Source organism: Papaver somniferum, chromosome 5 (genome assembly GCF_003573695.1).
Source record: "Papaver somniferum cultivar HN1 chromosome 5, ASM357369v1, whole genome shotgun sequence".
Taxonomy (NCBI): Eukaryota; Viridiplantae; Streptophyta; class Magnoliopsida; order Ranunculales; family Papaveraceae; genus Papaver; species Papaver somniferum.
The window spans coordinates 87,512,513-87,572,157 of NC_039362.1; the positions used below are offsets into that span (position 1 = coordinate 87,512,513).

At 35.4% G+C, this 59,645-nt stretch overlaps 1 protein-coding gene, 1 long non-coding RNA gene, 1 other non-coding gene and 1 pseudogene across 7 annotated transcripts; all 4 read left to right on the top strand.

Moving 5' to 3' along the window:
* Positions 1 to 1,432: 1,432 nt before the first annotated feature.
* On the top strand, positions 1,433 to 1,532 carry LOC113284828 (annotated as a pseudogene).
* Positions 1,533 to 22,371: 20,839 nt separating this feature from the next.
* LOC113279265 lies at positions 22,372 to 24,346 on the top strand (the record flags this gene model as incomplete). Its single annotated transcript, XM_026527967.1, has 5 exons — positions 22,372 to 22,660; positions 23,045 to 23,196; positions 23,934 to 23,985; positions 24,074 to 24,095; positions 24,322 to 24,346. Coding segments are annotated over 5 exons (540 nt in total), but the record flags the coding sequence as incomplete, so codon positions are not given.
* A 5,852-nt stretch (positions 24,347 to 30,198) lies between these two features.
* Positions 30,199 to 42,865, top strand: LOC113282132. Of its 5 annotated transcripts, XR_003326593.1 has the most exons (13): positions 30,199 to 30,231; positions 30,365 to 30,519; positions 30,622 to 30,677; positions 30,755 to 30,862; positions 31,072 to 31,151; positions 32,284 to 32,451; positions 32,602 to 32,700; positions 32,803 to 33,074; positions 40,967 to 41,244; positions 41,493 to 41,635; positions 41,782 to 41,877; positions 42,219 to 42,314; positions 42,454 to 42,865. It is a non-coding gene; the product is annotated as an uncharacterized LOC113282132 (long non-coding RNA). The 5 variants fall into 5 exon arrangements; XR_003326595.1 differs by having other exon boundaries at positions 30,204 to 30,489; positions 42,454 to 42,864; XR_003326591.1 differs by having other exon boundaries at positions 30,204 to 30,519; positions 42,454 to 42,863.
* A 176-nt stretch (positions 42,866 to 43,041) lies between these two features.
* TRNAW-CCA lies at positions 43,042 to 43,113 on the top strand. Its single transcript has one exon. It is a non-coding gene; the product is annotated as a tRNA-Trp (tRNA).
* The last annotated feature ends 16,532 nt before the right edge of the window (positions 43,114 to 59,645 follow it).

Genomic DNA, 59,645 nt, shown 5'->3' on the forward strand with positions numbered 1-59,645 from the left:
ACATCTTCTATCACACCACGAGGAATCTTGACAGACCTATCAGCTAACTGCAATGTTATCTTGGTAGGTTTCAATTCACCGAGCCCTAGCTTTAAGTACACATGGTATGGGAGTAAGTTCACACTGGCTCCTAAGTCAAGTAAAGCTTTGTGTACCCTGTGTTTTCCTATCGTACAAGCAATGGTAGGCGCACCTGGGTCTTTATATTTAGGAGTTGTGGGGTTCTTGAATGATCGAACTTACATGACTAGCTAAAAAGGCTTTTTTAGGGACACTAAGCTTTCGCTTTCGCGTACACATATCCTTAAGAAACTTGGCATAAGCTGGAAGTTGCCTAATTGCTTCTAGTAACGGAAGGTTTATGGTAACTTTCCTAAAAACCTCCATTATGTCATTAAAGTTGGATTCACTCTTTGTTGGTACTAATAGCTGTGGAAATGGGGCTCTAGGCATAAAATAGGGCCTCTCAGGAACCGAATTGACATCATCAGAAACTTTATCAGTCTCCTCAGCTATGGTTGGTCCTGAGGGGTGAACTACAGTATGCTCACTATCGGGCATGGTTACCTGATTGTCTACTACTCTACCACTCCTAAGGGTTCTAACAGCATTCAACTGATGTGATGATTTTGCACCTACTTCATGAACTCCTCTAGGATTTGGATTAGTCTGACTAGGGAACCTTCCGTTATCTCTCTCACTTAAGGTCTTAGCTATTTGACCGACTTGAAGTTCTAACTTAGCAAGAGTTTGAGCATTAGTTTGAAAGTTTTGTTTGGTTTCCTGTTGAAAACTAACTTGGCTCTTTACTAACATGTCCTAGCTCTATGCTAACATATCCTGGCTCTTTTTTAATATACTAACACGTTCCTCTAAGCTCGTCATTCTATTCTCTAAAGAGTTCTGAAACTGACCTGAAGAGTTCTTATCTGAACCAAAAACTGGGGGAGCATTAGAGTTACTAAATTGACCTTGACTTTGGCCCTTAGACCACGAAAGGTTTGGATGGTTTCTCCAACCAGGATTATAAGTTTCTGAATATGGGTCAAACTTCTGACGGTTATTGAATCTAGTGTTATTATAAAGAGCATTGGCTTGCTCTTCATTATTTTGGCCTTCCCAAATAGGCTCTAATCTACCACTAGTGTGACCCACTTCTAAATCTTCTAACCTTTTCGCTATAGCAGTAATTTTGGCATCTGATTCAAAGTTTCCTTCTACCCTATTAATGTTTCCTCTGCCTAGAAGAATTGTTTTCTGGGGTCCCCTATTACTTTCCCATTGTTGGGTCTTTTCGTCGATTTCATGCAAATATGTCATCGCATCATCAACTGTTTGGTTTTCAAACCCACCTGTACACATAGATTCTACTGTGGTTGTAGTGGGATAATCTAAACCCTCATAAAGGATCTGAACTAACCTAACCTTTTCTAAACCATGATGAGGACATTGGGCTAATAGATCATTGAACCTTTCCAAATACCTATACAAGGATTCTCCCTCCTGTTGAGAAAATGTGCAGATTTGCGTCCTAATAGACGATGTTTTGTGCCTAGGGAAAAACTTGTTCAAAAAGGCAGATGTAAGTTGTTTATATGTTTCAATTGATCCGGAAGCCAAACTATATATCCACGATTTGGCTTTATGTTTCAAGGAAAAGGGGAATAACCTGAGTTTCAAAGCATCATCATCAAGGTTTCTAATTTTTAGGGTACTACAAATTTCCTCAAAGTCCCTAACATGGAAATAAAGGTTTTCATTTTCTTTCCCTAAAAATATTGGGAGCAACTGTAAGGTTCCAGGCTTAAGTTCATAATTTGCTTCAGTTTCAGATAACCTGATACACGAGGGACGAGTAGTCCTAGTAGGGTTCAACAAAGCTTTCAAAGTTGCCATTTCTGACACTATTGGAATATCAGGGATTTTCTCCTCAAACGGACGTTCAAAAACGGAATCTTCAAGAATCGGGCTTTCTAAATTGAGGTAATCGAGACGCTTAGAACTACTAGGTTTCTCTTTAACAAATCTACCTAGGGCGTCTCTTTTACGTTCAGGCATGCAAAAGAATAAGGTAGGGAATTCTATGCAATCACAAAACAAGGCTGACTCAACCAAATCAAACCTATTAATTTCTAGCAAACAAAAAGCATGATGGCTCCACTGAGACTGTTTCTAGACCAGCTTCTATTCTTTCGAAAAGGAACTCGTTACAATCTGAGCAAAGCCCTCTGGAATCAATCCGAGTCAAAGTAAGTTGAATAGAGGCGAGGGAAGCTCGTTGGAGCTTTGATACCCAAGGCATCACCGGTATTACAAGGCGGCGCAGTCACGCATTCAATTCACAGAAACCATCATGAACTTCGAAGTATGCTCAAAAGAGTAACCAATATTTTTCGAACGACTTTCCTATTAAGCTCGTTACCCTATAGGTCTCGTTCTAGTCAGAATTTTAGGCTTAGGTTCGCGTTTGGTTTCGTTTTCCTAAGGCGAGCAAGAAGAGAACGGTGATGAAATCCGAACCCTGATCTTGTATGGCCAGTCCTTGCCCTTTACTAGGAAATTAAAGCAGTCGTTTTCAAGTCCTCAGCATATATGCAAACGAAGGAATACAGTAAACCCGCTGACAGGGGATTCGCGGGTGTCTCGAAAAACTTACCTCCCGTACCAGACGAGCGAAGAAACGCTGAAGTCGACTCGGGCCACGACTCCTATGTCATGTACGAACCCGAGGGGCCGAGGCGATATCGTAATCGTCGTCCTTCTCTGCACACAGTTTATATTTAAACTATCCTTCCGTAGGGTTTAAAATAATGTCCCAAAGTTTAAAGTCCAAAGTGTCCAAAAAAAAAAATTACAAAAATTAAAAATAAACCCTAATACAGTTTTTTTCTAAAAAAAGAAAAAATAAACAAAATCCTAAAAATTAAACAAAAATAAATTGTCTTCTTTTCAGTTCTTTTCGCTTTGTCTCTTGTTTCAATCCCCACGGTATTTAGTCTCCAATTTATTTTTGATTCAAAACCTACAATAAATATACAAATATCCAAAAACGTAAAATAGAACAAGAAGAATAAAACTAAAAACAAATACAAAACCTAAAATAAATCTAAAACCCTAACCTAAACACAAATCCGCGTCGGCGGCGCCAAAAATTGATGTGGTTTTTATGTTGTTGTAGAAAGTGGTAGTATAGTATCGTTCACTCAGACTTGTGAAGATTCGATTTTAGATTCAAACTCAATAGAAAACTTAAGAAGTTGTTGTTATCAAGATTATAAAAAGCACCAAGACTCAGGATTCCACCATTGACCAATTAAGTGATTTAATCTAATCAATATTCATGTAATTGTTTGCGTTTAAAGTGATTCTAATTTATTGCCTCTAGTAGATTTTTGAAGTAACAATTGTATACATCAAGCATGAAACATCAAAAGTATTAAACTAAGCATGCTCCATCAAAACGGATCACAATCATTCAATAAAAATCAATTTTTCAATATTAGTTCCATGCAAATAATCATAAAAGAAATTGCAAGAATTAATTAAAATAGAAATATACCATTTTTCATGGAACAATGGCTTCCTCTGTCTCCTCGGCTAAGGGGTTTAGCTCCTCATATCTTGCCTTTACTCTCCCCGAAATTCCACAAATAAATCAAACAGGGACCCGTGAACTTCTTCCGCTTCTGTTTTGCTCCAACCCGAGTTCTAGCCAATTTGAGTTCAATTAAACGACTATACCAGGCCGGTTTAGGTAATTCAATTCCATGCCATTAAAATCTGGTGATTAAATCTCTTTAATACCCATTCAATAATCCAACCCTATCTGCAACAACGCTGCCAATAATTTTCCCGCCAAATCTCGTTTTTGAATTGTTGAAGATGACCTCCCCTTATCCTCTGATGGGGTGCGAATAGCATTGCCTTGGGTGTTGTGGGTGCTGAGGATAAATTTGGGCTATACATAGCCTGGGTGTTCCTTAGACAATTCTGGGGTCCGTTTAGCAACTGTCCTCCGGGATTCCCCGCGCTACTTTTTGAGCCGATTTTTCCACACATGTTTATTTCTCCAAAAACACCTAGAAAGACACAAAAAGCCATAATAAATACAAAATCGAGCACTAACAATATATACAATTGAGATTATATGAGACACAAAAATGTGTCTATCAGATGTATAGTATTCCGGATGGTCGTCACAACCATCCTCCACCTAGTACTCTTTTAGGGCACCCAACATATTCCCAATTGAAGCCACATCAAATAGAAAAGGTTCGGCAGATGAAGCGATGTAGATCCCTTAAGATTCTAAATGCAATAAAGGAGGAAGATAAGTCAAACTTGTCTATTCTTTCCACAATCTACGCTGCCAAAGCAACGATCAAGAGAACTGAATGGGATGGTAGATTAATTATGCAACAATCAGAGTGGTTGGCAGAAAAACATAAATATGCCATGCAAACAAGGGTCGGTCCGGGAGACAAAGTGACTCATATTTTTCTTGCCTATCCTAGGATGGTGGATTTGGCACAATGCTTTTACCAGGTCTTGTTCATAGATTGCACCTATAAAACCAACAAGTATAACATGCCGTTGTTGAACGTGGCTAGTCATACTTAGGATAAGCAATCATTCACCATGGCATGGTGCTTTATGGAAAAGGAAGAAATAGAAGACTATGTTTGGGCTTTGGAACAAGTTAGGTTGATTTACCGTGGCGAAGAGACACCGCAGGTTATATTTACGGATAGGGATTTTACAGTCATGAGTGCCATTCGTCAAGTTTTTCCCCTTGCTCAACATTTTATTTGTACGTGGCACATCCAAAAGAATCTTTTTAATAATTGCAAGAATCAAATCCAAAAGATCAAACCTGCAAAGGGTAATCAACGTTCCAAGGAGGAAGACGAGCGTCTTAGTAAACTTTCAAAAAAAGAGATAGCGGAAGAGAAAAAAAAAAGCCAAGGAAAAATTTGATGAAGAGGGGGATGTATGGGAGGATTTCTGCAAAGATTGGGACTTTTTTGCCCATTCGAAGACCGAAGTAAAGTACTATGCAAATTTGCAAAAGTTCATCGATGTTTGGAGTACGGATTATAAGAAGGTGGTCGACTATTGCCAAGATACCTGGTTGAATCCTTGGAAGGAGAAGTTTGTTTATGCATGGACCAATAAGTACAAACACTACCAAAATGAATCCACCAGTATCGCAGAGCAGTCTCATGAACGTTTGAAGAAAATTCCTCGAGAAAACACCGGTGGGGTAGTTACTGTACATGAAGCTATTCATGAGCACGCCGAGGATGATCTTAGCAAGATAGTGACTCAGATGGAGTATAGTAAGGACCGTTTTTTGAATCAATACCTGGAAGACAAACAATTGCTACGCGGGGTTTCGCACCAAGTGTCATGGTGGGCAATAAAGCATATGATGGCTGAACTTCACAGATTTCGAGCGAAAGCTTCAAGTGGAAAAGTGATGAACTGTAATTGTACAACTGAGACGTGGCTTGGCCTCCCGTCTAGATACTGCGACCTTGTCATACCCAATCACAGATTTCACAATGGCATTGTACAAACCTGAGTTTTCAACCAAATCTCTAACTCTTGCACATTCACCTTCTAGCGGCCACAACTCCATTTTCCTGAAATAAGATTGGTGCCGGAAAAGACGTGCGGCATCCTTATGATCCTACAAAACATAAACAAACACGTATTTAAAAAACAAAACATAAACAAGTTAAGACCAACTAATCAAATAACAAGCAAATTTGGGATTCTTACGATTGTATCACTGATGCAATGAGCCCACGATCCAGGATATCCAAATAGAACTTTTCCACCATCTCTAGGTTCTCCTCTAAGTTTACCACCTCGAAGAGGAGGCAACATCAAATGAGTAGCGGGAACGTGTCTCGCACTGGGTGCAATATCTGTTACATCCTTCTTAACCCTCTTTACCGGCTTTTTCGCCTTTGCATTCTCTTCCTCATCCTCAACAGTGGTTTTACCATCATCACCACCTTCATCCTTTTCATCATCATTACCTTCATTCTCTTCCTCCTCATCATCATTATCATCACCGCCATTATTACCTTTATGTTGTTCCTCCTCGTTACCATCATCCTCATCATCACCACTACCATTACATTCACCCTCTTCTTCTTGCTCTTATTCTTGTTCCTCTTCTTCTTCTTGAATCTCTTCTTCTTGTATCTCATGTTCTACACCCTTTTCCTCCTCTACTTGCTCTTCTTCTTGTTCATCTTCTTCTTCACCACTAGTGTTAGCTGAAACAACAGGAGTGTCTGATTCTGACGAATCGGACAACTCATTACCTTTGTATCTTGGTTCGGTGATAGAAAATGATACCTCACTCGGCCTTCTTCCGCGCAATGGACCGGCAAGTAAGTATTTATCGTTGCGTGGAGGTTTCGAAGGAGGAGTTATCGTGATTTCAACCTTGTCTTTCGTTTTCTTGTCACTACATTCCAAACACGAAATTTTTTTTTATAAGACATCAACTTTATCTCTATCAGTTAAAGAGTCGTCAATGATATGCTCTAACAAACTAACGACTCTTCATTACAAAGTAACGACTGTAATTTATAAGGTAACGACTCTTTGCAAAAATTGGACAGTGAGGATGATTTTGGTCCTTAAAGGGTCGTTAAAGATTAAACTTGGGTCGTCAAACAAGTAACTGCCGACCCTATAAAAGAGATGATGACTCTAGGGATTATAGATTACTGACGACTCTAGTCTAGGGATTATATACTACTGACGACTCTATCGTTTTCTCCAACATAAGGCAGTTCAAGTTCAACCCAGAGTCGTTACGCACTAATTTGGGATCGTCAAACTACAGTCGTCATCTTCAACCTAATATGGAGACGACTCTATTCTAAGGTACAAAAGGTCGAAGTAGCAGAACAAGGGTCGTTATATTTACAAACAGGTTAACGATTTTTCATAGAAAAACATGCAATGTAAGAGTCGTTAGGGTATTATTTCTTCGATACTAACGACTCTCACTCTGTAACTTCTATTTTTCAGTTACCAATCTCGATTACACAATCAAAAAACAACCAAAACATCGAAAGGAGATGGGTTTAAGTTCACGTACCCTCTAATTGGAGCCATTCCCTTTTTGGGTTTCGATTTGCTTGCTTCAGGAGCTCTTTGCCCGTACACCTTTGCATTCACCGTATCTACAAGATTAGGAATTTGAAGTGCTTTGCGAGCGGTTTGCTTTGTTTTAGACATATTTGTAGAAGAAGTTAATCGTTGATTAAAGTTTTATCATCGACGATTACGCGATGAATCTGTTCGAAGAATTTTCCTCGGTGGAGGTGGAGTCGTTAATGGTGGAGGTGGAGAAGAGAAAGGGAGGAGAGGAAGATGAAGATGAAAAGAGAAACTGATTTTCTCTTTGATTTAATTAGGTATATAGATTAGAGGCCTTAATTAGGATAGTTAATTAATGAAACTGATTTTCAATTAGTGAAGGGTAAAATAGTATATTCATATTGCGATATTTACACCCCTGAAAATTTTGAGGGGCAAACAAAATTCCATGGCCCCCAATTAGAAGTTATGGCCCCAATTAAACTAGGTTTTCATATCTGTTGTTGTTAAATTGGAGTTATCTTTATAAAGAGCTCCATGTTGTGTTGTTATTCAGTTTCTGATTAGTTAAAAACATTGGTTTTTCTGGAAATTATCTTAAAATTATGTGTTTTAATTTTAATAATTACAGTACTACGAAAATCAAGAAATTAAAAAACTTATGGTTCCAAAAATCAAGCCACAGGAAGTTTTGTACTGCCGATTTTTTGTCCTACTTATGGCACAAGTGCATCTACTAACGCATTTGATGTCATCATGTGAAAGTATAAGCAGTTGGCATGCTCGATATAGGTAATGTGCCAATAATGTATCCGGCTCACCAGTCCAATGATTTTGTGTCATCGGCACTTCATGCTTCTTGTCTAAACATCCTTCCCTTAACTTTCATCGGTAATATAGGGATCCAAGGTGATACTTCTAAAGACCCCAGTGCTAATAGTGTTGAGTCTTGTCAAAGCTACCAAGTCGACAAAAATTCGAAGTTTTAACATACGAGTCTAGTGACCATCGTCCATGGAAGACAGATACATGAGTGTTTTCATTAGTTTGATGATCTACAGAGTGTTAGTAATATGGCACCAGGTAATCGCCAAATATCTAAGTATGTGATGCTTAAGAATGAAGTGATCCTACATAAAAATTTGGGACTTACCAGTAAAAGGGCAAAATATGTTGCTACTCCTTCACCAAAAGCAAGAAGCGCAGGAAAAGCTGATACTCCTTCATGAAAAGCAAAGGGGAAGAAAGCAAATGTACCCCTAAGGTACATTTCTTGGCTATTTGATGATTAAAAAGCATCACTACATATTAATATTTTTAGCTCGAGTAATTACCACAAATATATACAATATGTAGTAGATATTATAACTACATATTGATATGTTCAATACTTTTAGTTATGGAAAATATGTACCAGGTGCAGGTCTTGTAATGCTTTTAGATACTTGTTATTATGCAGGTAAAAAGCGTAAGCAAGCAGCTGGAAAACCAAGGAGTTTGTACCGATCAGGTTTCAAGAGCTTGTATGGGCTTGTGAAGAGGATTAAGAAGACAAAAAACCTTAAATTGAGTGTCTTGCAGTTAAAGCTCATCAGTGAATCGTCGTATGAGAACTTGTTCCTAATGTTCTGGTACACAAGTTTTGATTCAGAACATTGGTTGAAGAATGAAGAAGCAGTCATCAAAATGTTACACTGTTACAAGAGAGGCCGATATCCGGACAAGCTTACATTTCAATTTTAAGGCATAGCGAGAAGTATGAGATGTCAACCACACCAGAAGAAATGGGAATCACTTATGGAATGCCAAGAATGTAGAAAAGGTAATATCAAGATTTAAAACTGACATTAAAAAGTGGATGGCGTAAAATTCTTCAAAAAGGACTTTTCCTGATGTACTGGTGAGTGGTAAAAATGTGACTATGCCAATGATTGAATACACAATCATTAACATCATGAAAAGAACATGAATTAATGTAAAAGTTGGTAAATATTCTCAGCAAAGAGTGGGTGATAAATCAAATGAAGATCCTCAAGAATCTGAGGAAGATGTCGAAGATCTTGTTAGGCTTATCTGCTTATATATATGTGTACTTTATTTATTTTCGCAACAAAAGATGCAAACTATTTGACTGAAAAATACATTGCTTTAGTTGATGATCTTGAAAAAGCAAAGAATATTTCACGGCCTGACCTACTCCATTCTTACTTAGAGCGAGAGCTGAATGTAAACAAGGAAAGTGTAGAAGACACTACTGGTTGTGTTGGGTACTTGTTGGTAAGTTTTTCTTTATGTTAAACTATTTTGTTTTGCGTGTTTCCACTACATATAAGTATTTCATGGTCAATACTTGCACTACATATCAATACTTACAGCCTTGGTTTGCGGAGCATACCGATTTGGTGCAGCCAGAGAATGTCGTGACAGAACCTGAAGGATTGTATGTGCCAAGAGCTTCTAGATGGAACCACACAAAGATATATGTACTGAATTCCTAAAGGATATTTATCTTTCTGAGTATGAGGTAAACATACATTTTTAGTTGAACTTAAAAATAAATTTGCAGTACATATTTTGTCAACAAAATACATGTTGATAAGTACATAAAAATTGTGCAGTTGAAGAATTCATAGACGGGTACACAAACCATGAAAAACAAATTCTTAATCGTATCTCAAGAAGGATTCAAGAGGAAGAAGATGTTGAAACTCCCATTGAAGAAGATGAAAAGATGAATCATAAGAAGATAAAGAACAAGAAAATGGAAGTTTAGTGGAAGAAGATGAGTCAGCAGATGAGAGAGAGGATTGGGAATTGAAGTACAATGATTTGAGGAGTATATATAGTCTCTGATAAATGGAGCGAAGTGAACACAATGCAGCAAGACGGCACAATGGTTGACGCTTCAAAGCTTGTGTTCATGTTGCATGAAATATACCCGAAAGATTTCCCTTTGCAGAGAGAAACCAGCCATGAAGATTATGTTTGCTTGGGATCTACACCTCCGCAAACCAACCCTACTGAAGATTTGGATGTTGACCCAACAGTTGAAGTCAAAATGCCAGATTCGGAGAAAGATCAAACTAATGTTAATGCCACCTCTGAAGTTGGTTTGTCAACAACACCTCCAGTATTGAAGTTCTGCGGTGTTGAGGTTCAGATTTCTGAGATTAAAAGCTGGACTAGATCTAATTTGGAGCAAAAAGTCGAAGAGATACAAGCGGAAAATAGCAACAAAAAACACACACAAGTAAGTAGCATATCAGTATGTAGTCTAAGTATCATTTAACGTTCACTTTCTACTGTATCAAGTATGTTGTTGTTTTAAGTGTCTGACACTCACAATATGTACCATATCAATATGTAGTGGTAGATACCTGCATTCTTGTAGTGGTATCTACCACTACATATTGGTATGTACTGTTACATAACAATACATATTGATATGTAAGTAGCTTTATGTTGACAGTTTCACTTGCTTTTTGCAGACTGATCCACTTGAAGTTAAGCAGGTAGCAACAAAGGAGTTGCTTACAACTATGCAAGAAACAATGGCTTCAGTTGAAGTTATGTCCCAGAAATCTAAAGACTATAACGTTGAATCGACGGCGGAAAGTTTTCTGCTCATGGATGTACCTTTGTTTACTGAGATGTCGAGTTTGGAACACATCGAAGAGCTCTCTATCGCAGATTATTTAGACTTGGCAAACTCCGGCATTGTAGTTTACGTCAAAGAGTATGCAGACCTCCTTCCAGAAAGTGGTACTGATCAAAACCGTGGTCTTTTTGGTATTAACTTACGACAACATTTTGAAATTTTAATTGGAAGAGACTTGAAAAATATAGAGTTTATACAACACATAACTGAGCAACAAGAACCCCCGTGAATCGAAAGATGCACATGAAGTTACTGCTAAGCAATAAGAACCCATCCCATTGAAAGATGAAGATACTTTGGACGTTCCATCACAAGATACTTTGAAGGTTCCATCACAAGATGTTTTCGAGGTTCCATCGCAGGTGAATGATATGTACTGAATGTTAGTTTCATAAAAATACGTAGTTTTATTATTGATTAAATAGTTATGTTGTGTTTTTACAGTATATATTTTTTATGTTTGGTGAAAAATGTAGGAACCAGTTTCCACAAGTCAGAAACAAAAAAGGGTGGCAGTGTACAAAAAGCGCACCGCAAAGGAGCAGCGCACACCTATCAGACCCATTACTCGTGCCAATCCTGCAAAAAAATAAAGATGACATTTACGAAAGTGGAAGTAAGTTCTCTGCATTTTATAAAGAACCGAAGAATCCGAAAGTTGAAGCATCGGAAGCAATGCCACTAATGGTGAGACCAAGGAAGAACAAAAAGCTTACTCTTCGCAAGGCGTTCTATAAACTGAAAAATCGTCATTCTATAAAGACTTGAAACATGACCAAGAAACTATCCTCTCCAGATACTTTGATAATGCACCATATAGGTGAGTTCTTAATTGGCAATACATATTGACATCAAATAATTGATATCCATATCTACTACATACTGATATGTACTTTTGATATGTAAGCAGTACATAATGATATCTAACACTACATATGTACTTTTGACATGTAAGGCATATATTTATGCTTTAATACATACGAATATGTTCTGTCACACATGAATGCATATTGATATCTAGAGCTTCTTACTTTGATTATTCTAACCTTTTCATCGTTTATTTCCAGCTCAATTGCTTGGAGTGTGGGAGAAGGTTTTGTGTCGGTGGAGCTACAATTGAGGACTTGGTGCATAACAAGCCTTTAGAACAAGATCTTCTCAACTATAGACAATACAAGCTCAACAAGAAGTTTCAGGAAAACCAGGCGAAGCACGAAACAGAAAGAAAATACTTACTTGTCTTGTATCTTGATCCGTCCGCTTGGTAAGTTTTATCTTATAGTGCATATTGATATTCTACCACACTACATATTGATGTTAAAGTATGTAGGAATAGGTACTTGCAATCTTGTTGTGTTTTATCTCACACTGCATATGTATATTTAGAAACATATGTAATGATTAGATATGACACGCTAGAATTAATCTATTTGCAGAATCGAGAAATGAGATAATAGAAGCATCATACTCGTTTTGAGTGGTGCATAGTCAGGGAACAACGAACGGCGTGACGTCCTGAAGGTGTTAAGATATCTAACAAACATTATGTCTAGGAACCTCCCAATCGTTAAGAGATTCTATACACGGTCTCTCTACGTAGTCAGGGAACAACGAGAATCGTGACGTCCTGAAGGCGTTAGGCTCTCTAACAAACATTATGTCTAGAAGCCGCCCAATCATTTTGATTCTATGTAGAGGCGATGATGAAATGTGTGAAGCGTCGAACGCTCAGTTGGGAGGCCTTTCGAGAAACATATTCATCATAGCTCTGAGAGGAATGTTCGCACAGTCAGAGATCGTGAAACAGTTCACGGATCGTAAAATATGAATCCTCACATACATTCCTGAAGCCGGGTCAGAAACATGCAGTATCATGATTTTATGATTTTAGCCCTTGCCGAAAATCCACCATCAACACCCATTTCCTTCTATATGGACTGGTATTTATAGACAGACTGGACTCGTGGAGATGTGACCCGATCTCGCCGATCTGGTGGAGCTGTCGTACATCTTCTCATTACTTCCGACGAACTCTATATTATCCCTCGTGATGTCTTGATCGGTTCTCCTTACAAGCTGTCTCGCCTTGTGCATTATCGTACTGCTCCTCCTTGAAGGGCATCATATTGCACCATCCTCGGGTTGCAGTATGGATCGTCTGAGTCTTCTGATGTGATGTACCTTCGCCCACGCCTCTTCTGATCCTTCATTAAATGCATTCCTTCTTTTTAGACTTGACCGTCTGAGTTTATTAGACCACTACTCACACGCGGCATACATGTAGCATTGTAGCAGGCATCTCGATTCAGACGAAATCAACTTTGGAGTATGATTTGATACTTCTACCTCATCATCTTATCATGAGACCACCTCTTGAGATGTTGACACGTGGAGATTGAGTATTTTACCCTCACAATAGAAACGCTTGCGAGTTCGACCGAGCAGGGCTCTAACATAAATAATTATTTAGCATAAATTGTATTTTTAAAATTGTCTCTTAATAAATAAAATAAATTTCAATTTCACTTAGGAAGGTGTTTAAAACATCACACTCACTTTAATATGACAATTAATTGTATGCGGAAGAATATCCATCTTACCTAGAAGAGGAAACATCAAAAACTTAGACTAAAACAAGTATTTAGTCACGTTTTTGCGGTTTAGTACGTGAACCGTTACAAAAAGTTCTTGGACTGTTTCCTAATCACGAACTTCCACAGTAACACTTAATAAGTGTTGCTTTAATAAATCACTCATAACTTCTTCATTATGACTCGGAAATGAGTGATTCTTGGCTCGTTGAACTCGTATGCTCATTCATTACAACATGAGGATATTTCCAGGGTTCATGGACTCAAAAATCCTCGAGTATATACATAAACGTACATAGAAATTGTTCCATAGAATGAACACTTGTTCTGATAGATTAGAAAGGTAGAATTAAGCAAGCGTTCCAAATAAAATCAATATCCACATACCTTTGTTGAATCTTCGTCTGTTCATCAATATTCAAGGGTATTTGGTGATTTCAGATACTCAGCTACCATACTGTAATCCTAGTCCAAGAGTTGACTTTAGTAGACTATAAATGAAGATATAGTTTTGTGCATCTAACAATGACAACAAGTTTGAGATAACAAAACTTTCGAGTTCGACCGAGCAGTGCTCTATACTATGATATCGATTGCGACTAATCCCTAAATTATGGCTGCTATGTTACTTTTCGGTTTCATACTTGCGAAAGAGTCTTCTCACGCCATGAAGGTTGAGTTTGCAGTACATATTTCACATATCTACAGTCTTTACTGGCCTACGGTCCGAGTGATGTTGAATAACTATATGGAACGAAAGGACCGAATGATGTGGATTGACCGGGATGAGCTAACACAGAGGAGCACGTAGACGTTGGTCTTTATTTTTTTGGCACGTGCTTCCGGTTGCCTTGCCCTATGCACGATATAATTTCTGATATTGATGTCCCATCCCAGAGCTCCAAGTCCAAAATTATTTATCAATTAGAACCATCTTCTGAGGGAAGTCAGATATTAAACATTTGTGCAAATTAAATTAGAAAACATTTTGTTCGCGTTGCTCGAACTTTCTTTATCTGGCAACATCATAAACTAGCCTTTTAAATACCTGAACTATATTTAATCAATCTAGTTAATTTGGACAATTTTTTCATTTAACAAGTATTTTTGCAGATATTATCACAACCATTCTTATATTAAATGGGTTGGTTGTGATGTTACTAGATCAAACATACTTGAACAACCCAAGAGTAAAATATTTTACAAACTAAATTGGGAAGACAGATCTATCATTAACCATTGATTATGGGAACAGCAAAAAGAAGTACAAGGAGGGCTTATACCCACAAAATCAGGTTAGAAGAATGTTTTTTCCCATGCTAACCATCGGAGTGCGCAAAAAGACATTGTAAACTGAAATCTACCCCAAGATCACGAAATGCACCGAGTTTCTATGCAACTTTATCCAAATCTAAATTGCATGTACTACCAATAATTTCTTGTTAAGTGAACCAAATTTTGAAATGACCCCGGTGCTCAAGGAGGGCAAATAGACCTTCAAACCGGAGTCATCTAGCACGTGCCAACGGGTTGGGATGTGATCCTAATTGATGCGAAAATGGATCTGATTGAAATTGGCTTAACAATGATTTGAAGAACTAAGCAGTGAAAAGACATCCTTACTTTGCCATTTTATGGCATAGTTTAGTGCAAAGAATGAATTAAGCAACAACCGTTTCATGGCATAGTTTAATGCCAAAACATCCTTACTTTGCCATTTACAAACTAAAGAATAAGTATCAAAAGCGAGAAAAATGTAAGAAAGCAAGTAAGATATCTTTTGTAGACAAAAAGTAAAATAGATAAATCAAAAGAGAAGCAGATGAGAGCACTACTATCAAATAAAAGGAGAAGGTTTTGAAGAAGAAGAGGAGGAACTTAGGGATAAGTGGATGGTTATCTATTTGTTTTATGGATTGAAAATTGACAATGGAATTTGGTATAACTAGAAGAAAAAAAGTTATAATGGAGTTGATCATTGAATACACCCATTAGAAGACAACAAGTACAAAAAAAGGTACTTTTAAGAAGTTGTATAGATGCAATGCAGCTCCATTTGATTGCTATCCTTTTCAACTTTTCTTCCGAGCCCCATGCAAGAGAAGCTTGCTATTACACTTTAAAAGACTGATATTAGTTAGGTTCGACTGTCTAGTGTAGTCTTAGATATATCTCCTTTCTCCAATAATGCTGCGGGTGAAAGATTGTAGAATCAGGTCCGAATAGACTCCCATTTGGCATGGTTGGATTTCCCTTTCTTCTTCTTCTTTTGCCAGTTCCTTTATGAATAGGGTCAGTGGTGGACTTGTTGTTGTAGACGGCATACATGGCTAACAATAAATCAGTCTACTTAGTTGGGTTTGCTCAGTAAATTACTTCCAATAATTTTCTAGCGTGTTTGGATGCATACTTGGAAGTTGTTTTCAGAAGTCAGTTGGGCAATAACATTTCAGAACGATTCTAAAAACAGAAAAGTCAGTTTTTTGTGAAGCAAAATAGTTTTGTTTTCAACTTCTTCTTATGATTTATATTTCTGGAGAAGCCTCGATGATGGTTGCAAAAAATAATTCAATAATTCTGTCGCAGAATTTATATGATTAAGGGGTATTGGATTAGTTTTGGGGATGAGAAAGGTGGTTAAGTCAGTGTGGGTCGAATAAAACCAAAAAAAGATCGAGGAGTAACATTACGTGATGGTGGGGGAAGTGGCTTGCTTCCCCCGACAAGATTCACATCTTCTTTTGACTCATCTTAGCACAAACTTATATGAAGAAAAAATAGATATCGGAAAGAGACAAAACAGCGAAAGTGTTTCGAAGCAAAAAGTTGGAAAAAGGGTTTCGAAATTATCTTTTGCTGCAAACAAACTCTAAATATCTCTCATTTCTCCAAATCTCAATCTCCCATGATAATGCCAGCTTCACTTCTTAACGGCCAACGTCGTCTCAATTGCACCATTTATTTACTAATTATTGGGTTTTTAGATGCGAGAAACCTTCGTTTCTGAGGAGTAATATTTTTCACTTCAATTGGTCATTTTAAAATTATATATTGCTATATTAATTTCATATTTTTTGATTTAATTTGAAAAGTTACGTCGGAAAGTGATGGTAGAAAATAAGAAACATTGATATGTACGTGCCACCAAATCTCTTTAGCCGGCGGTCCTCTTGTAGTGTAGTAACCAGGCCAATTATCAATTTTAGCATGATACAATTTTATCGCAAGGAAAAGAAAAGAGCACTACTGCATGAACTTTAGTTTTGTCCAACCTTGGTATGGACGACGTATGCAAGTACGCAACCGAATTTTTTATTTTAATGGCCATTTTTATTCAAATTATGTTAGGTATGAAATGCCGATAAATTGCTATTTATCGAGTACCAATTATACTTAATTCTCTGTGTCTAAAGATTTTCATGATTGTTAAAGATTGGTACCATAATTATTTTGTCTTATATGGATTGATACATGTGATAGACGCATTTATGTGTCTAATTTGTCCTCAATGTTTCGTATTGTTAGTACTCGTTTTCATTTTTATTATGGTGTTTTGTGTATTTGTAGGTATTTTTTTGGAAATAAATATTGTTGGAAAGTTCGGCTCGAAAAGTTGCTCGGAGCACCCCGGAGGACAATTGCTATACGGACCACCACTTTTGCTAAGGGGCACTCACGACTATGTGTAGCCCATTTTTATCTTTAGCACCCACTGTTATTCGGCACCCTGGATGTTGGATAGGGGCACCTCCTTCTTCTTTCTCGTGAAGAACAAAAATGGCGGGAAAAAGAGTTTTGAAGCTGCGTAAATTTCATGGAGTGATTTGGACGAGATTCTTTGAGATATTCTCGATGATTTGGTTTATAATTATCCTGTTTCACTAAAACAAGAAAGGTAATTGATTCATGCACGGGAGTAATGGAAGAAATTATCAAACAGCAGGGAAAGAAATATTTCCTCGAATATTATGTATTAAGACGCCGAGTTATTTTGGGAAGTATGATCGTTGGCACACCGTGTTAGTTGCTGTCAGAGAAGACCAAGGAACGTGTTGGAACATGCTAACCAGAGAAAACAGCGTGAGAAGACAAGAATGGAAAGAAAAGCTCTCGGAAATATTTTCATTAACTGCCGAGTAATGGAGAGATTTTTCTGAGTTAATGAGTAGTGATTCTTGTTCCAAAGGTGTATAAATACGTTGTTGGGGTCGAGCAGGAGCATACAGAGAGTTTGGAAGAGAAATAGAGCGCCACAGAGTCAAAACACCAAGTTGCAGAGAGACCTGCTGCTGCTGCCATTGAAGAACACGAAGAACAGACCATTCAAGACCGTCGTTTTCCAACAGTAACAACGACTCACAGCCGTGTGTCGCAGTTAACAGACAGTCTTAAAGCAACAATAACAGTGACCAAAACCATCTATCGTTCTTTGTAACAGCTCGGTTTGTAACATTTATAACTGTTACAAACCCGATTTTTATTATAATTCTCCCATTTTCATCATTTGTAAACCATATTTGAGCATAAATGAAATCAACTTTTGAGCGTGTTTCCAACATGATGAGCGGCTAATTCTCCCACAACCAAGGCAACGAGGAAGCTATTTACGCATGAATAATTGGTAACTATTTTATTTTCTCTAATATTTAATTATAATTCACTCAATCGCTGCTTTGGCAGAGTTTTAAATTGTTTGCGTAATTTTCCTAATCAGTTGTGATTCAATTAGATAGGTTATGCTTTGTTTAGATAATCTATGCTTAAGGGATACAATCGATGTTTGAGAATTTGCTTGATTATTAGTGAGTTAAGATATAAAGGACTTAAAAGATAATTAGAGTTTTGGATTATTTACCATCATTAATTCATGTGTAATAGTGGAATCAGTGTCTTGGTTATTTTCTCATATCTTGAAGTCAATTTTGTAATAAGTTTTCTTTATTTTTAAGTTTTATAAGTCTAAAATCCATTGCTTTCACAATCCTCAACGAATCTTATTACTACAACTCAATTGAAAATCCCACCAACATGCTCCGCTAATATCAGTGGCGGAGCTAACCCATGGCAAGGGTAGGCAGCTGGACTTGCTCCCAAGCCCAATTCCACTAGTGCTAAGCCATTTTTCTATATTCCAAGGCCATTTTCTGTCTTTTGCCTGCCCTTAACAACTTTTGCCTCCCAATAGCCAAATTTCTAGCTCTGCCCCCGGCTAATATTGGTGCCCGTCTTTGGCAATCATGGGGATCACTGTAATATAAAAAAGGTGGTTTTTGAATTTGAGATTTGAGAGTCATTAGACGGACAGGATTTGATGGGGACCATGACCCGGCGATCGGCATCGTCCTGATCGAGCTATGACTTGGACGGTTGTGAAAGGGTCGATTCTTTTTTGGTTAATTTAGCCCGTATGTACCGTATCTTTTTGAGGTAATCTCTTTTTTCTCAAAACCACGAGCAGATATTGAAACCCAATTGAGAAACCTAACCCTGCTATTTTTTGCTCCTCTTTTCTCTTCAACCTTGCCACCAATTTCTTTCCCGTCACCTATTTACCTTCATCTACTTTCCTTCTCGAGCAGCAATAGTGATTCAGTCAAATACATCATCAGCTTCTCTCATACTGGGCAAGTCCCTGCGACATCTTCATTTTTTTTTTTTTTGTCGATGTCAGTTGTTTGTTTGAAAACCATAGTCAGCTGAATAACATAATGCGGTGGTCTTGAGTCATGAATTCAGATAATTGTGGGTTTCTATCACTGGCAAGGAGAGATTTTGGTGATTGATTTTGTAATGAATTCAGAATTTGAAACCTAGGGTTTTATTAATGAAGGTATTTTTTTTCTTTTCGTTTTTCTCTGATTTAGTTTGCCATGGGAAAGAAAATGGGTCTCAAATCAAGGTTCTGTTGATCCTCAAACAAAACCAAAATTCTCGGTTTTTCTAATTTCAGTGGTTCTATTATTATTTTACGGGGGGTTAGTCGTGGGAGAGTTCGAGAGATTTTAATGTATTTGTGTTTTCTCCTGTTAGTCGTGGGGGAGTTTGAGGGAGTCTCTCCAAATCCCCGTTAGTCGTGGGGGAGTTTAGAGGAGTCTCCTAAACTCCCTAGAAAACACCTGTTAGTCGTTGGGGAGTTTAAAAAAATCTCTTGAACTCCCTGTTAGTCATAAAACCCTACAATACTAGGGAGTTGGTTGCTTTAGGGAGTTCGAAGGAGTTTTTAGTGTATTTTGGTCTCACAACAAATCTCTCAAAAGATTAGAGATTTGGGAAGGAGTTTGGTGCGTAGAAAACCATAGGAGAAAGAAGAGGAAACGTTTTTTCCAGGTATGTTTTTTTTTCTTCTTTGATCTCCATGATTGTTTATAGTTTGATTTGTGTACTATTTTGATTGTTTTTCATATCTTTGATCTCCATGATTGTTTATTTTGATTGTGTATAGTTTTTTTTGTGCGTACTCTCTCTCTCTCGGTCAAAACCCTAATAGTGTTTTTCGTATAGATTTTTCTGAAAAACATGTTCCTGCCCTGTTTGTCGAGACGATTCTGACATACCTATAAAACTCATTCCTTTGTGATATAATTTTTATGTTAAATAGGTGTTTCTTAGATTTGCAACCAGACCAAATTTGTTGAATTCCATCACACAATGATTTTTGTACGATTTTTTGAGTAAAGACCGTGAAATCTAAAATATTTCTGACGACGTATTCAAGTCCTGAAAACGTGATTTCTGCCCTGTTTTTCGAGATGATTCTGACATATCTATAAAACTCATTCCTTTGCGATATAATTTTTATATTAAAGAGGAGTTTCTTATCTTTGCAACAATACCAAATTTGTTGAATTCCATCACACAATGATTTTTGTATGATTTTTTGAGTAAAGATTGTGAAATCTAAAATTTTCTGAAGACGTATTCAAGTCCTGAAAACGTGATTTCTGCCCTGTTTGTCGAGATGATTCTGACATATCTATAAAACTCATTCCTTTGCGATATAATTTTTATGTTAAAGAGGAGTTTCTTAGCTTTGCAACAAGACCAAATTTGTTGAATTCCATCATACAATGATTTTTGTATGATTTTTTGAGTAAAGATTGTGAAATTTAAAATTTTCTGAAGACATATTCAAGTCCTGAAAACGTGATTTCTGCCCTTTTTGGTTTAGACCTTTGGGCACAGCTATCAAATCCATATTTATTTCTTATCATTTTTATGTTAATGAGGGATTCCTCGGCTTTCTAAAGAGACGAAATTTGCTGAATTTCATCACCATAGAATCTCTTCTTTCTTGCTTTGTTAAGTTCTAGTATTAGTCTAAGTACTAATGTAGCTAACATTGTCACACCATAGAATGGAAAAATCCAGCCAATTTTATGAAAACAACAAGAATAAAAAGAATGTTAGGAAGAATAAGAATACGGAACCGTAAACGGAAGTGACTACGAATTACAAACAATGGACAACTCGAGAGACTGATAAATTATTGGAACTGTTGGTAGAAGCTACACTTGAGAAGAAGAAAGACACTAGTGGATGTTTTACTAAGAGAATAGTGTAAGAGGAGATACTTCCAAAACTTAACCAAGCATGTGGTTGTGACAAATCTTTTGAGAACTATAAAGGGAAACATAGATGGCTGAAGACTAGATTTGGTCAATACCAGGATTTGTTTAAATCTTGTACTTCTGGATTCGGTTGGGATGATGCTAACAAGATAATTACTGGATCTGACGAGATGTGGAACAATTACTTTGAGGTATGTGTGTGTTAATTTGATATGAACACAACGAAAATTCCCGTCAGAAAAACGGCACCAAAGAAAAGACCAAGGTGTGACATTGGTGACTCTTCTACATCAACTAATCCTACTGGGCAGTCTGATTATCTAGAGAAATTGATTGCCAACAGTTCATCGATTGCTTATTCTATTGATTCAATGCATGCTCTTATTGCGAAAGAGAAAGAAGACCGCAAAATTGAAAAAGAAATGCGTAGAATTGATAAGGATAAGAAAGATAACCAAGTATGGGATCTTGTTTATGGCATGAATGAAATTTCTTTGGAAGATAAGCTGAAAGTAATTGAAATGCTGGACAACAATCACAAGAAGAACTTATTCATACGTTTTACTCCTGAAGAGAGAAAGTTGTGGATTGGTTCAAAGTTAAAAGCATAAACCTGTCATCTTTGCAAGTTTCTATTAGGTTTAATGGGCTTTTAGAGTTACAACATTTGATCGTTTTTTTTCGTAACTATTAGTATTTAATTTTTTTTTCTCCAAGTTGAGAACTTATTATTATGGATTGATTGCTACTAATTTTTATGGATTGACTTCTTTATGGTTATTGTGATTGAATTTATGAACTTTATATTCTATATGCTTATTTTCTCTATACATATACTTTTATGCTTTTGAAATAATGATGATTCTAATAAAAAAAAGTACTTTTATCATCTTTTTAGGTGAACATGTCTGATTTGGATTTATCTACTGATAGTGAAGATGAAGCCTTTGATACAGAAGAAGAAAGCAATGATGATGAAGAGGTAAGCAGCAATAATGAATTTGAACTATCCATATTTTTGAATATACTTTCAGCGGTGCATTCATGGTTGATGGATATAATCAAGCAATTGCAATACATACAAAGTCAGCGTATTGAAAGACCAATGAGACGCCCAGTTACTTTGTTTGTATATAACTATATAAGGAGAGTTTTGCGTCAAGACCCATAAGACTTTCGAAGAAGTTATAGGATGTACCCTGATATTTTTCTAAAATTATGTTGTATCATTAGAGAAAGTACATCATTATGTGATACAAGATGTGTTTCTATTGAAGAAATGCTTGGTACATTTTTACTCGTTGTTGGCCAAAGTTCACGATATTGCACAATACGTGACACATTTGGTCGCTCTCGATGGACAGTTAGTAAAAACTTCAACAGGATGTTGCGAGCTTTAAATGCTATAGCTCCGAGGATGATCGCTAAGCCAACAAGTGCAACTCCATTTAAAATTCGTGAGAGTACACGATTTTATCCTTACTTTAAGGATTGCATTGGAGCTATGGACGGTACACATATCCCAGCAATGGTAGAGAAAAGAAATGCAGCCATTTATCGGAATCGACATGGAATTACATCTCAAAATGTGTTAGCGGTTTGCAACTTCGACTTGGAGTTCATATACGTGCTCAGTGGATGGGAAGGGTCTGCTCATGATTCGAAAATACTTAACGACGCAATGACAAAAAGAAATGGACTGAAAATACCGCAAGGTAATTTTACTTTTATCTAATGTGAAGTTTTGAGTTTTTTGGTTAAGTTATTTTCGGGTTCTACTTGACGAAGTTTTCTTTTTGTGTTTTATTCAGGTAAATATTACTTGGGGGATGGTGGCTTTGCAAACCGACGATATTGTTTAACACCATTTCATGGCCAACGTTATCATTTGAAAGAATTTTCTGGTACGGGTAATCATGCGAAAAAGGCTGAAGAATTATTTAACATGCGTCATGCTTCTTTGAGGAATGTAGTTGAAATATTGTTTGGTGTTGTGAAGTCTCGTTTCTTGATCTTTAAGTCTCAACCTCCATTTCCGTATCAGGTGCAAGCGGAGATAATGACAGCTTGTGCAGGCCTACACAACTTCTTACGAAAAGAATGCCGTTCAGATGAGTTTCCGGTCGAGGAAGAGGAAGAGGAAGATAGCCATCCATCAACGCTTGTAAATGACGACGAAATTTTGACACAACAAACTCAAGAACAACAACGTCAAGAAGCTAATGCATGGAGAAAGAGTATAGCGGATGATATGTGGGAAAATGTTCGTGAACAAAGGGAGTTAGAATTGTATGGAGACCGTTAAATTGAAGGGAAAAAAATATCTCGTTACACAAAATAATATACTATTGATACAGAGATATGATCATTTTCATTTATTTTTTTCTTTTGATTAAAGATCAATGTTATTTGCAAATGAGGGTTTATTGTTTCTTAAAAGAGAATGAGTTAGGAGTGAACTCTCTCAAACTCCCCCAAACTCCCCCGAACTCCCTCTAATAAACTCTCTCAAAATCCCTACACTCCCCCAAACTCCCTGAACTCAAAAACACCAAACTCTCTCAAACTCCCTACACTCTCTCAAACTCTCTGAGATTTAAAATACACTCAACTCCCCCGAAATCACTCGAGGACTAACCCCCTGTTAGTGTAATTTTAATTTTGTAATCTTCTTCTGAGTTGGTATTTGTTATCTCTGATTCGGAGGAATCCTTCTTTATTAGTTATTTGGGATTCAATTGATTAGGTGTTGATTACCTCTAATTTTTGAATTTTTGGTTTTGTAGGTTTGATTTTTAGGATAAATATTTGACTGGACTGAAATTACGACCATTGCTTTGATGGTAACCTATTGTATTTGTTATGGTGTGAATTGTATAAACTAAGAAAGTGGAAAGTATGTTTTCGTAAATTCAAACCTCTAATTTCTGATATTTAGAGTAGTAATCAAGTTGTACTTAATATGTATTGTGTGTTCGTTGTTTGTAGAGTCCAACTTCAGAAAATCTCTTGGCCAATACAAAGTGGAAGGCTAATGCAGGTGATCATTCTAAATCTTTACTTTTCTTTTCAAGTTTTTCATTGATAAATTTTTCTCTAAAAATAATATGATGTTTTTCACATTGCAGACGCACGGAAGAAGTACGTCCCGTAAGTCATTGGTATACTTTCACGTTACGGTTACACAGGGAGTAAAATCAGTGAGAGAGACTGTTATTACGTCTGGTGATGTGCGATTACAGCTCACCGGTAATGCTCTTCAAGTCTTCCTTGCGTAGATTTTGATGCTAGATGCGGTGGTATTTAGTCATGCTTTTGAATCCATATTCTAATCACATTTGTGGCATGTAATTACCATGTTTTTGTGTTTTATCAGGACCAATATCGATTTAGTACTATGAATTGTGGATAGTTAAAGCATGTGGCCTTTTTTTTCATTGTCTATAATTACCATATTCTAATCACATATATCAAGAACCAAGGCTTAGTCAACAGATGCATCAATGATTATCCTTTGATAGAACCACCTTAAATTGTTCCATTAAGATTCAGTTCCATGCATTGTGGATGTAATTTAAATTTGAGAAAATATCAAGCCTCTTAAAAATCTTAAGATTTTAAATCTTAAGTATCGATTAAGCTTTTGAGTCGTAGGTATTTGACTCATTAAAAATTTGTTGATACTGGAATTAGGGCTGCACATGGGTCGGTTTGGGTCGGTTTTGGCCTCACCCACCACCCGACCCACTGATGGCGGGTAACAGAAGTTGTCACCCGCAACCGACCCAACATCACAATGGGTCAGTTTTCACCCGACCCATTGTGACGGCGGGTTTGGTCGGGTGGGTGGTGGGTTACCCACCATAAAATAAAATGACATTACATTAACAAGGAACAGAGTTATTGAGTATAACTGTATAACACTATAAGTGTATAACAAAGTTGATAAAGCTAACAATAAAAAGGAACAAAGTTCAATTGTTCAAAGCTCAAAAGATAAAAGAGTGCATTACTATTGAGTATTGCCTACTATACTAAAGCCTAATATCATATAAAGCGTCCAACAGCTAGTCGCTGCAAGCCTGCAAGTTTGTGGATGTTTACCTCCGAATGCGCTGAAAGCCTGAAATAAAACGAAGTCTGTAAATTAGTTACAGTAACAAAGATGAACTCAGAAAGATCAAGCTACTGACAATGACCCTTGGCGTCATTACCTTGTCTAAGCCAATAGGAATCAATCATCTATGAGTCTATGACGATAGAAGAAGCAGCAAGGTCACTGAATAGCTCTGCAAGCGAAATGAACAATTAGAATGAATGAAAGGGTAGATGAATTTCTTGAAACAAGTAAAATAGCTCTGTAAGCGAAATGAACATTTTAGTTTATCCATCCACAACAACAGCAAGTACCAACACAAACTGCCCATCAGTACACCGGACAGTCACTGTAATTAGATGAAATAGTACACGGTAGCTACGCGTGCTTTACAGTTTTATTGTACTTCTCTTACAGTAACGTTCTAAATATAGGATAGCTAGATGTCCTGCCTGCTATTCGAAGTCTTGAAGTGAAAAACCCCAAAAATTCTCTAATCAGTACACCACCTAATATGAGCATTATCCTTCTAGATACTAATACAAACACAATACCGTAAATTGAACATTAACGACCTCAATATAGATTACAAAGTTTAGACAGACATGACATAAAGCTTCACTACCAAAGGACCCCAATAACCAAAATACCTCAATAACATAATGTCCAAACATAAAGCTTCACAACCCTATTTTTAGGTCGTTAACTTGAATAACTCAGATGCAAAAAATGATTGCCCTGACCTATGCAAAAAAACTCAGCTTCATCATAATCTCAACATCCAAATTCAACTATAAGAACATATAAAATATCCTAATACTAAGAACATCAAGATAACAGACAATACACAGATCAAAGCAAAGTTTGAAAATCCAAATTTCAAGATTCTCAAACCATAGAAAACGGTATAACAAACATCAAACAGATATAAATTTATTTAACAGTTAGCATCTAAAGAGAAATCCTATTATGTAAAAATAAAAGTAAAAATCATCTAAGAAACAAGAACAAAATAACTGAATTTAAGAAATCCAATTGATATGAGGTACACGACATTGTGACAATGCCTCTGACATGTTGATATAGAGATAACTATGAGTGATCTTCGGATTTCAAAAGATTTTTGTTATAGATTACTAACATAACAGGGCAGTTAACATAACAGGGCAGTTAATCTATTCACATAGCATGCATTATGTTTAGTAAACCATGTACTTTCATGTAATAAACATGCTGCAGTAAAACTCACAGTGTCATGAACAACAATAGAGCCAAGGAAAATTTAGACATACCAGACTCAGCAATATCAATCTCCTCATCGACTCCAAGGGTAGATGAATCCATGTATATTGGTGTTCGTAACCAATTTTGTAACAAAATTAAGGCCTCAAGTGTCTTGGGCTTTAAGGAGCTTCGAAAAGGATCCAAAATTCTTTTCCCGGTACTAAATGCTGATTCTGAAGCAACAGAAGAAACGGGAATAGCAAATATATCTTTAGCCATAAGTGGCAAAATGTCAAACCTCGCAGCATTTACCTTCCACCATTGTAATATATCAAAAGTAGCATTTTTATTTGTGGGTGTGTAGATCGGTTCAGCCAAGTACCTTTCTACCTCAGATCTCCCATTGTCCTCCACATTACTCAATTGATGCTTTCGTTTATTCCTTCCCGCCATATACTTGGCCTTGCTAGAAATAGTACTTCCAAAACTCGAAGAACTTTGAGTAGAAGTAGAATTAGTCTCGCCCATAGATTCTGATGAAGATACTGCACATCTAACATTTTCTGCTTTATAAGCTGCAAACAGCTCCACAAAATTTTTCAGAACTCCTTCAACCCATTTTTCTACAAGTTTTTTCTTCATTGCTGGGTCATAATGCACAATTCAATCTTCAACAGTCACAAATAATCCATGTTCTTTCTCTCGTGGATCAAGAAGTACAGCCATAAACGTCAACGAATTCATCTTTCGGTATGTTCCCCAATATTTGTTGTACTTGAGCAACATTACAGCACCCATGTGGCTTAAGAAAGGGTCCTCATGTGTATTTTTCCATTCTTCTAATTCTTGACGAACAGTACCAAGTTCCAATAAGAAAGAATGAGAAGTAACATAAGTAGAAGCTGAAAATGCAACAGTTGCTTCATAAAATACGTGTAGAAACTTAATCAGAACTCTCGCGTTGCACCAATCGTATCGTTCAGGAGCATGCACTTTTGGCCTGTTTTTTTTCTTGGCTTTCCTGACAGCAGCAGAATCTTCTTCTTCAGTAGTATCAAGTTCTTCTTCATTGTTTGATTCCAGATCATAATCAGCATCAAGATCAACAGTTTCATCACCATCACCCATAATATTATCTGGTACTGGAATATCAAAGCAAAACTCTTCACAAAATGCCTTATCCAACTCACGTAGCCTTTCAAATGCCTTTTCATATCTTTCAGCAGCAACAAGCATTAAGTAAGTAGAATTCCACCGCGTTCTCACATCTAATATCAGACCCTTTTTACAATCTATTCTTTCCGACTCAGCAGCCTCCGTAAACCTTTTATATCTTGCGGGAGATTTCGTGACATATTTTACCACTGCCCTGATCCTGAGAAGTGATGTATGATACTTCTTCATACCGTCCTTCACAACAAGTGCAAGTACGTGAGCCGCACATCGAACATGTAAATGTTTAGCTCCGGGTAATGCAGAACCCCAACTCTGAACTCTCTTCCTCAAATAGTCAACAACAACTTTATTTGCAGACGCATTATCAAGCGTCACAGTGAAAACCTTTTCAAGTCCCCAGTCTAGCAAACATTTCGCCAAAGCCTCTCCAATATTTGTACCTTCATGGCTATCAATCAAGCAAAAACAGATAATTCTTTTATGTAGTTTCCAGTGATGATCAATGAAATGCGCAGTCACTACCATATAATTGTAATTCTGCGATGACGTCCAAGTGTCAGTAGTAAGGCACACTCTTATCTTGTTTGCTTTGAAATAACTTTTCAGATTAGCCTTCTCTGTCAAAAACAGCTTGCACACATCACGGTATATTGTCATACGACTTAAATCGAGGCTCAAGATACTTACAAAAATCCATAAAACCTTCACCTTTCAACAATTCTAAAAGCCATTTCATCGGTAACGATAAATCTAATCAGCGCTCTCCTGAACGCATCTTGAGAAAAAGACACCCCAACCAACTGTGGTTCCTCTCCAAGCTTGCAAGGCTGGAAGTCAAGTGTTTGTTGTCCGTCAGCTCTAGCCTCATTCATTTCATTCTTATACTTCTGACACTTATCCAAATGATGTTGGAGATTAGAAGTCCCATGTTTCTTACCATCCAAATTTTTCTTACCAATCTTGTAATTAGCCTTTTTGCAATATTTACATTTCGCTCTCTCACCATTTTCATAAATATCATAGTGATTCCATACCTTTGATCTCTTCACACCAGCATTAGGATTATTATCTAATGTTTCACCTGCGGCACAAGCATTGAAGGTTCAGAAGCTGGTGTAGATGAGCCAGCGGTACTCCCTGTCCCTGCTGATGGTCCATGCACTTGTCCAGAACGCGGTGGACGTGGAGGGGGAGGTCCCATTTGTGATGCCGCTCCATGTATAATTGGAAGATTAGAAGCAGGATCATCTTCTGAGATTTCAACCATGGTAACCTGCACAAAAGAAACAAGTTACATCGGTAAAACACATTACAATCAAACACCATACTAACACCATACTCAATTGAATATTTGCAACAATTGAAAGTACTAACACCATACTGAATTGAACAAAATACTCATGACTTAGTTCAAATACCAAATAAATTAACTAGGTTGTACTAAAGAACTGAGATTGATTTAAAATTTAAAATCAAACTACTGGTTCTGATTCTTCTGAACATAAATGAGTAATTCCAAATACTCATTGTTGCAGTTGCAGCTTAGAAGAATAACACCTCTAAAAACACATAAATATTAACAACGAGGTCCACACTCCACAGTAAGACTTCTCCCTGATATTATCATTTATACAAACAAGTTAAACCCTAAATTGAAAATGCATGAATCAACGAGGTCCACACGGCATTTATAGACTGTATTTTAAGTTTCAAAATTCTAATTGACTAGGTAATTTTCACAAATAGTTATAGGCTACTCTAAAAAATCAATTAGAACTTGCTAGGTAATCAATTCAAGGCTTGATTTATGATGGTAATTATAACTTATTTGGCTGCCTAGATTTACAAATCTTCATGAAATAATTTATCACATTAAAATATATACACATCTTGATATTAAGAGTTAAACACAAAGAGATTAGACAATTTCAAGCTAAATATGTCGGTGTGCAAAATCATCATAGCAGGAAAAGAGGTTCACGAAAAAAGTTAAGTTGTTAAATTCTCGATTGATAAACATACACATAACTAAACTAAATTGAGTGTTGCCTAAACACATAAACATTCAAGAATCCTTTGAATCTACTGATTAAACACTTCATTACAGAGTTCTAACATAGTAACATCATACCAATTCATTCCAAACTGAAATTAAAAAACAACACCCTAAACAGATAAACCCTAAATTGAAAATTACAAGAAATCACATCATCAAAAAATTACAAGTTTACAACGGTTCCTAATCTTACCTTCCGTTATTGGTTTGCTTCTGGTGATGCCGATGATCCACAAAGCGAATCTGAGACTGAGCGAAGAAAAAAGAATGGAGTTGGAGACTTGGAGTCTGTCTGAGAAGGAGAGAAGACTCAGAAGAGGCTGCGGAAGAGAAGAGAAGGAAAATGCGATTAGGTTAGGTCTTTTACTTTTATACATCAATTCAACGGCTCTGATAATTCATCCTAGGTTAGATCTAAGGGTCAGGAATCCTACTTTAGTTTTGGGCGGGTGGGTGGGTCGGTTCGGGTGACGGAAGTTACTACCCGCAACCGACCCAAAACAGGTGGGTTCTGGCGTGCCTCACCCATAGTCGACCCATGCCTCCGCGGGTTGGGTCGGGTGCGGGTATTTTTGGTCGGGTACGGATTGGGTCGGCGGGTTGGGTCGGGTATGTGCAGCCCTAACTGGAATCGATAAGATTAAATTGATAATTGAGGTTTCTGTCTTCAGTTTAGTTTATAAATCCCACCTAAAGGAATCAAATAGATAATTTTCAAAAAAAATTTATGTACTGTTAAGTTTCAGGCGTTGTGGTCTTTTCCTTTATCTTTAATATGTGCAACATTTTTCTTACAGACTGTCGTCTCTTGCAAGTCTCTTATAGGGTCATCAATGTAATCTTAATTGTGGCATATTTCTGTTGCAGGGCAATGGGGATCATCTTCGAAATATCTGCACTTAAGCTGTGGATGTTTGCAATTCGTGTTCAATGTGACTACCTTTATGCAAGGGGCGTCACTTAGGCTGATTTTTTTTGATGGTGGGAGTAAGGTGAATGTGGGTGTAAGGGGTGTTACTTAGGTTGGTTTTGGTTCTTTATACGTTTTTGTTTCGAATTATTGAGATACTCTTTTTTGTGGCTTTGATTTTTTTGTATCTGCAATTTTGTTTACGAAATTACAGATCTTTTGTATGGTTCGCAGAACTTCAAGAGGAAAATATTGTAGTTCTTCGAAGAGGTATGGATCTCATAGCAATCCCTAATTTTTCAATTTATATGATATCTAGGGTTTCGATGTTTGCTTGATTTTTGCAGGAAATTTGGGAAGCTAAGTTTATAACATTGAAGAGTTTGGAATTGAACTTTCAATCTGACATTATTGGTTGCTGGGAAGGTCTTTCTGTATCTAGCAATCAGTTGCAGGTATTTAGAATCAAACTTTCAATCTTTTCAGATAATTTTTATTCAAGTAATTCCATTGGATTGGTTGATTGATAGCTAACCTTAGAATTGTCTAAGAACTCTAGACCTAGGAATTTTTTCTTCTGTTTTTCTGAGTGTTTCTTCTTTATTTTGTCTTCAAACTCCCACACTCAAGTGTGTTTGATTATTTAATTATATGTGTTTTGCAGGTTTGTGGTAGTGAAGATACCAGAAGTATTGACACATCTTGGAATTTTTTTTTATGGTTATTGATGTTTGATAGACAAAGGTAATCTTCTTTGCAATTCAATTTTTTTTAATATCAACAGATTATTATGCTAATGCTGGGCATACAGTTTTTAAACTAGATTTACTATTGCTCTAATTTCAACTTAACTTTTGAGGGTCTGTTATGCTGAGCATCAAGAGTTGAGAAATTTATATAGATGCTTAGTTTCACTGGGATTATTCTTATGGTCCTTTAAGAGGTTTCGGTTCTGGGTTAGAATGGAAGGTCATTGCTATAGATTTTATATGAAATTAGATTTTATGAAGTTGTGTTTTTGGCATGATGATTTTGAAATTGGGTCCTTAGGAATGTAAGAGTGAAACAGAAGGTATATGAATGATTGCATTTTCAGCTTTAAAGTGCTTTTTCCGCATAGGACATCCACTGTTTTTCTTTGTGCTGGGAAGGACTAAGGCTTAAACTTGACTATGACCTTAAACTAAATGTGTACTTTGTTCAAGGTTTTGAGGTTTAAGGTGGTCACAGCAACCATAGTTGTAATTGTAGTCTATAATTCTAGCTTCAGAAGCACATGCAGATGTGTTAAGTGGCATGTTTATCATATACAATGTCATTAACATTCCGAGAAGTCCTTATGCAGTTTTTGCATAACCTTCCTAAAAACATTATTTGGAAGTTCGAGGTTAGAGATTCTGATATTTAAATTATTATGTCACAGAAACAATCAATTCTCGGTTACGGTGACTTTTTTTTTTCCGTTTTGGGGTGAATTTCTTAATTTATTCATAGGAAAATAGTTTCTACAAGTTCATCACTTGATGGAAAATGAAGGCCTGTCACTTTTCCTAAACTAATGCTAGAGACATTTCCATCCACTTTGCAATTCAAGCTGCTGATTCCGAGGTATATAGATGAAGAGATCGAATAGGCTTCTGCAACAAGAATTGGACCGTTTTGAAATGTCATTCTTATACGTTCTTTTAAATTGCTTTAGGATTTTTGGAAGGTTCAAATTTAAGTTTTTGTTACATGAGAAGAACAAAATCAGCTTGATTATTATTTGTGGAAGCTTGATTGTGGGAATATGTTTGTGGAATAATAGAGAAAACTATGTACATTGTAGCGCTCTTCCACAATGAAGATCTCATTGCAACTTTTTTCTTTTCGTTAGGCAGTAAATATATGGAAGATGATCTGGATAATCGCTACAACTCGAATTGGGATGCTAAATGCAATGGTCAAGGCCATCGACGGGTTGTGTTCATTTATCCATCTCGAAGCTAGCACTCTATGGAGCAAGCACTCTGCTGTCTTGGTGGTACTAATTCAATCTTCACAGGTGAGAAATTTTTGGCGACTCCCACCAATGAATTCGACGCGTAACAAATAAACCAGATGCGACCGCCTCATAGTCATAGTTCATGTGATGATTTGATCGTTTTATTACAATAATCATAGTTCGTGTGATAATATAACAACAAATTTTCAGGAGGCATGGGAACACTGGTGCCTAATGTCCTTTACGTGGGGACTATAGTTGTGGTTCTAAAATTGGCTTTTCAGGGCTCACCTATCTTTTAGTATTCCCGTAAGTGCTTATCTTGAATTTTTGTTCTACTAGGTGTTCATGGAATAGTGGTTTATGTTCCTGAATTAAGTTAATAACCTATTTTATGTATGATGTATCTAGCTCTCGGATGAAGGTGAAGGAAATTGAAGGTACACCTCTTCTGGATGAAGATTCCCTAAAAGCTTCGCTCCGGCTCCTGAGGCTAGCACAGGTACCATTCAGTTTGAGTAACTTCAGTTTGGATAGATCTCGACCAGATACATGAAATATTTTATTGCACATACTACAAGTGGATCAACTGTTGCTGAAGTTGATCTTACTCCTCCTCCATCTTCTGCAATTGTACTTTCAACTGGAAATGGCAATCCAATCATGCAAGGGCTTTAATTGAGGTATTACGTGCATCTGTTTCGAGTATTTTCTGTTTTCTTAGTTTTTTTTTTTTTTTGATGAATTGATTCGGTTATTAAGGTTTTGTTGGGGGGGAATTAATTATTGATTTGTGTGACTGAGATTCTGGTGGAAATGCTATTGAAAGGTTTAACATAGAGTTAGAAGCCAGACAGATGAAATCCTTATAATTTTATTGAAACTTAGGATTTTATAGGTAATTTTTTTTTCTTGCTTATTCATGGGTTTTGTTCAAGTATTTTCATCTTATCCCATTATATATGCTCTGCATTATCTATTTTTTAATGGGAAAACTCATAGAAGTTTAATAGGAGCGAAAGGTCTATCACTTCATTTTCTACAACTGAAATCACGAACCAGAAGTTTTAAAACCATTTAGGAAAGGTTTGGAATCATGATGGCCCAATAATGAGAATTGTAATGTGGTATTTTCCAACAGAAGTCTAAACTTCTGATTGTTCTCCAATTGAATTTAAAACGTGTCGTTGAAAGGGGAGTTTTTTTTTTGTAACATTGTGTTATAGTATTTCGATTGCGGTAAATAAGGATTCGTTGTTCGGACTTGAAAAGATTTTTAAAACAAAAATATATACAAAATTTGTCACGGGATCAAGAGACACTAGGACTCAGGATTCCACCATTAATCATTCACACAATTCATATATTTATTCGAGACAATTATAGCTCAAATCATAAGGACTCTCATTCTTGCCAAGGTAGATTTTTATAATATTTATTGTATATCATTAGCATGACGCATCAAAAGCACTACGACCAAGCATACATCATCATACGATATCACAACCAATTAAGAAAAATCATAAATCGATTAATAAAAAGTGCAAGTAGTCAAAAAAAGAATTAATATAATTATCATATGCGTAAAGAACGGCTTCCTCCATCATCCCAGTGTTGGGGTTTAGTTAATCATAATAATCATGTTTTCAAAATATATATTTGATGCTCAAAGTATGATTAAAAGAGTCAAAAGTTATAAAACAGTGGTTCTGAGACTCACAAAACACGTCCAGAAAGAAACGATACCACAAAACTGCAGCTAAACTGTGACACTTATTCACTGCGCTGGAACTGTTGAAGAACGACGCTTCTCTGCTGCTGACGCTGCTGAAAATAAGACTGTCTTGGGGAGTCTGTTCTTCGTGTTCTTGAAGCTCTTTAATGGCAGCAGCAGCAGCAGGTGAACATTGCTGCTACTCCTTCTTCTTCGCTCCCCCTGGCTCTGGCTCGACCCCAAACTCTTGATAAACCTTCTCTAACTTCTCTCCACCTCTTATATACTTCACAGCTCAAAGAAATCCCGATAAAAGCTCTTTTTTTCTTTTTTTCAAAGTCTCGGAAAATATTTCTCCTTTTCTGTTCTTCACGCGGCTTCTGGGTTTATCAAAACTTCTCAAAGCTATTCGTACACGTCTGTTAGCGATGAACTTTCCACCAAACTCTTATCAAGACTTGAACAGGACCTAGTACGTAACTATCCAGCGTAAAACTCTCACAAAATCTTTCATAGAAATCCTTGAAACTGGACAGAACAATAGTATCCTGTTTGGACTTTGATCGCTTCTCCCAGCCATTCCAGCCCAAGTTGATCGATAAAATCACTTGCATACGGTCTGTTTAGTCTTAACAGGCCTAGCCCAATTGATTTCAGGGATTTAATCTCCCTCAAAACAGCAAATTATCAGACGTGAACTTTAGTTTTCCCGCCAAATTCCATTATTTGAACTTTGAATGTGGTGTCCCCTTAACCAGACTGGGAGTCCCTTTAGCATATGCCTTGAAATGGGGTGCCCCTTATCCAAATTAGGGGTGCCTTTAGCAATTCTTCTGGGATGTTTTCCGCACTTTTTCAGGGTTCCTCCGGGGTATTTCCGGTACACTTCTGGGGCATTTCCAAGGGCCACATTTTTAGCCAATTTTTGCCGCAAAGCCTTATTTATCCAAAAACACCTACAAAGAGATTAAAAACCAAAATAAGTACAACAATGGGCACTAACAATATACACAATTGAGATAAATTAGACACATAAATGCGTCTATCAAATACCCCCAAACTTATTATTTGCTAGTCCCGAGCAAATCAAAACTACAAAATAAAATCCTAACTCACTGTCGCAGGCATCGTCGATTGCATTTAGCGTATGCAATAAGCCTTTAAACCCCTAGGTGGCCCTAGTGGCCGATTTATAGTCTCGGGAGGGCTTACCAGAGATATACCCACAAAACCTGTACTCCAAACCTTAGCTATCTACGCAGAACCTTGGAAGGCACTAAAGAATCTCCTTGGTTGGCATACTTATTGACTACAGGAAGAAGTACCCTGATGCGAAATTCCAATTGTTGTACACGAGTTTGCACTCAAGCATACTAAAATTCATATAAAGTGACAGAGCTCTACTCAAATAGTTGCACTATGGACATCAATATCCGAAGTCAAAACTAATCACATGGATAGATCAAGAAGATGGATATAGAAAAACATAGATGGTTTTGATGTTTACTAAGTGAACGGCGTTTCCCATATCTGTCTGAAGGCCTCCGCCAAAATGAACCTATCCTAATGGATTGAGATACTAGTCTGACTAATATCAACACACTGGCATATACAAGAGTACCAGTGGTCGATAACCTAACTCTAGGTCAACACAACTGGCATATACAAGGGTAACAGTGGTCGACTTTATTGAATTTATTCCTTTTGGTCAAATGGTCTGGTATCAATATTTTCTCTTTTTTTTTTCTTTTTTTTTCAACATTTTGGTAACTACCATTTTTTTTTTAATCTCTTTTCTCTTTTTCTTTTTCAACTTTTTTTTTTTTCATGGTATCTCAATCACTCTAATTCACCCGAGCATTGGTAACAACTTGAATCGTGGGCCCCACCTATCACTTAGAGAAACATAGTTTAAAAACAAAATAAAATAAAAATAGAAGTGAAAAGGACTCAACGAGATATGGTGAAACTATCATGTTATTTCTAACACCTGAGCTCTGTGCTTTTATGAATAGACTCTTCTAGATGTTTCCATCTAATCAAATTGGTTCCTCAACTCCTACAACCAAAATGCTTCCATCCACTTAGATTGGTTAGTGCAATCCTAATTAGGCATAAATTTCTAAGCTCTGGAGTTTATTTATTGCAACTAAAAAGTTTCTCCCATACCCCCAAACTTAAATCTAACATTGTCCTCAATGTTCTAAAGATGAAATTAAAAGCATGAACAAGGAGAAACTGTTACCATTTGAAGCAAAAGAGATAAGGAAAGATATTACCGTGTCGCATGAATATTGGGTTACCTCCCAAGAAGTGCTAAGTTTAAAGTCTTCAGCCAGACTAAGCAAGGATTAGTCAACTCGAATCATATAGTAACATTCGAAATAACTGTGCGTCTTCAAAACCAAATAGAGATGACCAAAGGAAACTGCAATAAACCAAGAAAATGAACAAGACTAGCAACCCCTTACCTAGTTTCCTGATTAAGATATCTATATTTAATTGTGGTTCAGGTTCAGGTTCTATAAAAGGGTCTAAATATATTTCTTTAGGCTGCAACTCCTCAAAATTCAGATCCGAATTATTAGGTCCTAGAGTCTGTAAATACTCAAATAAGAACTTAGAAGCACATAATAATAACCTAAATAATTGAGGATCCTCTAAGTCAATCAGGTTTGACTTACATAATTGACCACAGTGAGAGTAGTGGTCATTCTTAAGAAAATGTGTCGATTCTAATATCCTAAAGCATTTAGGTTTAGTCTCACAACTTATTATTCGACACATTTGGAATATAAACGTTCCAACAGTTGGAAGAAAACTATTTGGTGGGAAAACAAAGTCAATCTGGGGATCATAGCCTGGGCAAACCACATCAAGCAGAGGATGAGTTTCTAACGACTGAACTTCTTCCTGGACATCATTAGGCTCGGGAAAACGAGTATGAAGGTAATCTTGTAAAATGGTCGAGGCACAGATATCAAGTCCTAAGTGTGGAGACTTTCTGAGAGTTAAAGGTAAGGCACTAGGGAAGTGATAATCACCCCCAAACTTAGAGTTTTCAGTGTCTCTAGATAGACCTCTAATTATTTCTTGAATTTCCGTATCTTCAGAGTCCTTAAAATATTCAAGAGATTCTTCTAAGTTATTATCAGGTAGTGCATCTTTACTCATCTCTACGGGTCTATCTTCTTCTTCCAAGACTATTGTTTCTAAGTCGCTAGACTCTAAAACAGTATTTTCGAAATGAACCCGTTCCTCTAAACCACTATCGGCTTCGTAATCAAAAGGAAAAACTACATCGTCTAAAATGGTGGTATCCCTAATCAAATCCTCGTCCTTTTGAATAGGTGAATAATCATAAAAATTATTTGTATTTGAACTAGAAATAATATAATCACTATACAACTCAATTGGATTACTAGACTCCTGATCACTATGCCTACATATTTCAGATTCTTCATTACTGCTATCCTCATCATCATAGTACGAAGATGATTGAACCTTATCTAAATAAGTAGTGTCTTTTATTCTAGCCTCGTCCTCTAAATTAGGCAAATATTCACTATTGATATCAAAGGTAGAATTAGAAACCCTACTTTGGAAATTTAGATTATTTCAAGCAGCATTGGCCAACTGTTCATTTTCTGCCTCTAGACGTGCCTGAATTTCACTGAGCATAACACTTATACGTTCACCACTCTCGTTTATCATCTCAGAATATCGTGTACACTCTTCTTTTGAACTATTCATTGCAACTAAACGTTTATACGTCCTTTCAATCCGTTGTTGGGTCTCTTCTAGAGATGGAACAGGTTCAGAAATATCATAATCAGGACTAGTTTCCAAAAACGAGTAACCAGTACTACAGTGTTCCTTATTTTCTTGCTCGTAAGACCAATTCTCGTATGGATAGTAATTGGGCTCACCATGGTATGAACCATAACCTTGAAAAGGTTGGTGTTCCCAACTACTATTTCCACCATGGTCATAAAAATGATGATGTCCATATTCAAATTCAGATCGATACTCATTGTATTGGCTTCTATCATACCAGTTCGACATTCTTAATTGCAAGGGAATTCTACACAATCACAAACAAGGCTGACTCGACCAAATCAAACCTATAAAATCTAGCAAACAACAAGCATGATGGCTCCACTTAGATTGTTTCTAGACCAGCTTCTATTCCTTCGAAAAGGAATTCGTTACAATTTGAGCACACCCCTCTGGAATCAATCCGAGTCAAAGTAAGTTGAATTGAGGCGAGGGAAGCTCAGTGGAGCTTTGATACCCAAGGCCTCACCTCTATCACAAGGCGGCGCAGTCACGCATTAAACTCACAGAAACCATCATGAACTTTGAAGTGTGCTTAAAGAGCAACCAATATTTTTCGAACGAGTTTCCTATTAAGCGCGATACCCTATCGGTCTCGTTCTAGTTAAGTTTTAAGCTTGGGTTCGCGTTAGGTTTCGTTTTCCTAAGGTGGGCAAGAAGGAAACGGTGATGAAATCCGAGTCCTTATCTTGATTTGGCCAGGCCTTGCCCTTTACTAAGAAATTAAAAACAGTCCAAATTCGTCCTCAATCAATGAATCACCTTAAGGAATACAGTAACTCGCTTACAGGAGATTCGCGAGTGTTTCGATGGACTTACCTCCCGTACCAGACGGGGATGAACCGTTGTAGTCGACTCGGGCCACGACTCCTATGTCATGTACGAACCCGAGGGGCCGAGACGATATTGTAATCGTCGTCCTTCCCTGCAGACAGTTTATATTTAATTTTTTTTATATAACCCTTCCGTAGGGTTAAAAAAAATAATAAAAAAAATGTCCAAAAGTCCAGAATAAAGTCCAAATAAAAAGTCCAAAAATTGCAAAAATTATGAAAAATAAAGCCTATTTACAAATTCTAAAAATAAATAAATAAAAGCTATATACAAAAAAAAATAATAAAAATTAAATCCTAAAAAAATTATGTCTTTTTTTTTTCTTCTCTTTTAGCTTTTAGATTTTTGTTCCCAAGTCCTTAGTATTCCACTTCGAACCTGTAAATCAAAGACACAAAAAGAAACGTAAAAAGGAACAAATAATAAAAAAAAAATTAAACCTAAAAACAATCTATATACAAGTCCGCGTCGGCGGCGCCATTTTGTTATAGTATTTCGATTGCGGTAAATAAGGATTCGTTGCTCGGACTTGAAAAGATTTTTAAAACAAAAATATATACAAAATTTGTCACAGGATCAAGAGACACTAGGACTCAGGATTCCATCATTAATCATTCACACAATTCATATATTTATTCGAGACAATTATAGCTCAAATCATAAGGACTCTCATTCTTGCCAAGGTAGATTTTTAGAATATTTATTGTATATCACTAGCATGACGCATCAAAAGCACTACGACCAAGCATACATCATCATACGATATCACAACCAATTAAGAAGAATCATAAATCGATTAATAAAAAGTGCAAGTAGTCAAAAAAAAGAATTAATATAATTATCATATGCGTAAAGAACGGCTTCCTCCATCATCCCAGTGTTGGTGTTTAGTTAATCATAATAATCATGTTTTCAAAATATATATTTGATGCTCAAAGTATGATTAAAAGAGTCAAAAGTTATAAAACAGTGGTTCTGAGACTCACAAAACACGTCCAGAAAGAAACGATACCACAAAACTGCAGCTAAACTGCGACACTTATTCACTGCGCTGGAACTGTTGAAGAACAACGCTTCTCTGCTGCCGACGCTGCTGAAAATAAGACTGTCTTGGGGAGTCTGTTCTTCGTGTTCTTGAAGCTCTTTAATGGCAGCAGCAGCAGCAGGTGAACATTGCTGCTACTCCTTCTTCTTCGCTCCCCCTGGCTCTGGCTCGACCCCAAACTCTTGATAAACCTTCTCTAATTTCTCTCCACCTCTTATATACTTCACAGCTCAAAGAAATCCCGATAAAATCTCTTTTTTTCTTTTTTTCAAAGTCTCGGAAAATATTTCTCCTTTTCTGTTCTTCACGCGGCTTCTGGGTTTATCAAAACTTCTCAAAGCTATTCGTACGCGTCTGTTAGCTATAAACTTTCCACCAAACTCTTATCAAGACTTGAACATGACCTAGTACGTAAGTATCCAGCGTAAAACTCTCACAAAATCTTTCATAGAAATCCTTGAAACTGGATAGAACAATACGTATCCTGTTTGGACTTTGATCGCTTCTCCCAGCCATTCCAGCCCAAGTTGATCGATAAAATCACTTGCATACGGTCTGTTTAGTCTTAACAGGCCTAGCCCAATTGATTTCAGGGATTTAATCTCCCTCAAAACTGCCCAGAAATCCAGCAGCAAATTATCAGACGTGAACTTTAGTTTTCCCGCCAAATTCCATTATTTGAACTTTGAATGTGGTGTCCCCTTAACCAGACTGGGAGTCCCTTTAACATATGCCTTGAAATGGGGTGCCCCTTATCCAAATTAGGGGTGTCTTTAGCAATTCTTCTGGGATGTTTTCCGCACTTTTTCAGGTTTCCTCCGGGGTATTTCCAGTACACTTCTGGGGCATTTCCAAGGGCCACATTTTTAGCCAATTTTTTGCCGCAAAGCCTTATTTATCCAAAAACACCTACAAAGAGATTAAAAACCAAAATAAGTACAACAATGGGCACTAACAATATACACAATTGAGATAAATTAGACATATAAATGCGTCTATCACATTGTCCTATTACGAGGCAGTGGTACTCGAATCGAGGTCTCATTTATCACTTCTTACAGATACTAGACCAGTTTGAAGCATCTGCTCTGTACGACTTTTATGATGAGCACATACTGATTCGTTTTGTCTGTCATGTTTTGCAGATTCTACCAAACATCAAGGCCAGCTGCATGACAGCGTTAGTTGAATAAAAGTGAGTATGAAAGAGCGGGCCAAGAGATTTTACCATTCATCCATATCCGCATTTTTGTTGGGATGGGCGTATCTCTTGGTATTGATGTATTAGAAGCTCCCGGAGCGGCAAAATATTACCATACTGTCTTAACTTCCATACTGACTGCTATGACGAAAACTATTATCCCGGATTGAGCAGTGTCCAGACTGATCCAATTGCTACAACTTTGGCTTCCTCCATATCAAGGTAACTTCCTTTGATTTACGATAATACATACAAGTCTTCCATATGTTTGTTTCACAATTAAATTCGACACGTCTTGCTTATTTTTAGGGTGTTGTGCGAAATTGTAAAGGTAGAAATATTTTAAAAAAAAATGTAGGTATGGTTTTAGTTCCGGTCAAATATTCATGAATAGACGTATCTATTTAGTGATTCTTACTATTAAGCTCTTAATGTGGTGCTGAATTGTAGATGGTGATTTGTTATTGTAGTTTGAAAGTGATTCATGGGGTTGCTTTTTCAAGCTTCGAACTTTGTAAATTGTGGAGGTTGTTTGGCATACAACTGTATTGCGTCGGAGTAGGTCTGTGCTCCGAGTTGTCACCAAATAAAAACCAAATTTATAGCGAAAGAGGTAGTTATCAAAATGGTTTTGGGCCCTGCAAATTCGAAGTTCTATTTAATTCGTTTTTTTCTTTACATTTTTGGTAATTCATATAGCTATACTTAGACAATAATTTTTGAAGATCACAAAAGAGTTGAAATTTAAATTTTGTACAGGATCAACTGCTGCTAAATAGTAGGGTCAATGTGATAGGAAGCATTTCGAACCTGTTGTACAACGAGAAGGAACCTGTTTTTCCAACATGTTTCACGGTAATATGGTTTTTTGCTTTCTTTTCTTATTTGTTTGGTTAGGCTTTTTATGGTTTTTACTATTCTTTCCTTTCATGTTTTTCTGATTCTAAGGGTCTGCTTATTCGATTTATACCAGTAAGATGTGTCAACCTTTTGCTTTTCCACTATTCATTTATGTATGTCAGAATAATAGACTTGGATATAATGTCACTTGGGATCAACCAAAAAGGTGTTGTCTGAAAAAACATATAATATTTCCCATTGTTGTAGTCTAACAGATCATAATTCCATTGTTCTTTTAATTGTTGATCATTTGGTTCTGCATAAACATACTAATGTCCCTTTCTCCTATTGTAAAGGTTGCAGTGGAACTAATTGTTTTGAAGGCACTAGGAGAACTATTGTTCTTTACTTTTAGAAAAGCTGAAGTTTGTAACGTTATATTTATGTGTGAGGTTAGTAGATTTTTTATGCACTCTACTTACTCTACATCTAATCAGATGACTACATAAATAGAGCTCGTGTGTATCTTGATATAATCATGTACTTATGTTTTCTTTTTTCTAATGATTTTGTTCATTATGCTTATTTCAGGTCCCTAAAGGTCTTGAGCTGGATATCAGGGCATCGGAACAATAGGGCTTGGCGAGAAGGCAACGGTATATTTTAGTAATCAATACTAGAATTTTAGAAATTAATACTAGAAGAATCTCCTTTCATGCCGAATGAAGAAGGTTTTGACTTTTGAAGATGTCCTGTTCAATATGGAATTAGTTCACTTCATTCAAGCACGTCTGGTGAAATCCTTTATTCAGGAGAATTCTCGGCCAAGTCCTGCTATAAAGTTCAGTGTGGTGACATCCTTTCTTTTTCGACATTATCTACAATAGCTCATATCTGATATTTTTTTCTTGGAATAACTGGATGTCGTAACAGCTTTTGAGGTTGTTAATGTTAATGGCTGCATTAGCTTAACGAATTTGCATGCTTCAAAATCTGAAAATTTTAAACTTTGAGAATTTAATTTTCTTGCCGGAACCTACTCAACAACTTTAATGCAGAAAGGACCACTGAATCACGTTCAGGTATTTATTCTTTTCTTATTATGGCATATGCAGTTCATTTAAAGCTCGATTTTCTAGCTGTATCGGTCCTATACTAAAGACTAGTTTTTTAAATCATGGATCTGTGGCGCAATGGTAGCGCGTCTGACTCCATATCAGAAGGTTACGTGTTCGATTCACGTCAAGTCCAATTGCCAATATTTAACCGTGTCTTACAAATAGTTGAAGTGTTATTTTCTGTTTTTGTTTGAGATGTGCACTATTTAGTTTGTTATCTGGGTATGCTATATAAGTTGTTGAAGATTCTAAGAACATTGAGATAGCAGCTAGATTGGCAATAGAGGCTGCCTGCTTCTTTGTCTGCAGAAACTGAAAAAGTTCAAGAAGATCTAAGCAATGCCAACCATTATGTTGGCTTCAGTTTCATGGTGGAGCGAGGATGCCACACAAGCGTGAATGGTATTAATGAGAGTCGTAATGGAGAAAAGGTTTCTCCAAGTAATTAAGAGACAAAATTATACCACAGGTCCAAAATCACATTGTTTACTACATTCGGCATTGGCCAGGTCCTTCCAACATCTTCTAATGTGAGCTCTATCCAATTTCAGTTTTATTTGTTTACCAATTTTTCATGACTATTCTTTATTGTTGATGACTTTATAATTTTTACTGAGTTACATTGTCATCATGATAGAGTAGATAGAAGGCTAAAAGCCAAGATCAGGTAAATTTCCATCTTCTTCTTCTTCAATAATCTAATGATTCCAATATTCTGTTAATTTTTTTTACGTTTGATGCATGGAGTTCGTCTACTGCAAGCTTATGTATGCTACTTATTTTTAGGGGTACGTGATGAGTTTCAGTGATGAATGGTATTTTATTCTTTTGTTTCCATCGCATTAAAGTTTTTGCATTGTCAGTAATCGTTAAATGGAAAGGAGGGTAGACAAATGTTTTTGCCAAAGATTTTACTCAAATTGGGTTAGACTAAATGACTGATCTCGACATTTTGTTGACTCCCAACAACTTTAATCTATAACAACTCAATAAGTGATGGTAAAGAAAGAAAATAAATTATAATAAAATCCTTTATTGCAATCGTTTATGAACTAATCCTAGGGAGATAAACTAATCAACCAGGCATTTAGTTCAATAACGTGAAAAAACAAACCATAAAACACAATCTTTCTTTTTTTTTCCGAAGAGGTTGAGGTTCTGTTGCAGGCTGGGGTTAGGGAAAAAGCTAGCCCTAACCTAGCCACTAATCCTAAACACTACTAACATTAGGTTTGTGGTGACTAAGTTCCCTAATATAATAAGGTTTGCTAATCTAACTTATTTTTCTAATTAAAAATGGCTAATCTTAATGTAACATACACTATTTTCCAAAAATATTCGTCCTACTAAAAACAATATTATAACATGGATATCTAAGTACCAGTTCTATTGAGCCCGATTAACTTACATATTGACTAAAATATTATGAGAGGTTATGGACCGGTGGACAAAACAACATAAAAAAATCGATAGAGGTTGAGCCCCGGCCGTAGGCTGCAATGATTGAAAAAATATCACAAATATCACCTTATCACAGTATTATCCGACTGAGTTTTATGAGTCTACAAAAGGGTTGGTTAAAGTTTATTACAATAGGATCGTATGTATGAAATAAAAGAGAAGACAAAAATACGAGTTGACAATGTTTAGACAATATAAAAAGTTAGACAAAGATTGGAATGACATCACGTTTAGCGTAGAATCTCATGACATTGTGGAAATCAACAATGCAGGAAAAAAATTCTACAACTCATCAAAAAAATCGTTTAGACCTCCAAATATTCAACACTCAATAACAAGCATAAGAATCACAAGATGACATCAACAATAGGATGTATAAACAAACATGATAACAAGGTTTACCGCTACATAAACCCGGAAAATAACTGAGTTTTCGTATGACAACAGTTAGAGTTTGAGAACAATACAAAGATAAATTTATATCTCCACAGCAAGATAGTTCAAACTTCGGATCAAAATAGTTCAATAGATGAAGAACAGAGTGTTATCAATCAAGCAATTTTAGGTATGATACAACAGAAAATAAACCTTACACACTACGCCTTCATATCCTTAATAGAAAATCAATGGATTCTAATGACATATATGAGTTCGAACGGTATATACAGAGAGAACAATATAAGTACAATATCATGTTATCACAATATTATCCGATTTATTTTTATGAGTCTACAAAAGATTTGATTTAAGTTTATTACAATAGGATCATATGTATGAATGAAAAGAGAAGACAAAAATACGAGATGACAACGTTTAGACTATATACAAAATTAGACAAAGATTGGAATAACATCACATGTAGCGTAGAATTTGATGACACTGACGAAATCAACTGTGTAGGAAAAAACTTCTACAACTCATCAAAAAAATCATTTAAACCTACAAATATTCAACACTTAATAACAAGCATAAGAATCACAAGATTACATCAAAAATATGATGTAGAAACCAACATATAACAAGATTTACCGCTACATAAACCCGAAAATTAACTGAGTTTACATATGACTACAGTTAGAGTTTGAGGACAATAGGAAGATAAATTTATCTCTCCACAACAAGATTGTTCAAACTTCGTATCAATGCAGTTCAATAGATGAATAATAGAGTATTATCAATCACGCAATGTTAGGTACGGCACAATAGAAAAAAAACCTTACAATATCACATTATCACAATATTATCCGATTGGGTTTTATGAGTCTAAAAAAGATTTGATTAAAGTTTATTACGATAGGATCATATGTATAAATGAAAAGGGAAAAAAAATATGAGCTGACAAAGTTTAGACAATATAAAAAATTAAACAAAGATTGGAATGGCATCACGGTTAGCGTAGAATTTGATGACACTGACGACATCAACAATGCAGGAAAAAACTTCTACAACTCATCAAAAAAATCATTTAGACCTACAAATATTCAGCACTTAATAACAAGCATAAGAATCACAAGATGACATTAAAAATAGGATGTATAAACCAACATATAACAAGATTTAGCGCTACATAAACCCGAAAAATAACTGAGATTTCATATGACAACAGTTAGAGTTTGAGAACAATAGGAAGATAAATTTATCTCTCCACAACAAGATAGTTCAAACTTCGGATCAATGCAAATCAATAGATGAATAACAGAGTATTATCAATCAAGCAATATTAGGTACGACACAACAGAAAAGAAACCTTACACACGATGCCCTCATATCCTTAACAGAAAATTAATGGATTCTGGTGACATATACAGAGAAAACAGTGTCAGTACAATATCACATTATCATAGTATTATCCGATTGAGTTTTATTAGTCTAAAAAAGATTTGATTAAAGTTTATTACGATATGATCATATGTATAAATAAAAAGAGAAGACAAAAATACGAGCTGGCAAAGTTAAGACAATATAAAAAAATTAGATAAAGATTGGAATGGCATCATGTTTAGCGTAGAATTTGATGACACTGACGAAATCAACAATGCAGGAAAAAACTTCTACAACTTATCAAAAATATCGTTTAGACCTCCAAATATTCAACACTCGATAACAAGCATAAGAATCACCAGATGGCATCAAAAAATAGGATGTATAAACCAACATATAACAAGTTTTGCTGCTACATAAACACGTAAAATAACTGAGTGTTAGATAACAACAGTTAGAGTTTGAGAATAATAGAAAGATAAATTTATATCTCCACAACAAGATAGTTCAAACTTCATATCAAAACAGTTTAATAGATGAAGAACAGAGTGTTATCAATCAAGCAATATTAGGTACTACACAACACAATAGAAAGCTTATACACGAAGCCCTCATATCCTTAATAGAAAAAGAAAATCAATGGATTCTAATGACATATATGAGTTGGAACGGTATATATAAAGAGAACAGTATAATTACAATATCACGTTATCACAATATTATCTGATTGAGTTTTATGAGTCTACAAAAGATTTGATTGAATTTATTACAATAGGATCATATGTATAAAAGAAAAGAGAAGACAAAAATACGAGATGACAAAGTTTAGACAATATAAAAAGTTGGACAAAGATTGGAATGGCATCACGTTTAGCGTAGAATCTGATGACACTGACGAAATCAACAATACAGGAAAAAAGTTCCACAACTCATCAAAAGATAGTTTAGACCTCCAAATATTTAACACTCGATAAAAGCATAAGAATCACAGGATGTCATCAAAAATAGGATGTATAAACCAACATAATAACAAGGTTGACTGATACATAAACCCGAAAAATAACTGAGTTTTCGTATGACAACAGTTAGAGTTTAAGAATAATAGAAAGATACATTTATATCTCCACAAAAAGATAGTTCAAACTTCGGATCGAAACAGTTCAATAAATGAAGAACAAAGTGTTACAATCAAGCAATGTTAGGTACGGCACAACAGAAAAGAAACCTTACACACGACGCCCTTATATCCTTAATATAAAATGAATGGATTCTAATGACATTTACGGTATATATAGAGAGAACAATATAAGTACAATATCATGTTATCACAGTATTATCTGATTGAGTTTTATGAGTCTACAAAAGATTTGTTAAAGTTTATTACGAAAGATCATATGTATTAATGAAAAGAGAAGAAAAAAATACGAGATGACAAAGGTTAGACAATATACAAAATTAGACAAAGATTGGAATGGCATCACATGTTGCGTAGAATTTGATGACACTGACGAAATCAACTGTGTAGGAAAAAACTTCTACAATTCATCAAAAAAAATCATTTAGACCTACAAATATTCAACACTTAATAACAAGCATAAGAATCACAAGATGGCATCAAAAACAGGATGTATAAACCAACATATAACAAGATTTACCGCTACATAAACCCGAAAATTAACTGACTTTTCGTATGACTATAGTTAGAGTTTGAGAACAATAGGAAGATAAACTTATCTCTCCACAACAAGATTGTTCAAACTTCGGATCAATGAAGTTCAATAGATGAATAATAAAGTATTATCAATCACGCAATGTTAGGTACGGCACAACAGGAAAAAAAAACCTTACAATATCACATTATCACAATATTATCCGATTGGGTTTTATGAGTCTAAAAAAGATTTGATTAAAGTCTATTACGATAGGATCATATGTATAATGAAAAGGGAAGACAAAAATACGAGCTGACAAAGTTTAGACAATATAAAAAATTAAACAAAGATTGGAATGGCATCACGTTTAGCGTAGAATTTGATGACACTGACGACACCAACAATGCAGGAAAAAACTTCTACAACTCATTAAAAAAATCATTTAGACCTACAAATATTCAGCACTTAATAACAAGCATAAGAATCACAAGATGACATTAAAAATATGATGTATAAACCAACATATAACAAGATTTAGCGCTGCATAAACCCGAAAATAACTGAGATTTCGTATGACAACAGTTAGAGTTTGAGAACATTAGGAAGATAAATTTATCTCTCCACAACAAGATAGTTCAAACTTCGGATCAATGCAGTTCAATAGATGAATAAAAGAGTATTATCAATCAAGCAATATTAGGTACGACACAACAGAAAAGAAACCTTACACACGATGCCCTCATATCCTTAACATAAAATTAATGGATTCTGATGACATATACAAAGAAAACAGTGTCAGTACAATATCACGTTATCACAGTATTATCCGATTGAGTTTTATTAGTCTAAAAAAGATTTGATTAAAGTTTATTATGATAGGATCATATGTATAAATAAAAAGAGAAGACAAAAATACGAGCTGAAAAGTTAAGACAATATAAAAAATTAGATAAAGATTGGAATGGCATCATGTTCAGCGTAGAATTGGATGACACTGACGAAATCAACAATGCAAGAAAAAACTTCTACAACTTATCAAAAAAATCGTTTAGACTTTCAAATATTCAACACTTGATAACAAGCATAAGAATCCCCAGATGGCATCAAAAAATAGGATGTATAAACCAATATATAACAAGGTTTGCCGCTACATAAACCCGTAAAATAACTGAGTGTTAGATAACAACAGTTAGAGTTTGAGAATAATAGAAAGATAAATTTATATATCCACAACAAGATAGTTCAAACTTCAGATCAAAACAGTTTTTATAGATGAAGAACAGAGTGATATCAATCAAGCAATATTAGGTACTACACAACACAATAGAAAGCTTACACACGAAGCCCTCATATCCTTAATAAATAAAAAAAAAATCAATGGATTCTAATGACATATATGAGTTGGAACGGTATATATAAAGAGAAAAGTATAAGTACAATATCACGTTATCACAATATTATCTGATTGAGTTTTATGAGTCTACAAAAGATTTGATTGAATTCATTACAATAGGATCATATGTATAAAATAAAAGAGAAGACTAAAATACGAGCTGACAAAGTTTAGACAATTTAAAAAGTTGGACAAAGATTGGAATGGCATCACGTTTAGCGTAGAATCTGATGACACTGACGAAATCAACAATACAAGAAAAAAGTTCTACAACTCATCAAAAAGATAGTTTAGACCTCCAAATATTCAACACTCGATAACAAGCATAAGAATCACAGGATGACATCAAAAATAGGATGTATAAACCAACATAATAACAAGGTTGACTGATACATAAACCCGAAAAATAACTGAGTTTTCGTATGACAACAGTTAGAGTTTAAGAACAATAGAAAGATACATTTATATCTTCACAACAAGATAGTTCAAACTTCGGATCGAAACAGTTCAATAAATGAAGAACGGAGTGTTATCAATCAGGCAATGTTAGGTACGACACAACATAAAAGAAACCTTACATACGACGCCCTTATATCCTTAATAGAAAATGAATGGATTCTAATGACATATATGAGTTGGAACGGTATATACAGAGAGAACAATATAAGTATAATATCATGTTATCACAGTATTATCCGATTGAGTTTTATGAGTCTACAAAAGATTTGATTAAAGTTTATTACGAAAGATCATATGTATGAATGAAAAGAGAAGACAAAAATACGAGATGACAAAGTTTAGACAATATACAAAATTAGACAAAGATTGGAATGGCATCACATGCAGCGTAGAATTTGATGACACTGACGAAATCAACTGTGTAGGAAAAAACTTCTACAACTCATCAAAAAAATCATTTAGACCTACAAATATTCAACACTTAATAACAAGCATAAGAATCACAAGATGGCATCAAAAATAGGATGTATAAACCAACATATAACAAGATTTATCGCTACATAAACCCGAAAATTAACTGAATTTTCGTATGACTACAGTTAGAGTTTGAGAACAATAGAAAGATAAATTTATCTCTCCAGAACAAGATTGTTCAAACTTCGGATCAATGCAGTTCAATAGATGAATAATAGAGTGTTATCAATCACGCAATGTTAGGTACGGCACAACAGAAAAAAAAACTTACAAGAGCACATTATCACAATATTATCCGATTGGGTTTTATGAGTCTAAAAAAGATTTAATGAAACTCTATTACGATAGGATCATATGTATAATGAAAAGGGAAGACAAAAATATTAGCTGACAAAGTTTAGACAATATAAAAAATTAAACAAAGATTGGAATGGCATCACGTTTAGCTAGAATTTGATGACACTGACGACATCAACAATGCAGGAAAAAACTTCTACAACTCATTAAAAAAATCATTTAGACCTACAAATATTCAGCACTTAATAACAAGCATAAGAATCACAAGATGACATTAAAAATATGATGTATAAACCAACATATAACAAGATTTAGCGCTGCATAAACCCGAAAATAACTGAGATTTCGTATGACAACAGTTAGAGTTTGAGAACATTAGGAAGATAAATTTATCTCTCCACAACAAGATAGTTCAAACTTCGGATCAATGCCAGTTCAATAGATGAATAAAAGAGTTTATCAATCAAGCAATATTAGGTACGACACAACAGAAACGAAACCTTACACACGATGCCCTCATATCCTTAACATAAAATTAATGGATTCTGATGACATATACAAAGAAAACAGTGTCAGTACTATCACGTTATCACAGTATTATCCGATTGAGTTTTATTAGTCAAAAAGCTTGATTAAAGTTTATTATGATAGGATCATATGTAAACATAAAAAGAGAAGACAAAAATACGAGCTGAAAGTTAAACAATATAAAAATTAGTAAAGATTGGAATGGCATCTGTTCAGCGTAGAATTGGAGACACTGACGAAATCAACAATGCAAGAAAAAAAACTTTACAATTATCCAAAAATCGTTAGACTTTCAAATATAACACTTGATAACAAGCATATAGAATCCCCAGATGGCATCAAAAAATAGGATGTTTATAAACCAATATATAACAAGGGGTGCCGCTACTAAAACCCGTAAAATAACTGAGTGTTAGATAACAACAGTTGAGAGTTTGAGAATAATAGAAAGATAAATTTATATATCCACAAACAGAGATAGTTCAACTTCAGATCAAACAGTTTTTATAGATGAAGAACCAGAGTGATACAATTCAAGCAATATTAGTACTACACAACACATAGAAAGCTTACACGAAGCCCTCATATCCTTAATAAATAAAAAAAAATCAATGGATTCTAATGACATATGAGTTGGAACGGTATATATAAAGAGAAAAGTTAAGTACAATATCACGATAACAATATTATCTGATTGAGTTTTATGAGTCTACAAAAAGATTTGATTGAATTCATTACAATAGGATCATATGTATAAAAAAAAGAGAAGACTAAAATACGAGCTGACAAAGTTTAGACAATTTAAAAAGTTGGACAAAGATTGGAATGGCATCACGTTTAGCGTTTAGAATCTGATGACACTGACGAAATCAAACAATACAAGAAAAAAAGTTCTACAACTCATCAAAAAGATAGTTTAGACCTCCAAAATTAACACTCGATAACAAGCATGAATCACAGGATGACATCAAAAATAGGATGTTAAACCAACATAATAACAAGGTTGACTGATACATAAACCCGAAAAATAACTGAGTTTCGTAGACAACAGTTAGAGTTTAAGAACAATAAAGATACATTTATATCTTCACAACAAGATAGTTCAAATTCGGATCGAAACAGTTCAATAAATGAAGAACGGAGTGTATCAATCAGGCAATGTTAGGTACGACACAACATAAAAGAAACCTTACATACGACGCCCATATTCCTTAATAGAAAATGAATGGATTCTAATGACATATATGAGTGGAACGGATATACAGATGAGAAACAATATAAGTATAAATCATGTTATCAGTATTATCCGATTGAGTTTATGAGTCTACAAAAGATTTGATTAAAGTTTATTACGAAAGATATGTATGAATGAAAAGAGAAGACAAAAATACGAGATGGAAAAAGTTAGACAATATACAAATTAGACAAAGATTGGAATGGTGGCACCATGCAGCGTAGAATTGATGACACTGACGAAATCAAATGTGTAGAAAAAAACTTCTACAACTCATCAAAAAATCATTTAGACCTACAAATATTCAACACTTTAATATACAGCATAAGAATCACAAGATGGCAAAAAATAGGATGTATAAACCAACATATAACAAGATTTATCGCTATATAAACCCGAAAAATTAACCTGAATTCGTATGACTACTAGTTAGAGTTGAGAACAATAGAAAGATAACATTTATCTCTCCAGAACAGATTGTTCAACTTCGGATCAGTTGTTCAATAGATGAATAATAGAGTGTTATCAATCACGCAATGTTAGGTACGGCCACAACAGAAAAAAAAAATTACAAGAGCACATTATCACAAATTATCCGATTGGGTTTTATGAGTCTTAAAAAAGATTTAATGAAACTCTTTACGATAGGATCATAGTTAATGAAAAGGGAAGACAAAAATATTAGCTGACAAAGTTTAGACAATATAAAAAATTAAACAAAGATTGAATGGCATCACGTTTAGCTAGAATTTGATGACACTGACGACATCAACAATGCAGGAAAAAACTTCTACAACTCATTAAAAAAATCATTTAGACCTACAAATATTCAACACTTAATAACAAGCATAAGAATCACAAGATGACATTAAAAATAGGATGTATAAACCAACATATAACAAGATTTAGCGCTACATAAACCCGAAAAATAACTGAGATTTCGTATGCAACAGTTAGAGTTTGAGAACAATAGGAAGATAAATTTATCTCTCCACAACAAGATAGTTCAAACTTCGGATCGATGCAGTTCAATAGATGAATAACAGAGTATTATCAATCAAGCAATATTAGGTACGACACAACAGAAAAGAAACCTTACACACGATGCCCTCATATCCTTAACAGAAAATTAATGGATTCTGATGACATATACAGAGAAAATAGTGTCAGTACAATATCACATTATCACAGTATTATCCGATTGAGTTTTATTAGTCTAAAAAAGATTTGATTAAAGTTTATTACGATTGGATCATATGTATAAATAAAAAGAGAAGACAAAAATACGAGTTGACAAAGTTAAGACAATATAAAAAATTAGATAAAGATTGGAATTGCATCATGTTTAGCGTAGAATTTGATGACATTGACGAAATCAACAATGCAGGAAAAACTTCTACAACTTATTAAAAAAACCGTTTAGACCTCCAAATATTCAACACTTGATAACAAGCATAAGAATCACCAGATGGCATCAAAAAATAGGATGTGTAAACCAACATATAACAATGTTTGCCGCTACATAAACCCGTAAAATAATTGAGTGTTGGATAACAACAGTTAGAGTTTGAGAATAATGGAAAGATAAATTTATATCTCCACAACAAGATAGTTCAAACTTCAGATCAAAACAATTTAATAGATGAAGAACAGAGTGATATCAATCAAGCAATATTAGGTACTGCACAACACAATAGAAATCTTACACACGAAGCCCTCATATCCTTAATAGAAAAAGAAAATCAATGGATTCTAATGACATATATGAGTTGGAACGGTATATATAAAGAGAACAGTATAAGTACAATATCACGTTATCACAATATTATCTGATTGAGTTTTATGAGTCTACAAAAGATTTGATTGAATTTATTACAATAGGATCATATGTGTAAAATAAATGAGAAGACAAAAATACGAGCTGAAAAAGTTTAGACAATATAAAAAGTTGGACAAAGATTGGAATGGCATCAAGTTTAGCGTAGAATCTGATGACACTGACGAAATCAACAATACAGGAAAAAATTTCTACAATTCATCAAAAAGATAGTTTAGACCTCCAAATGTTCAACACTCAATAACAAGCATAAGAATCACAGGATGACATCAAAAATAGGATGTATAAACCAATATAATAACAAGGTTTACCGCTACATAAACATGGAAAATAACTGAGTTTTCGAATGACAACAGTTAGAGTTTGAGAACAATAGAAAGATAAATTTATCTCTCGACAACTATATAGTTCAAACTTCGGATCAAAACAGTTCAATAGATGAATAACAGAATATTATCAATCAAGCAATGTTAGTTACGGCAGAAAAGAAACCTTATAGACGACGCCCTCGTATCCTTAGTAGAAAATTAATGGATTCTAATGGCATATATGAGTTGGAACGTTATATACAGAGAGAACAGTAATGTACAATATCGCGTTATCACAATATTATCCGATTGAGTTTTATGTGTCTTAAAAAGATTTGATTAATGTTTATTACAATAGGATCATGTGTATAAATGTAAAGAGAAAAAAAAACGAGCTAACAAAGTTTAGAATGGCATCACATGTAGCGTAGAATTTGATAACACTGACTAAATCAACAATGCAAGAAAAAAATTCTACAACTCATCCAAAAAATCGTTTAGACCTCCAAATATTCAACAATCAATAACAAGCATAAGAATCGCAATATGGAATCGAAAATACGATGTATAAACCAACTATTAACTAGGTTTACCGCTACAAAAACTCGGAAAATAACTGAGTTTTCGTATGACAACAGTTAGAGTTTAAGAACAATAATAGAAAGATAAATTTATATGTCCACAACAAGATAGTTCAAACTTCGGATCAAAACAGTTCAATAGATAAAGAACATAGTGTTATCAATCAAGTAATGTTAGGTGCGGCACAAAAGAAAAAAAATCTTACACACGATGCCCTCATATCCTTAATAGAAAATCAATGGATTCAAATGACATATATGAGTTGGAACGGTATATACACATAGAACAGTATAAGTACAATATCACGTTATCACAATATTATTCGATTGAGTTTTATGAGTCTAAAAAAGATTTGATTAAAGTTTATCACAATAGGGTCATATGTATAATTAAAACAGAGGATAAAAATATGAGCTGACAAAGTTTAGACAATATAAAATATTAGACAAAGATTGGAATGACATCACGTTTAGCTAGAATTTGATGACACCGACGAAATCCACAATGCAAGAAAAAAATTCTACAACTCATCCAAAAAATTGTTTAGACCTCGAAATATTCAACAATCAATAACAAGCATAAGAATCACAAGATGTCATCGAAGATAGGATGTATAAACCAACATATAACAAGGTTTATCGCTACATAAAGCCGAAAAATAACTGAGTTTTCGTATGACAACAGTTAGAGTTTGAGACCAATAGAAAGATAAATTTATGTCTCCACAAAAAGATAGTTCAAACTTCGGATCGAAACAGTTCAATATCCGAAGAACATAGTGTTATCAATCAAACAATATTAGGTACGACACAACAAAAAAGAAACCTTACACACAACGCCCTCATATCCTTAATAGAAAATCACTGGATTCTAATGACATATATGAGTTGGAACGGTATATACGGAGAGAACAGTATCAGTACAATATCATGTTATCACAGTATTATCCGATTGAGTTTTATGAGTCTAAAAAGGATTTGATTAAAGTTTATTACAATAGGATCATATGTATAAATGAAAAGAGAAAACAAAATTACGAGATGACAAAATTTAGACAATATAAAAAATTAGACAAAGATTGGAGTGGCATCACGTTTAGCGTAAAATTTGATGACACTTACGAAATCAAAAATGCAGGAACAAAATTATACAACTCATTTATTGTCACGTGACAGTAAAATGCTTGAGCTTATTTATTGAGGAAAACTTTCAGAAAATTTCAAAGACTTATGAGTGGATGTATTCAAACGAACTACAGAGACATGTTTGCAGCATTAAAAGATAGACAACTTTTGTTTTCCAAATATTGTTTGAAAAAGAAAATACTACAAGAAATAGAAGGATAAATGATTTCATTCCTAAGAAAGCATATAACATACCAGATATATGAGTCTTTTCAAAAACCATGGCTTTTAAGAACAAATGGAAGAATTAGGAAAATAGCACTACATAAATGAACGAAAAGTAAAAAAGACAAGAATGTAGAAATTTAACATTCAAATAACTTTTGCGGTAAAAATATGGTGTAAGCATGGATAGAATTTGCAATCGAGAAAGAATGAAAATACGCAAAGAAGGTCTTATAGTATAAGAAGTTGTCGAAAGATTATGAGAAATTGAGTGCAACTCAAAGACATATAGATTTGGTTAAGATTTGAATCTTTAACAGAAGTCGAATATGATTAAAAGGGTATGTCTGCTACATTTTACATTAAACTTTATGGCCGTTTTTATGTAGTTTTTTTAATTAATCAACATACATTGCTGCTATCTTATTTTGGTTAAACGTGATAACTTCAATAACAATGAAATTAAATAAAGTGATTGATATTTTTTAAGTTCAAAATATATTTTTATTAGAACTGTGTGCCTAAACTGATTATATTACTACCGATGTTATAAAAATGTAGGTACCATGTATGCACACGTAAGACTGTAAGGAAAGGTTGAGCTGGGGCCGTCCCGGTGATACCTAGTTTTTATATAAATCCTTGGATCCGCGGCAATGTTACAATGTATCATTTTGGGAAGCTGGTGTTCCACTGTATACGTGATGTATCTTTAAGAAATACGATAAAATCATTAAAAGTTCTCATTTTTAGAAGTAATCTTACCAAGAAAAGAAATGTGAGGGGGAAAAACAACTATGCTCATTTAGCTTCAGTGTAGTGTATATTTAAAGTTTTTAACAAAGCTTGATTTTTTCTTTTTCAAATGTACAAATTATTCACTTCAGGAGAAGATGACTTATACTAAACATCAAATTATTTTAACAATATATGGAAATATTGAAATGACCCCGACAAGGTCATCTGATATGGATCATTTTGTCAGGTCATTTGATTTGAAAAGATATGAAGAGAAAGGCATAAAAAGATAAAAAGGAAGCAGAACAAAAGATGGGCCGAGGCTGATCTTTGTTCCAGTCATGCACGTGAGCAGTTGGGTTCACAGATCTCATGCTTGTAGGTCAGAAAGGGAGATGGAAAGATTTGTACACTCTCTTTTCTTTTTTTTTTGGCTCGATAAATAGAAAATATATTAAGAAGGTAGGCTAATTACAAGAGATGCACAAAGCAAGCTACCAAGCAGGGAAAAGGGACAAAATACAAAGAAAAACCCAAAACCTCGCAGCCCCTAAGAAGGATCAAACAACAACAGCTTCCAGTTACCAATTACATCTTGAAGATACAAATTGTTAAAGTTAGAACTGCGATTGGCGGAAGCCCAATGATAGGAGCTGACTTTGAAATCCGTGATAACAGCGTCGACTGATCTTTTCATACCATTGAAACATCTAGAATTTCTTTCGAGCCAGACATTCCAGCAAATACTTGCAGGGATGCATTTCCACACAGCTTTACCGCAAGAAGAACCATTGTAGACAGGCCAAGACTTGTGTAACTCAAGCAAATTCGAAAAGGTAGGCAATTGGATATCGGCTTGAGCACAGAAATACACCCAGATATGTTGGGTATAAATGCATTTCCAAAAAAAATGATCACAAGACTCATTAACCAGATTGCACAAAGAACACAAAGAAGGACAGGAATTACCTACCAAAGATGTCACATTGCAATTTCTCTTCCGCAGATTATCGACAGTTGGGAGCCTGCATTGAACTAGTTGCCACAAGAAAAATCCCACTTTGTGAGGCCAATTTTTAGACCAAATTTTCTTTCCGGGAAAGATTAAAGCAGCGTCAAAGTTGAGAGCATTCGTGTAGGCAGATTTGACCGGGAAACGACCACTTTTGTCACCAACCCAAGTAATCTCATCTTCTACTTTAAGATTAAACATTACTTTATTGAGAATCGATAGCAGAGAGGTGAGCTCAGAAATTTCTCTATCGTACAGGCTTCTTCTCTTAAAATCTAACTTCCAATGAAAGCCAGACTCATCTGGTTCAAATAAGGAAACCAAAGAGCACTGTTTACTGTTGGCTAGATCATAAATTCTAGGAAAAACCATGTTTAATGGACCTTCGGAACACCATTTGTCTTCCCAGGGACGCACTTTATCTCCTTTACCAACTTTGAACTGGATATGTTTGAAAAAATCATCAGCCACTTTTGAGATATTTCTCCACACCCCAACTCCATGAGCATCAGAAGGAATTTTGGTTCTTCAACCTAAATCAGCATAGCCGTGCTTCTCGAAGATTATTTTTGCCCAAAGAGAATTTTTTTCTCTTCCTAACCTCCACCACCATTTCATGAGCAAATCTCTGTTCATAGTTTTGATGTTGCGAATGCCCAAACCCCATCTGTCCAACAGTTTACACGATTTTTTCCACTTGACCCAATGAACACTTTTCTTCTCAGCCGAACTATGCCACAAAAAATCTCTAATAATTTTTTCTATCTTTTGAATCACAGAGGAGGGAGCCATAAGAGAGAGAAATAATATCTAGGTAAACTTAGAAGCACGCTTTTGATTAGAGTAAGCTTACCAGCCTTAGATAAAGAGCTTCTTTTCCAGCTAGCAAGTATGGATTTACACTTTTCAACTACTCTATCCCATTTCGAATTTGAAAGAGCATGTTCTCCTAGAGGAAGACCGAGATAGATGGAAGGAAAAGCGTCGCAGGCACAACCCATCACAACAGCAAGAGTATCCTACACTTGCTAAAGTTAGTGGATAAGCCAGAAGCAAACTCGAAAGATAAGAGCAAATACTTCAAGAATCTAACTTGCTCCAAATCAGCGTCCAAAAACACCAAAGTGTCGTCAACGAACTGCAAGTGACTAATACAGGTACCTTCCTATTTAACGTTAAATCCTCCCAACTTGCCTGCCACCAGAGATTTAGAAAACATGATGTTAAGAACCTCCGAGACCAACAAGAAGATAAAGGGAGAAAGAGGGTCTCCTTGGCGTAAGCCTTTCTCACTAGTGAATTTACCACAAGAACTCCCATTAACTAACACGGAGAAAGGAATTTTCTGAATGCACCCACTAATCCACCTTCTCCATATATGACCAAAATTTCATCAACGAACGACCATTTGACGTTGTCAAACGCTTTCTCTAGATCGATTTTGCAAATCAAACCAGGCTTTTTCGATTTCAGTCTCGAATCGAGACATTCATTTGCAATCAAAATGATATCCAGAATCTGGCGACCTTTAATAAAAGCAGTTTGAGGACCTGAGATAAGCTTTGGTAATAACAACTTCA